This window comes from Diabrotica virgifera, chromosome 2, assembly GCF_917563875.1.
Source record: "Diabrotica virgifera virgifera chromosome 2, PGI_DIABVI_V3a".
Lineage (NCBI taxonomy): Eukaryota > Metazoa > Arthropoda > Insecta > Coleoptera > Chrysomelidae > Diabrotica > Diabrotica virgifera.
The window spans coordinates 258,171,371-258,243,459 of record NC_065444.1 but is presented as its reverse complement, the minus strand read 5'-3'; the positions used below and the strand labels follow the sequence as shown (position 1 = coordinate 258,243,459).

Here is a 72,089-nt window from a genome sequence, read left to right as displayed (position 1 = left end):
TATGCAACATACCCCAAAACCACCCCTGCTTCCTTTACAGCTAAACAACACCCCCAAAAAACAACGAAAAATCCTAAAAAATGATTCTCATGATATGGTTGACAGTTGATGTTCAATTACAAATTTTTTTCTATAAGTTCTATCGATCCAAAGCTTATTTTAAATGTTTTTTAATGATACTTATGCACGTATTATAAAAATTGAGTTATCCGTCGCATTTTTTCGGTATGTCAAAAAAAAGTGTTTCATTTTTTGTTTATTACATTTTCTGTTATATCTCGAAAACTGCTCGATGGATTTTAATGATCCTCATCTCTTTTTATTTTGTTAAACGTGCAAAAATATGAATTTTTCATTTTACCATATCAATGTATATCGAACCATATCTTCAAGATTTATCGATCGATTTTTGACTATTATTAAATATAAGTCACTTCAATACCACTCCGGCTACACTCATAAAAAAAGTAGTTACCGATCTTAGAAAAAGCGTTCTTGAACGAAGAAAGGCTGTTTTCTAGAGCCAAGAGTAAAATAAATTACAACCAAGAATTTTTTTTCAATACATTCTTATGAAGAATAAGTTCTTGGCTATAGTTTATTTTACTCTTTGCTGTAGAAAACAGCCTTTCTTCGTTCAAGAACGCTTTTTCTAAGATCGGTAACTACTTTTTTTATGAGTGTAGCCGGAGTGGTATCGAAGTGACTTATATTTAATAATAGTCAAAAATCGATCGATAAATCTCGGAGATATGGTTCGATATACATTGATATGGTAAAATTAAAAATTCATATTTTTGCACGTTTAACAAAATAAAAAGAGATGAGGATCATTAAAATCCATCGAGCAGTTTTCGAGATATAACAGAAAATGTAATAAACAAAAAATTAAACACTTTTTTTTGACATACCGAAAAATGCGATGGATAACTCAATTTTTATAATACGTGCATAAGTATCATTAAAAAACATTTAAAATAAGCTTGGATCGATAGAACCTATCATAGAAAAAAATTTGTAATTGAACATCAACTGTCAACCATATCATGAGAATCATTTTTTAGGATTTTTCGTTGTTTTTTGGGGGTGTTGTTTAGCTGTAAGGGAAGCAGGGGTGGTTTTGGGGTATGTTGCATATGCAGATCGACAGCAATAAATTAGCAAAAAAATATGCCGCGTCGTACGATTTTCTAGCTCTTTAGGTTCGCGAGATATGGCTATCGATGATCTGACATAATATTAAGCTACATCAACCATTGTTTATCGGTTAGGGGTGGAGCAAAAAATTTGTTTTTTACGGCTAATGACAGCAAAAAATTAGCAATTAAATATCAACCGTCAACTATATCACAAAAATCATTTTTCAAGATTTTTCGTTGTTTTTTGGGGGTGTTGTTTAGCCGTAAGGGAAGCAGGGGTGGTTTTGGGGTATGTTGCATATGCAGATCGACAGCAATAAATTAGCAAAAAAATATGCCGCGTCGTACGATTTTCTAGCTCTTTAGGTTCGCGAGATATGGCTATCGATGATGTGACATAATATTAAGCTACATCAACCATTGTTTCTCGGTTAGGGGTGGAGCAAAAAATTTGTTTTTGTGGTAATAAATTAGCAAAAAATTAGCAAAAAAATATGAAACTATTCCAAATATGGACTTATGAAATGGATGATCTGGCTTAATAGACATCGCACGGAAATATTGGCGAGTTTATGCAACTCGACTGCAGGTCGAGGTTACCACTTTCAAATGTGGATACATACGCATGATGGCCTATCGGCTATCGCTCTGAGACGGCTCGTGTCTGAAAATTTTGAAAGGCGAAGACGTGGGCGCTATGTGGTGCTGTGGATTAGTTTCTTGTTACCACTTTTTGTATTGGTAACTACTCGAGTAATACCGTACCTAAGAGTGTGCGTGCAATTAAACATAGATTAGTGTCGTCTTTTTTTTTTGTAATTTTTGACACTATGATTATTTAGCACACTATGATTATTCTGCCATAATTTTGCCATAACACAGCTAAAGGATGGCAAAGCAGAGGTCCCGATAATATACAAGCAGAACTACTCAAACTGATGGACAACAAATCAATAGCAATAATCACAAAGATATTCAACAACATAATATACAATACAACTCTGGAGAAATACCAACAGAATGGCTGAAGTCTGGGTTTATTGCACAATTTTATCACTAAATGCTTATTTAATTTTAAATTTGCGTAACAACGAAGAATATCTGCCGCCCTATTTGACGACGGGTTATTATCAAAAATTATTATCGCCAAATTTTTGATTTTTGTAGGTTTCTATTGGTCAAAATCTCTATGAATGAAATAACCGCTGCAATTTTGATTTTTCTGGGGTTTTTATTGGTCAAAATCTCTATGAATAAAACAATCTCCGTAAAATAATTTTAAATTCATTATTTTTACCTGTACTAAAAATATACAAAATAATAATAGAAAGTAAATTACGAAAGATGACAGAACCAAGACTAGCAGATGCACAAAGTGGATTTAGACCAGCGCACAGTGTACAAGATCACAATTTTACTTTGCAACAAATAGTTTAAAAAGCTATACCTAGTCAAAAATGAAGAAATCTATTAATTTAGCATTCTTAGATATGAAAAAGGCGTTTGATATGGTGGACAGGACAGAAATCTGGCAAAGCCTAGAGAACAAGAATGTAGATGAAGAACTATTGAAGGTGGTATGTAGTCTGTATGAAAATACTAATAACCAAGTAAGAACAAAAAACAGAACTTCAAAAATCTTGAAAAATAACGATGGAGCCAGACAGGGTTATGTATTGAGTCCATTATTGTTTATAAGCGTGATGGACGAAGTAATAAAAGCTTGCTGGCCAAAAATAAAGAAATATATTGCACGATACAGAAACATGCAAGTAGTCAAAGTAGAAGCATGCGTATTTGCAGATGCTATAGTGCTTATAGCAAAAACAGAAAAATACCTTCAAAAGAACATGACAATGAGGACAGAAGAATTAAAATCATACAACTTAAGAGTATATACCGAGAAAAATAAAGGGATGGTAGTAACAAAAAACAATACAAAAATAAACATTAAGATTGAAGGAAATAGAATCGAACAGATAGAAGTATGTTTTCAAGTACATACTCAGGGATAAGTTTGAATAATAAAGGGACACAAGAAGACCAGATTGGTGCCAGAATAAACTCAGCAACTAGAATATGTCATAAACTACACAAAAACTTCTTGAACAGAAAAGAAATACATAACAACAAAAACAAAAATTATCGTATACCAAACAGTGTACCAACCTATAACCTACGGGGCAGAAAACTCGACTCGGTTACTCGAAACAAACAAAGCGACTGCAAGCAAGTAAAATAAAATACTTAAGAAAAGTGCTGGGTGTTAGAAGAACAGACAGAAGAAGAAACAAGGACACTGGGCAAGAACTAGGAACGAAATCACTAAAGGTTGAAGCAGAAGAAAAGAAACTGAAATGGTGGGGACACATGATCAAAATGAACGAAACTAGACAGGTGAAGAAGATATGGGAAGCGAGAAAAATAGGGAAAAACCGTAGAGGACGACCAACAAAAACATGGAACAATAGCATAAACGATATTCTCGAAGAAAGAGGGACGACATGGAGTGAGACGAAGGAACTAGCTAGAGATAGAATAGAGTGACGTAAATTTGTAGAAAAAATTTAAGAGAGCTTGTACACCTCGACACCTACAGGTATAAGAGATTTTCGATTATGTATGCTTGTATGTCGTATAAAGAACTAGCTTTCCTAAAATTTTTGTTTTTATGACATTGCTAACTCTCGTACTATAAAGATACTTCGGGAGGTGTGAACGCATTGAAATTGTTTTTGGAACTGCGGCGGCCCGATGACGGTTTGATTTACTATTTATTTTTATTTGTCCGGGATACAGGACGACATTATTTTGGGTTTAAATAGAAATAACAAATAGAACATTTGTTGGAGTAGTTTAATGTGTAGGGAAGTAATTGGCTGTTTCCGGCTGTTATTGCGATAAAATTTAATATTTACGAGGCTTGTTCAAATTAAAGTCATCTTTGGTCCAGATAAACTTTATTGGTAAATATATCTACAAATAATTACCACTACAATACCTTGCTTAAAGAATTCTTATGACTGTTGCTCAAATAATAATTTTTTTGTGGCATTTTGTAGCTACTTAATCTGACTGAAAGTGATTACCGTTTAGCGCCTATTTGAGTGGCCCAAAAGATATGAAAATCACCAGGCGATAAATCGGGACTAGAGGGTGTATGCTCTAATATTCTCCATCTCTTTCGTTGTAGAATTTCTTTCACTAATTTGCCAAAATGATGAGACTGAGTATTGTGCAGAAGAACGACACCATGTGAGAGCTTACCTGGACGTTTTTGTCTTATTTGATCGCAATAAAATATTATAAACTATCTAATAATGACATCTACATAGATTCGTCGGCAGCAATTATTGATGAATGGCGTAATGGCTTCCTCATTATAGTCTAGTAAAATAAAATTACACTACATGTAAATCAAAATGTAAATTCGTACAGGTTGAAACAAATTTTATATCAAAGTTTAGATGGGTACAAAAGGTATTTTCAAGAAAGTATCCAAATCATACAAGGGGATCATTGTTTAAATAATTAAAAAGGGGCCATTTTTGCAAAAAAAAATACTTTTTTAACGGCTGAGGTCATTCAATTACTAATGAAGGTCTATAGGATTGTTTTCTGCAAAGTTGAAGGATAAATATTTCACATAAGGCTTACTAAATTAAATTTGACCCCCTATTTATTTAAATAATTATACATAAAACTTTAAAAACAAATTGGCAATAAATTATTTTTAGCGTTTTAAATCAGCACTATAAAAACATCTTATTTTACAGGACAAGTTGCGCTATATTATTGGTATTAATTAAAAAAAAAATTGGTCCAAAAATATTTAATATTTTTTGAGATATTGAATTTGTTTATTAAATGTTGCTCTATTTTCAATTGCAAAAACGCGGTTGTTGCCAAAGAAATATTCACCTGTATTAAATCTTATTATTTTTATTTTTATGTATGTTTTCGATAAATGTATTGATAAATTCAAATTTCAATTAAACTTCCCCCTAAAATGGCATTTGAAAATTATTCAAATTTGTTTCTAATGTTTTTTTTAATAACGTCGCGGAGATGAAATTTTTCTAAAAAGCCGTTTCGATAATTGCGTTCCTGGGAATTTTTCACTAATTAACAAATTTTTTTGTCTTTTTTTCCTCTTCTTTTTTTTTTCTTGGAGTTATATTGCTACGGGCCCTTTTAGGGTTAAGTTTCATTAAGAATGTCGAATCTCTAAGTTGTAGATTCTAGACCTAAAAATATTAAGATTTAACTAAAATCACTTAAATAAAATGTGACTACTTACTGAGTTACAGGGTGTTTTATTTAAAAATTTAAAAATTATTTTTACCAAGTACTTTCAAACTATTTGACGTATCCTTATCATACTTGGCAGAAAGTGTGGGTACTATACAGTCTACTAAACTGCGATAAATAAAAGTTTCTAGCTACTACCAGAGGCGTACGACAGGGGATAATTAATGATTGACCCTTCCCAAATTCTACGCCACTGAAGGAATTACTATTTTAGCGAAATTTTTCGATTCTCCAATACTTTATATGTAAATAATATACTCTTTACTGGTAACGATTAAGTCATTAGTTTTCGAGATATTGGATGTTAAAAATGAAACGGCATATTTATTTTGACTCTTCCATTCATTCATTTTAAACTTCCAATATCTCTCAAACTGATGACTTTATCGATACCAATAAAGTTATTTACATATAAAGTATTGGAGAATCGAAAAATTTCGCTAAAATAGTAATTCACTCAGTGGCGTAGAATTTGGGAAGGGTCAATCATTCACTATCCCCTGTCGTACGCCTCTGGCACTAGCTAGAAACGTTTATTAATCACAATTTAGTAGAGTGTGTAATAGCCACACTTTCTGCCAAGTATGATAAGGATACGTCAAATAGTTTTAAAGTACTTGGTAACAATAATTTTTAAATTTTTAAATAAAACACCCTGTAACTCAGTAAGTAGCCACTTTTTATTCATGAGATTTTAGTTAAATACTAATATTTTTAGGTCTAGAATCTACAACTCAGAGATTCGACATTCTTAATAAAATTTAACCCTAAAAGGGCCCGTAGTAATATAACTCCAAGAAAAAAAAGAAGAAGAAAAAACGACAAAAAATTTTGGTAATGAGTAAAAAATTCCCAGGAACCCAATTATCGAAACGTCATTTCAAAAAACTTTGTCCCCGCGACGTTATTAAAAAAACAAATTATAAACAAATTTGAATAATTTTTAAATGCCATTTTAGGGGGGAGTTTAATTGAAATTTGAATTTATCAATACATTTATCGAAAATATACATAAAAATAAAAATAATGAGATCTTAAGCAGGTGAATACTTCTTTGGCAACAACCGCGTTTTTGCAATTGAAAATATAGTAACATTTAATAAAAAAATTCAATATCTCAAAAAATGTTAAATATTTTTCGACCAATTTTTTTTTGGTTAATTCTGGTAATATAGCGCAACTTAGTCTGTAAAATAAAATATTTTATAGTGCTTATTTAAAACGCTAAAAATGATTTTTTGCAAATTTTTTTTTAAAGTTTTATATACAATTATTTAAATAAATAGGGGGTCAAATCTAAATTAGTAATTTTTATGTGAAAGATTTACCCTTCAGCTTTGCAGAAAATAAACCCATAAAACTACATTAATAAGTGAATTACCTCAGCAGTTAAGAAAGTAATTTTTTTGCAAAAATGACCCCTTTTTAATTATTTAAACAATGATCCCCTTAATAATAATAAAATTTAAACAATAATAAAATCATTTTTAGGTAAAATTGTGGCTTATTTCCGATTTGAATATACTTGATTATAAAAATGCCACAAGAAAATAGCTTCAGAACAACATTAATGATCCCCTTGTCTGATTTGGATACTTTCTTGAAAATATATTTTGTACCCACCTAAACTTTGATATAAAACTTGTTTTAACCTGTACGAATTTACATTTTGACTTTTTTTTATTTTATTAGGCTATTACCGTTTTGCCTACATTCCGCGAGATGTTGCAAATATAAACCAACTCGCAAGCTTGTTCGATCCTCTGTGAAAGGGTGAGGAACATCTCCCTCAACTGATGCATTACATTACATGCATACATAATCGAAAATCTCTTAAGGCTGTATGACACTATGCATTTTCTTGTATCATTTATAATATCGTTTCTGATATCGTTTCTTGTATACATTTTCTTGTATCATTTCTTGTACGTACATTTGTGTCCTGTATGACACTATGCAAGTTCTTGTATCGAAAACTGTATGAAATTCGGCACGTGATTGGTCGAAATTTTGTTTGTCACCCTATCACGTTACATTGGTATGGTACTTATGGTAGTACTGTGTCTACAGCTGATTTTTATAAAATTTATAAACTTTTAAAAACAAATATTTTAATGTTATAATAACTAGAATTTTTACGTTGACTGTTGATTATTTGTGTTTTTTATGTTGTTTTGATATTTGTGCTAAAATATTTGCATTATAATTATCTTTAGTTTGATCCAAATTGGAACTATTGCATTTTCCTCTATTAAAAAATTATGCAATATGAAACCCAAAGTTATTCTAAATATATGGTTATTAGTAGAACAGTAGTCCATACCAAACCGTATATTAAGTATCAATAAAATATTTATAAATAATACCTACAAAACACAAATAAATTCATAAAGACATAAATCATATGATCTCATTTTCAGCCGCCATTATGGCATTTAGAAGTTTTACCAGCAGGTTTTACGTTTTTGCTCTTTGCGCAGAAATTGGCGCAGTTATTGTACAAGAATCTGTGCCTGACACAAATTCTTGTATCGTTTCTGATATCGTTTCTTGTATCTGTGTATGACACTATACATTTTTTTGACATATCAGAAACGATATTAGAAATGATACAAGAAAATGCATAGTGTCATACAGCCTTTATACCTGTAGGTGTCGAGGTGTACAAGCTCGCTTAAATTTTTTCTACAAATTTACGCCACTCTTTCATGTCTCTAGCTCAGCGTTTCTCAACCGGTGGGTAGCGGACAGATTTCAGGTGAGTCGCGGCGTGGCTCTTACAGTGGCTGAGTGAGTTTTAGAGTACAGAATAGCGTATCATCATAGGTGAGGGATGGATGGCGAATATGAAAAAACATCAGAAAGTGGGTCGCCAGACATGAAAGGTTGAGAACTACTGCTCTAGACTCAAAAAAATTTAGTTCGTAATATTGGTTAACAGTGATTATTGAATAGTATTTCGTTGTAACAACAATTTAATTTTTTGTTTCAATGAACTTTTAGACATTGACGAATATATTTGGTTATTGTCACAATGATTGAATAATAATTGTGAAAATAACTAGAGTACATTAATTAATAACACTCAATTTATTCAGCCAATAACTTGAGTTTCGTATATTTAGTAAAAAATGTTAATTCTGGCAGCAACTCACTTTCTTGATTTCGTAGATGACAAGCAATTACCTTGGTTTATCGTGACAACGTAAACAATTCATTAAAACAATGTACAAAAATGTTGTTAATATAGAGTAATATATGATTATTGTATAGACGTAAACTGATTGTTGTGACAACGAATGCATTAATCAATCTACTACTGCGTTTAATAACCACAATCAATGCGTTCATGGTGACAATAAACGTAGTTGTTGAGACAATAAATGTTTTGCTTGACCATTTGAAATGTAACGGCTTTTCCTTATCGTGATACCCCTAGCTTCTCTGTGTTACCATTGTTAAACAATGCTGTTACCTCTGCAGAAGTGCCGAATAATAATTTCATTTCGTTTCCAAGTGTAGTCCGTAGTAGAAGGAAGTTTTGGTGTGTCTATTATCGTGAAATTTCGGTCGAATTCTTTTTAAATTTTTTTCGAATGCTGAGAAAACTAATTAGGATTTTTGAAAATTTAATCGCAGAATAAAATATTACAGTATTATCGAGGGTCTGAAGTCCCTGAGAACTTCTATAATGATTATTTTAATAAGTCACAGGGGTGAAAAAGAGAAAATTTAGTACGATTTTTAATTTCAAATATACCATTCAAAAGAAACTTTTTGTCTATTCTAAGGGACTTTCAGCCCTCGGTAATAATGTAATCTTTTATCCTGCGTTTAAATTTTTCAAAAATACTTATTACTTTTCTCAGGATTCAAAAAAAATTAATGCGTTTAAAAAGAATTCGATCGAAATTTTGCACCTGTGCTCTCAAAAAGGATTAAAGTGTTATACATTTTTGGAATCACTATTTCAAACGCTTTTAAATGAGCTGTTACATGATGTAGTTTCCCATTTAAAAAAATCAAAGTTATACCTGTCACCTGAAGAGGGATCGTGTAAAGTTCGAAACATTGATGTTATAATATACTTTGATTGTTTTAAAAATCGATTTGTCCAAGCGTTTTGCTTATGTGCTAAAAATAAATAAGTTAATAAGGGGGGAGGGTAGTGTAACACTTATTCCAGCTCACTGTATAAGTAAAATCGTAATATGATTTCTCATTTTGAGAAATCACACAGTGTAAAGTCCATTAGGTTTAGGACAAAAAAGGGGTATTTAAGAAATTATTATTAATTAATAAATTATTATAATTATTATTATGAGAAAGACATGGAACATGTTTAGAAAACTAAAGAATATGAAAAAGCCCTTTGTTTTTTAATTGCCAATCTAGCGGGCGCTTGATTGGCAACCGTTGCATGTATATGAAACATGCGTAAATATATGTGCGGAAAAATATTTCGATTCAATTTTTTTTCAACCATCTTGCTTGAAAATATCCCCTCTTAACAAATTTGTATATTGCCAGGATCAAAAAGTCAAAAAAAATTTGAAACGTTTGTTTTTTGTTTTCTCCTAAAACTAATTTTTTTGCATCGGACAAATTTTTTTAGGTTTTTTGGATCATTCCAAATAGAAAATATATTAAGTGACTTTAGTTTTCGAGATATAAGCGATTGAAAATTTAAAAATTGCAAAATCGGCCATTTTTAACCCTCAAAAACTATGTAAAACACCGAAAATTTCAATGATACCAAGGTACGTAAATGTAGATATTTTAAGAATATCGATTGATAAAGTCCCGAAGAGCTTTTTGCAATACAATATCGAAAACCCCTTTATTTTTTAGTCAAGCGGTCGCTACACTATTTTTAACCGTTGCATGTACCGGGTGTCCAATTATATTTTCCCCCATTTTAACTGCCTAGAACTTCTAAACGGCTCAAGATAGAAATATGAGGTTTTCGCTGAAATGGTTTATTTTACTAAAAGTTTTGTCTGAATTGATTGGATTTTTTATATCGCTTTCAAATACGAAAAAAAAAATGGCGGATTTTTGAAAAAAACGTTGTTGACTTTTTTTTAATGGAACACCCAGTGTATTTTTTTGTAAATTGAAAGAAAGGTCATTCGCCTATCCAGCGATATAAAGTTTTTCAAAATCAGCTGTCAAATCACTGAGTAATTAATTTTTAAAATGAGAGGTGCAACGTGAATATCACATACCTAAATAACATTATAAGCAAATTGATTGCCACATTGCATCTCTCATTTTAAAAATTAATTACTCAGCCATTTAATAACCGATTTTAAAAATTTTTATATCGCTGGATAGGTAAATGACCATTTTTTCAAGTTACGGAAAAATATACTGGGTGTTTTAATAAAAAAAGTCAACAACGTTTTTTTTCAAAATTCCGCCATTTTGTATTTAAAAGCGATATAAAAAATGGTCATTTACCTAAAAACTTAAAAGAACGTTCATTTACCTATCCAGCGATATAAATTTTTTTAAAATCGGTTGTCAAATGACTGAGCAATTCATTTTTAAAATGAGAGATGCAATGTGGAAATCACATAACATAATATCAATTTGCTTAGTTATGTTATTTAGGTATGCGATATCCATATTGCACCTCTCATTTTAAAAATTAATTACTCAGTGATTTGACCACCGATTTTGAAAAACTTTATATCGCTGGATAGGTGAATGGCCTTTCTTTCAATTTACAAAAAAATATACTGGGTGTTCCATTAAAAAAAAGTCAACGTTTTTTTTTAATTCGCCATTTTTTTTTTCGTATTTGAAAGCGATATAAAAAATTCAATCAATTCAGACAAAACTTTTATTAAAATAAAACATTTCAGCGAAAACCGCATATTTCTATCTTGAGCCGTTTAGAAGTTATAGGCAGGTAAAATGGGGGAAAATATAAGTGGACACCCGGTACCTATACAACATTGTATGTAATATATGCGTAAATATATGTGCGGAAAAATATTCTGATTCAATTTTTTTTCACCATCTTGCTTAAAAAGGTTCCCTATTAACAAATTTGTATGTTGCCAGGGTCAAAAATGTGTCAAAAAAAATTTAAACAATTTTTTTAAACTTAAAATGTCCTCCGATTACAATATATACACATGCAACGGTTGAAAATAGTGTCGCTCCCGCTTGATTAGCAATTAAAAAACAAAGGGGTTTTCGATACTGTATTGCAAAAAGCTCTTCGGGATTTCATCAATCGATATTCTTAGAATATCTACGTACCTTGGTATCATTGAAATTTTTGGGGTTTCACATAGTTTTTGAGGGTTAAAAATGGCCGATTTTGCATTTCGCAATCACATTTACAGAAAAGTCACTTAAGGTCTTTTCTATTTGGAATGATCCAAGAAACCTAAAAAATTTTTGACTTTTTGATCCTGGCAACATACAAATTTGTTAAGAGGGGATATTTTCAAGCAAGATGGTGAAAAAAAATTGAATCGAAATATTTTTCCGCACATATATTTACGCATGTTACATCTACATGCAACGGTTGCCAATCAAGAGGGCGGTTGTCTTAAAAAACAAAGGGTTTTCGATATTGTATTGCAAAAACTCTTCGGGATTTCATCAATCGATGTTCAAAAAATATCTTCTTACCTTGGCAACATCGAAATTTTCAGTTTTTCACCGCAATTTTTAAATTTTTAGTCGCTTATATGTCAAAAACTATCAACTTTAGAGAAAAGTCACTAAAGACCTTTTCTGTTTGAAATGATCCAAAAAATCTAAAAAACTTTGTTCGATGCAAAAAAAACATAATTTTAGGAAAAAAACAAAAAAAAAACGTTAAAAAAATTTTCACCCACTTTTGGACCTGGCAACATACAAATTTGTTAAAAGGGGTCCTTTTTGAGTAAGATTGTGCAAAAAATCCGAATCGGAATATTTTTCCTAGCGGATGCACAGTGGCTTTTTGGACTAAATTGCAAGTTCTATCCATCAAAATACATGGGACGTTTTCGTAGTCTTGACGTTCCACATTTTTAACTTGTTCCACAATTAAAACTTCCCCTGTTCCAGTGTTCCAGTATATTAAAGTTTGTCCGACTAGACACCGTTAAGCTATTAACAAATTTTCAGCTTGCTGTCAATTAACTTTTTTTTGGTACGCGGGATCCAGGTCTATAATGCTAAGTTTTAATTTTTCTACCTTTTTAGGTTGTTAAACTGCCAAAAATTGCAAAAAAATCGAAAAATTGTCTATAAACTGCTGCCATTCTGTCATCCCTTTATAGAACTTGATTTTTTTAGTTCATTATAGGTATAGTTACTATTATGCAAAAACAGAAATCATTGTGAATTTTATGTTTCAAATAATTTCTTAGCCAAAAAATGTAGAATCTTATAGGTATATCATAAAATCACACAATAAATTCCAAAATAAATAGTTTTATTCGGGATTGACACATGATCAAAGCACCTTAACTTATATGTATCTACTCTATCTCATATTATGTAGTAAGCTTTTAGTTTGTGAAAACTGTCTGTGAATGATCTAAAGTGTCCGTGAAGTAACAATGTATTTTAAATTAGATTTACTTTTTCGCACTGTTTTTTGGCATACTTTCATATCAACAAATATCCTAAACTTTCGCGTTGTCATGGTGATAAAATGTGAGCAATAAATTACAACAAAAGTTTTGACAGTTTTGTGGTTTGAAAGAAGTTAGAATTTTTAAATGTCAAAGTTCTAAAAATTGTAGAATAGAAATGAATTCCAGTGACGAAGAGTTACAGTTTTTTTATTTGTTTATCGTAGATAAAATATTGTATGAAACCGTTGATTGAATACACGATGAAACTGTGCGTGAAGTACTTTTTGCGAACTTACGCGATGTATAGCACTCGCCCCGCTGTCGCTCGTGCTCTAAACATCGCGTGCGTTCGCAAAAAGCATACTTTACGAACTGTTTCATAAATATGTATTTCATATATATCTATTTTGAAATAAAACTAGGAAAGACTTATGAAGGCGTGGTATATTTACAAAGTCCAGATAATTTACAATAATTAATAAATACTCTACTCTACATTATAATTATTTTACACTATTTTTGCACAGAATCCTACATGTAGCAGGTATAGCTATATAAAATTACATGAAATCTTGTTTACTAGTGTTTTCTGTTTTTTGTAACATGACAAAATACAATAATTTTCGAAAAACCACTATTAAACGTAATATACCAATCACAGTGAAGACGTGAAAACGTAAAAATTTTAACTTACATTAAAGTTGTCCCCAAATAGGTATACTATCCCAGGGAGGGGAAATAAGGGAAATACTCCCACCCCCCTTCCTACAAGGTCCAAAATTAAAGAAAAAAAAAATGTTCAAACTTAAAAATATTACAGCTGACATAATACTTAAACCACAGACAGACAATAAGCAATTTCATTATCCTGAAAAAATAAATGCTAAATGCACAGTATACAGGGTGAGGCAGATAACTGGCCTATTAGAAATATCTCGAGAACTAAAGGCAACAGAATCATGAAAATTGGAATACAGGGGTTTTGAATGAAGATCTATTAAATGAAAATATTTTCATCTCTTTGCAACCTCCGGTTATACCGGAAGTTGATTATAACTTCGTTTTTTTAAATGAGACACCCTGTATATTTTTACATTTTTGGATTCTCTTCGATGTCTTCTTTCTAAAAATATGAGGATTTGTAATGTTATACAGGGTATTTTAAAAGATAATTACGTTTCTTTATTAATTTCGTAGCAATATTCACACCCTGTAGAATTGTAGCAGTTTGACAACTAAAACTCTACTTACGTTCAAATGATTTTTAATATAGTCTACTATTGTTAAGAAGCATTAGTATAGCTAAATTTTGAATTTTAGTATACAGGGTTGGTCCAAACTCGGAATGAGTATTTTCTGAGTTTTCTTAAATGGAACACCCTGTATTTTAGTATTGTAATGAAATGATATTTTATGGTACTTTTTTATTTCTTAAGCATTCCCTATACCTAACTGCTTTAAATTGTGCTTAATTGTTAGTGGCACCAACAATCTTAACTACGTAGGTATTTTGATAGTTATACCATTATTGGTAATTTTAAGGATCAGTCTGGATTAACATGTGTTTATTTCTGAAAAATTATTTGTGATTGAATATTTTCAAGGCCAACCTAATAAAATTTTACCTATTTTTTTGCAATTAATGTTTAGCTTGAATCACCAATAACTCACAAATTAAAGCAGTTAGGTATAGGGAATACTTATAAAATAAAAAAGTACTATGAAATATCATTTCATTACAATACTAAAATACAGGGTGTTCTATTTAAGAAAACTCAGAAAATATTCATTTTGAGTTTCGACCAACCCTGTATACTAAAATTTCAAAATTAGCTATACTAATGATTCTTAACAATCAACGTAAGCAGAGTTTTAAATGTCAAACTATTACAATTCTACAGGGTGTGAATGTTACTACGAAATTAATAAAAAAACGTAAATATCTTTTAAAATACCCTATATAATATTACAAAATCTCATATTTTAAGAAAGAAGATATTGAGGAGAATCAAAAAATGTAAAAATATACAGGGTGTCCCATTAAAAAAAACAAGTTATAAGCAACTTCCGGTAAAAACGGAAGTTGCAAAGAGATGAAAATATTTTCATTTAATAGATCATCCCTCAAAACCCCTTTATTCCAATTTTCATGATCCTGTTGCCTTTAGTTCTCGAGATATTTCTAATAGGCCAGTTATCTGCCTCACCCTATATAACTATAATATATTTTTTAACGAATCAAAATTCTTGTATTTTGTCATGCATCAGCTTGATATTTACAGTCTTATGGCACAAATACATACATGTTTAGGTATATGTGATATGAGGTAATTAAACAATGTTGTTTGTTTAAAGAAATTCTAAAATTATAGAGGCTATTTATTGGAATCAGATAGCAATCATAAAAACCAATGGTAGCACGTCAAGGCTAATTGAAATACAACGAGGTGTCAGATAGGGTTGTGTACTATCACCGATACTGTTTAACACTAGAAAGTCGGAGGGGCCAATTTGACCCCTGTTGCGAATTGAAGTTATCGTAATTTTTTTATTTGAGGAAATAATAATTTCATATTTTCTGACTTTTAGTATTTTGATACAAAGCCTTATTTGACACAGAAAAATATTGTTTATTAAATTTATTAAATGGTTTTTTAACAAACCTATCATAGAAATCTGAAGGGGCCAAATTGGCCTTGTGTAAGTTATTATCGTTTTCTCGGAACTTCGACTAGTCTTTCTTTCAAATTCCTGTCGGATGGGTAAAATTATATTTATGTATGTTGGTTGTTTGTTTATTGTAGTGGTTACTCTTATACTGGCACTGATCATCTACGCAATAAAGATACAATTTTGGGTGAACACGTTGTTTTGTTGTTTTGCGGATAATGGAAAATCAACTGGGAAAGGGCAAAAATGTTACGGCAGATAACTACTTCACTTCATTGAAATTGGCCAAGACATTGCTGCAACAGAAATCAACAAGTCTTGTGGGTACTTTGAATCGCAACAGAAAGAAAGATTTTCTAAGCGTGAAATGTGAAAATAGACAATAATTGTATGTTACCCTTATATTCCAGAACGACGAAAAAATAACACTAACTGAATATCAAGGAAAGAGTGACAAAAATGTGATTTTATTGAGCTCGTTACATCAATGAGTTAATGTTGCTGTCTATGGAAAGAAACTTCCTGAAACAATAAATTTTTATAAACAGACCAAATATGGGGTTGGTGTTGAGGACCAAGGGGCGCGTCTTTATACTACAAAGTTGCTTCAAGACGATAGCTTATTCACATGTTTTGTAATAGATACTCTTGACTTAGGAGCAATAAATGCATGGATTATTTATAAAGAAGTAGCTGAAAATAGACTTAGGGCCGGTTGTTCGAACGCTAATCAACATTGATCACTATCAAATACTTAATTACTGTCACAACTGTCAATGTCAACTTTGGTTGGGTTGCCGAAAACATAATTATTGATGACAATTATGAAATTAGTTAATCAATTATGTTAATAATTGTTATGTTAATTGACTAACTAATCTCATAATTATAATTAACTATGTTTTCAGCAACCCAACCAAAGTTGACATTGACAGTTGTGGCAGTAATTAAATATTTGATAGTGATCAATGTTGATTAGCGTTCGAACAACCGGCCCTCAGTCTTCGTAAGTTTATTCGTCGGATGTGTGAAGAATTATGGTCTCCCGAAATCTGGTTCTACATCTAGCAACACCGGTTATACCAACAACCAGCACTGTTATTATCCAAAAACGAAAAAAATGTCAGTTGAAAATATTTTGTAAAGAAAATCATACTTCCAATCAGTGCCAGGGCTGTAACAAGGTAATGTGTGGCAAATGTCAAAAAGTCAAAACTGTATGGTGTTCCAAAAAGTTTTTAATAGTGTGTTCTACTTTGACAGTTTGTGTGTTTTGATAGTTTGCGAATGTGTTAAACAATAAAACTGAAAGATAAAATCAGATTTTATGGTCCAGAGTTGACATGATATCATTAACCTGAGTTTTTATCGATTTAATAACGTGGGGCCAAAATGATCCCTTCGGGTTTTTTAGGTAGGCATGCTAAGTCAGACTTTCTAGTGTAAACGTCTACTCTGAGGTAATATTTGCGAACGCTTTATCGCACTCTTCAGAAGGAATCAGGATAAACGGTCAAAGAGTAAATAACATCCGCTATGCAGATGGTCTCAGGTATCGGTAGGCGCCAGATTTCATGGCTTAGAAAAGGACCTGCATTGATTCAACATCTTTGTTTAGAGCCGCATTGAATAGAGCCATATTTGCCAGTATAGTCGCTAACCTCCACTAAATGAGACAGCACCACAAGAAAAAGAATCACTTGACTTATAGTAAAGACATATTGCAACAGTGAACCTTTTAAATTTAAAAATTGTTTAATTACCTCAAATCATTAACACTTCTCTGTCTACATTTAAGATCAACTTTAAGTTCAAGATCCCAAATTATGCCCGTGATTAGCTAAATGAAAATACGGAGTATAACCCCCAGAACTAGTTGTTTGCAAGGGGTAAACTCCCCCATATGGCACATGGTGTCCATAAAGCAAACCATTATGCGTGTGATGAAAACCTGGAAAAGACCCACTGGACCCAACACTAGGAGGTGGCACAGTGGGAGAGTTAACGTCCATCCCTGGATTTTGTTTTTTCCACTTCGTTCTTCGGTTCTGGAACCAAATTTTAACTTGCGTCTCCGTTAGACTTAAGCTAATCGCTAAATTTAACCGTTCACACACACTGAGGTACCTCGTTGTTTTGAATTTGTTTTCCAACGCCACTAATTGTTCGTACGTAAATGCTGTTCGGGCTCTTCTAGGTTTACCGGAGTTCTGGGATTTTGAGTCGCTTTTCTTCTTTTTGGAAGGGTCTTTGTTATCGTCGCTAATGTCGCTCTGAAGGTCTTCCTCGTCGTCTGACTGGTGGTCTTTGCCTGCAACAAAATTTAAATTTAGTCGAATACCTTAAGTGATAAAATTAGTGCTAGTATTGCGAAGACCAATTCCCAATATAGTCCATGTGGTGAGACCCCTCCCGTCTGAAAAAATTTCTGATTCGATTTTTTTTGTGGATTCCTATTCAAAAATGTTCCCTTTAAACAAATCTGAGGGGTGCCGGAAATTTTGGGCAGAAATTGTTTAAACAAGTTTTTTAAACAAATACAAAAGATCACGATTTTTTGAGCTGGAACATATATTTATAGGTTTTTTGGGTTATTTTAAACAAGAAAGGTATCTTGTAATTTTTCTTAAAATTTGATAGTTTTCGGGTTATAGACGATTTAAAATCTGAAAAATGCGAAAATACGCATTTCCGAGGCTTAAAAACTAATATTTAAATTAGTATTTTAGAGGTTGCCAGATACTTAAATTGAAGATTAAACATTTAGTTTCACGATTCCGAAGAGTGAGCGCGTCTGACCTTAATTGATACCGTTGTTTTTTAATTGTTAAATATGCGTGTTTATCCGATTTTTTGCCGGTGCGGCGAGCTCTATTTCAAAAATCTCCTATTTTTCTCAGAAAAATATTTTTTCTAGATTCTTTGGGATATTCTAAATAAAATAAGTTCCTTGACATTTTTCTCTTTTTCTCAGAAGTTAATAGTTTTAAAGTTATAAGCGATTTAAAATCCGAAAAATGACAAAAAAACGCATTTTTGTATTTTAAATCGCTTATAACTTTAAAATTATTACCTTTTGAGAAAAATGTGAAGGAACTTATTTTATTTAGAATAGGTATCCCAAAGAATCTATAAAAAATATTTTTCGGAGGAAAATAGGAGATTTTTTAAATAGAGCTCGCCGCACCGGCAAAAAAATCGGATAAACACGCATATTTAACAATTAAAAAACAACGGTATAAATTAAGGTTAGACGCGATCATTCTTCGGAATCTTGAAGCTAAATGTTTAATCTTTAATTTAAGTATTTGGCAACCTCAAAAATACTAATTTAAATATGAGTTTTTAAGCCTCGAAAATGCGTATTTTCGCATTTTTCAGAATCGCCGATAACTCGAAAACTATCAAATTTTAAGAAAAATTACAAGATACCTTTCTTGTTTCAAATAACCCAAAAAACCTATAAATATATGTCCCAGAGCAAAAAAGTGATCTTTTGTATTTGTTTAAAAAATTGTTTAAACAATTTCTGCCCAAAATTTCCGCCCGGCACCCTTCAGATTTGTTTAAAGGGGACATTTTTGAATAGGAATCCACAAAGAAACCGAATCAGAAATTTTTCCAGACGGGAGCGGTCTCACCACATGGACTAATATTTGTTAATTAATGAAGGATATGATTAAGTAAAAATTTGATATTTAGACCGCTTATTCCAAAGATAGAGTGGGATAGAATTTATTTGGTCAATATACAAAATAGTTTTGTTTTCGATAAATCAAAAGGAATAATGAAAATTATTAAAATAAAATTTAAATAATATTTTTGTGAATTTCGATATTAGCAAAAATAGTATAATTTTTAATAATAATAATGTAACAAACGACATATCGTTCAATTTATTACAAAGCATAAGAACTGATCTACGTCCTTTTTACAATGGATTAACTGTGCAAATATAACAGAAGATAATATTAAATGATAGATACGCAAAAAAAGTGAGGTTAAAAACTTTACTGTTTCGTTAAGCCGATTAAACATTTATAATAATAGTTCAGAGAAATAAGAGAAAAAAATAACATGTTGGTGACGCAACCCCCTCCAGGCCGAAACCAATTTTTTGAGTAGTACCTATGGACATCTATATTAATAACCTATAATATGTTTCCTGCAGCTGATTTTGATGATATACATAATTATAAACAAATGAAGATCAAAAACGGTAAATTTTTGCTTTTTTTGTCTATAACCAAAAAGTTAAGTATTTTAAACAAATTTGAGAGTGAGAAACTCATAAATCGTATAAAAAACTTCAATATGGCGTTCGCTGAATATGTCAATCCTTATTGGTTGCATAGAAAATTGCAAAATAAATAATAAATTTTGAGTTTTTATAAATATTCATAACTTTAGTAAAAGTTAACTTAGAACGTTCTTATTACACGGAATGCTGAGACTTGTGGTACTTAAATCATACCCTAAATTTCAAAGCAATTGGTCAAATAGTTTAAAAGATATTTAATTTGTTTTTCCCAAATTAATTTTTTTGCAACGCTATTTAGAAAATGATGAAGATACACTAATACTTTGGATAGTTTATGAAAGAAGAATATTTATACTATTAATTTAATTAAAAAGAAATGACAAAAAATAATTCTAAATACTGCAAAATTATATACTTCTAATAAATTATTAAATACTTCTAATAAATTATTAGAAGAATTTTTTACTAAGCAACAACATTTTTGTTTATTTAGTATTATTTTGTATTTTGACAACGACACCCGACTTGGGCGTCGAAACGTTAATAAAATCATTTTTAGGTAAAATTGTGGCTTATTTCCCATTTGAATACACTTGACTGCAAAATTATTTTGCAAAAACATGTGAATTACAGGAAAGCGGGGCTAACTTCGTCCCTAATTGTCCTAGGAAATGTGTTTTTCTTTCTAAATGTGTATAAAAATCCAGTCTTTCTAAATATGAAAAAATAATTTTTCTACGGGTAACGGTTAAAAAGTTATTCTAATTGTTTATAAGTAAGCAAAAAATCGACGTGTTTTTGCAAAATAATTTTACACTGTTTAAAATTACTTTTTGTCATTTTTTTAATCAAGTCGATAGTATAAAAATGTTCGTCTTCCATAAACTGTCAGAAGTCTTACTGTAACCTCATAATTTTCTGACTTATACTGTTGCAAAAAAAATGAATTTGGGATAAATAAATTAAATAACTTTTAAAGTATTTGACCAACTGCTTTGAAATTTAAAATGTAATTTAAGCACCAGAAGTCTCAGCAATTCGTGTAATAAGAACGTTCTAAGTTAATTTTTACATAAGTTATGAATATTTAAAAAAACTCAAAATTTATGACTTATTTTGCAATTTTCTAAGCAACCAATAAGGATAGACATATTCATCGAACGCCGAATTGAAATTTTTTAGACGATTTATGAGTTTCTTACTCTCAAATTTGTTTAAAATGCTTAACTTTTTAATTATAGACGAAAAAAGCGAAAATTTACCGTTTTTTGATCTTCATTTGTTTATAACTATGTACATCATCAAAATCGGCTGCAGGAAACATCATCATCATCATCAGGGGCGTTACAGCTCTTTATGAGCCAAAGCCTTCTTCAGAACAATCCTGCATTCGCCCCTGTCTCTGGCAACTCTTCTCCATGCTCTAATTCCAATAGATTTTAAATCAGTTTCTATGTTGTCTTGGTACCTAAGTCTCGGCTGCAGGAAACATAAAGGTTATTAATATAGACGTCCATACTACTCAAAAATTTTGGTTTCGGCCTGGAGGGGGATGTGCCACGAGAAAAATCTTATTGCTCTGGAGTATAAAGACTCTTAAATTATTAATTAACATTAAAAAATATGTAACCAAACTAAGAAACCACGTAGCCCGGGCAGGTCACGTGGCTCGAATGACAGATAACAGATGGACAAAGCGAATATGAAAACCAAAAGATGATGCCTATCAAAGCAGAGCTCGTCCACCAACACGTTGGACTGATGATCTAAATCGTTGTCATAGGAATTGGAAGCGAGAGGCACCAGATCGAAACAGATGGAAAATTATGAGGAAGATATATGTCCAGCAGTGGACAAACGAAGATTGAATGATGTGTAAACAAAAATAAAGATATAACTATCAGCAAATAATATAACAGACTGACTTAGAAGCATTTATGTAAACAACCACACAAAGGGGAATATAATAGTTCAAATCAGCCGTTCGGTACAGGTAAAGTGTTAGTGAGATAGGTAAGTTAGTTAGATAGGTAAATTTACCTATCTAACTGACCTAATATAACCTAAAATAGTTTATATAATAAAATATATAATAATAAAATTTGGTTTGATTCTACTATTTCTACATTTATCTCACTCCCAAAAAACCTAACACATCCTCATGTAAATACTTGATGATAAGTGACTAATTACATAGTCTTATGAATCGCACTCTCAAACTGCTTCTCAAGATAACTCTTGAGATGCAGAATTTAGCAGAAATATGAAGAAGGGAGACAAACAATTTGGTTTCAGAGAAGGATTGGGAGCAAGAGAAGCTTTGTTATTAATGCTAACATTACTTCACAGATCATGGGAAGTACAAAAACCAATTTCGTTTGCTTTATAGATTTTGAAGAGGTGTTTGATAGGGTCCAACATGATAGACTTATAGAGAATCTAGAAATGATTGGAATAGCTGATAAAGATCTGATACTTTTACAATATCTATATGGGAATCCAGAATCGGAACTTCTGGATAACGACAATGTCTCACAACTAACAAACATTTATAACCATATATACGAGACTGGAATGATGCCACAGATATGGTTAGAGTCTACATTTATTCCACTCCCAAGAAAACCTAATACATCATTATGTAAAGACTTTAGACTAATTAGTCTCATGAGCCACTCTCTCAAGCTACTTCTTAAGATAATTCTTAATAGAATCAAGCAGAAATGTGAAGAGACAATGAGAAACAAACAATTCGGTTTCAGAAAAGGATTGGGAACAAGGGAAGCTTTGTTCTCAATTGAACATTACTTCAACGATCATAGGAAGTACAGAAACCAATTTACGTCTGCTTTATAGATTTTGAGAAGGCGTTTGATAGAGTTCAACATGATAGGTTGTTTGAATATCTAGAAATGATTGGAATAGATGATAAAGATCTGAGACTTTTACAACATCTATATTGGAATCAAGAAGCTTCTATTCTGGTAGACAGCAAAGAAACAGGCAAAATTTGCATTCAAAGAGGTGTCAGACAGGGTTGTGTGTTATCCACAACTTTGTTTAACTTATACTCAGAAATAATTTTTAATGAAGCCTTGGAAGGACAATGTGGAGTTCGAATCGGGGGAGAAACTATTAACAACATCAGATATGCAGACGACACCGCGATCATGGCTGAAAATATCGAAGATTTTCAATTCCTTATAGATCGAGTGACTAGAGAATGCTCAAATAACGGACTTAACATAAATGCAACAAAGACAAAGTTACTTGTGGTTAGTACAGAAGAAGTCGGCCCTATGCAACTAATTGTCAGTGATGAACCAATAAGAAAAGTTAACCATTTTAAATACCGTTTTAAATGTTGGATAAACGAGACACTAAATCCGGATGAAGAAGTTAAAACTCGTATAGAAATTGCAAAAGGAGCATTTCTGAAACTTAGATCTATTCTAAGCAACTCTCAGCTGAACTTACAACTAAGAATCAAGTTCCTAAAATGTTATGTGTATCTTGTATTACTATATGGATGTGAAACCTGGATCATGAAGGTTAACATGATGAACAAATTAGAAGCCTTTGAGATGTGGTTGTATCGTAGAATGGTTAGAATATCTTGGGTTCAACGTATTTCAAACAGAGAAGTCTTAAACAGAGTAGGTCAAGGCGAAGGTGATTTAACCAAGATGATAAAAAAGAGAAAACTTTAATATCTGGGGCATATAATCAGCGGTAGCAGATACAGGATGCTGCAGTTAATACTCAATGGAAAGATCGACGGAAAAAGGGGAATGGTCGGAAGAAATATTCATGGCTCCGAAACCTTCTTCAATGGACTGGCTTATCAGCAGATCAATTGTTACATGCCGCACAAGATCGAGAACGATATCGGCAAATTGTTATGGAAGCTACCCACGCCTAAAAATTTGGGCACGGTACTTAAAGAAGAAGAAGATATCGGAATCAAGAAGCTTATATTCGGGAGACGGCAAAGAAACAGACCAAAATTTTCATTCAGACAGGTGAGAGCGAGGTGTTCAGACAAGTTTGTGTTATCCTCAAATTAATTTAACGTGTGCTCGGAAATAATATTCAACGAAGGCTTAGAAGGGCAATGTGGAGTTCGAATTGGGGGAGAACCTATTAACAACATCAGATATGCAGATGACCTAGCGATCATAGCTGCATGCAAGTATCGAAGATCTTCAATTCTTTATGGATCAAGTCACTAGAGAATGCTCCAATAATGGACTTAGTGGTTAGTAAATAATACGTTAGCCCTATACAACTAATTGTCAATAATGCGCCTATTACAAAAGATAACCATTTTAAATATCTACTATGTTGGATAACATATGGGTAGCGAGTAGGAACTCTTTAAATTATTGAAGATAATCCCATCAGGGAAAATGAATCAATCCCTGCCCCTCGCAGATTCCGGGGGTTTCCTGACCCGGGAAACTAGTACCTGTTTAGGGTCCCTTGTCCAGGGTTACGGATGAAGTCCACAACGGCAGACATGGCGGAGAAGCGGAGCTTCGGTACGGTGTGGATGGCGGAAGTGGCAACCCTCGATTATAGGGGTAATATAGAATCAAAACCGTAGCGTCTGATCCAGAATGGACGGCTACGAACAGCGTCTGACCCAGAGTAGGCGGCTGATATAATACTCACCAACCCGTCTAGCCAGCGTGGTGTTTTAAGGCTACTCATCCTTCCAACTACTTAGAAATGGCGAATACTAAAACGAACGGATATGGTCCCCAGGTGGGTACGGTATGTTATGCCAAGCCCCACACCCAGAAAAGGGTCTGCCTCGTGGAATCTGGGGGAGGCAAAAATTCGCTTAGTACACACAAAATGCACATCGGAACATATAACATCAGAACGATGAGGACAGAAGATAACCTAGAAGAGTTGCAAGAAGAACTTAAGACCATAAAATGGGACATAGTAGGCTTGTGCGAGATAAGGCTTAAAGGCGAAGAAACGACTCTACTAAAATCAGGGCAGACTTTGTACCAATACAATTCAGGAAATAACCAAGGTATAGGAGGCGTAGGCTTTTTGGTACATAAAAGAATTGAAAACTTGGTAACAAAATTCCAAGCGATTTCTAATAGAGTTATCTATCTGGTAATAAAACTAAATTGTAGATACAGCATTTAAATAATCCATTGTTATGCGCCAACTTCTTCTGCAGATGATGAAGTGGTAGAACAACTTTATGAAGACATTACAAGAGCCAAAAACCTAGAGAAAACATATTACGTAATAATTACGGGAGATTTCAACGCTAAAATAGGAGAGAACGAAAATAACGACAACGAATATATTGGAAATTTTGAACTGGGAAGTAGAAATCACAGGGGAGATATGCTCGCAAATTTCCTCAGTAAAGAAAAGCTATTCTGCTTAAACACATTCTACAAGAAAAAGATGCAGAGAAAATGGACGTGGCACAGCCCAGACGGCAAAGTAAAAAATGAAATTGACTTTATACTCTCTAACTTCAAAAACATTGCTAAAGATGTTACTGTACTAAATTATGTCGACACTGGTAGTGACCATCGATTAGTTAGGGTGCGAATAGAAGTAAATACGAAATTCGATAGAAGAAAATTATTAACACAGGATAAATTACCAAACAGAAGCACTCGAAATGAATCAAGAGGAATATCAAAGTGAACTAAAAAAGAAACTAGGACCTTTACCAGTATTCAACACGAAAGATATAAATGAAATAACAGAAAAATTAACGAATGACATAACATCAACTACAAAAAAGATCTGTGGTAAAAATAAAAATCCGAGAAAACGAAACTTAAACAAACAACACTGGATTTAATGGAAGAAAGAAGAAGAACATCTAAAGAATTACCAGAATATAAGGCTATCAACAATAAAGTTAAAAAGAGCATAAGGTCAGATTTGCGGGCTTATAAAACAAATCAAATATTGCAAACCATCGAAGACAATAGAAACATGAGAGTATTGAAATCAAATTTAACTAAAGGAAAATCGAAGATAACTAAAATCAAAAACCAACAGGGGAATATGGTGACGGAAAAAACTCAAATAATCAAGGAAATACAAACGTTCTACAAGAATCTTTATACATCCACTATACAGAACCCCGGAACAGACCATAGAACAATTCTAAACGTCGGCTCGGAAACTCTCCCTAAAATAACTTCCTCTGAAATTAGACATGCCTTACAGCAAATGAAGAATAAAAAAGCTTCTGGCGAGGATCATAAACGTCTGAAATGTTAAAAATGGGTGGCAACACCGTTGTAGAGGTTGTGGAAGTCTTGCTGAATAGGTGTCTAATAGAGAAAAGAATAGGAGACACTACTAATATTGAAAACTACAGGCCTATAAGTTTGTTGTCACATTTATACAAATTGCTAACAAGAATAATAACCAACCGCATAACACAAAAACTTGATTTATATCAACCGGTTGAACAGGCGGGATTTCGAAAAGGGTTCGGTACTAAAGATCACTTACAAACCATCAGAACACTGGTAGAAAAAACCACAGAATATAATGTACCCTTACATATGGCATTTATTGACTTTCACAAGGCTTTCGATAGTATTGAAACCTGGTCCTTTTTGTCAGCCCTCAGGGATGCTCGAATAGACTCACGGTACACTACACTCATTAAAAACATTTATGAACAGGCCACATTCCACATCAAAATCAGTGAAGACCAAAAAACCGAAAAAATACGCCTTGGTAAAGGTATTAGACAAGGTGATACTATTTCACCAAAACTTTTTACCTTAGCATTGGAAAATGTATTCAAACAGCTCGACTGGGAAGAAGAAGGTCTAAACATTGATGGTGTACGTTTGAGTCATTTGAGGTTTGCGGACGACATAGTACTATTCAGTACAGATATCAAGGAACTGGAGCAAATGATGAAGGAACTCAACCAGCAGTCAAATAAAATAGGTCTCAAAATGAATCTTCAGAAAACAAAAATAATGAGTAATGTACAAACTAATCTTGTTATTGACAACGTCAGTCTTGAAAATGTAGACCACTATATATATCTTGAACATACCATCAAAATCGGCAAAGAAAACCAAATAGCCGAAATAAAAAGACGCCTACAATTGTCTTGGGTAGCTTTCGGCAAGTTAAGCTTTATCTTGAAGAATAGAGATATACCAATGTGTCTAAAACGTAGAGTTTATGACAAATGTATCTTGCCTGTAACTACATATGGACTGGAGACCATGGCCTTTACAAAGAAAACCTTAGAGCAGCTCAGTACAACTCAAAGAGCGATGGAGAGGGCCATGCTAGGGATTAGTTTGAGAGACAAAATTCGAAATATCGACATTCGTGAAATAACAAAGATTACTGATGTCGCAGAACGTAATAGCAAGGCTCAAGTGGCAATGGGTCGGACATGTTGCCCGAGATAATCCCGAAAAATGGACACAGAGACTAAAAAACTGGAGACCAAGAGAGAACAGGCGAGGAGTAGGCAGACCGCAGAAGAGGTGAGCAGATGATATCAAACAAGTCGCGGGCAAACAGTGGATGAGAATTACCAAGAGTAGAAATCGATGGAAGCAACTGGAAGAGGCCTATGTCCAGCAGTGGACGAACACAGGCTGAAGAAGATGTTGGATAATCGAAACACTAAATCCTGATGAGGAAATTAAAACTCGCATAGAAATTGCAAGAGGAGCCTTGATGAAAATTAGGTCTATCTGTGCAATTCTCAACTTAACTTATAACTAAGAATCAAGTTCCAAAAATATTATAAATATGTATCCTGTATTACTATAATGGATGTGAAAACTGGATCATGAAGAATGGATATGTGGTTATATCGTAGCTTAAAACGCCATGGGTTCAACGCATTTCAAACATAGTTTTAACAAGTTTTAAACAGAATACTTAGGTCAAGACGAATGTGACTTGATGAAGATGATAAAAAAAAGGAAAACTTGAATATCGGGTGTATATAATGAGAGGTAGCAGATACTGGATATACTGCAGTTAATACTCAACGGAAATATCGAGGGAAAAGAAGAATTGGTAGAAAGAAATATTCACGACTCCGAAACCTTCGTCAATGAACTGGCTTATCAGCAGATCAATTGTTACATGCCGCACAAGATCGAGAACAGTATCGGTAAATTGTCAAGTAAGCTACCCATGCCTAAAATTTGGGCATTACATCCTCAAAGAAGAAAATGAAATTTAAAAAATAATAGTAAGTTTAAATCAGTGCAAGAAAATATTATACCAAAAAACATTTTGTATTTTGCTTTCAAACTACTAGTTAAAAATTGTAAGCATTGTTAAAAGCCCGAAGTTTCACCGGCTGTAATTTTACAGTAAAATCACAATGAGTGATAACAAATCAGTTGAAACAATTAACTTAAAAATCCGGGAATGTCGCTGGCAGCGCCGGGATATCATAGCAGGCGGTGGAATCGGATGAATCCTGTGTGTTGTGATGTTTAATCCCGATAAATCGGAGGCGGCGTGATGGTTGACAGTGGCGCCACCGCAGTGCATTGTTTTAGCGGTGAGCAGGCAAATGAATGTGGTTAACACGTTTGTCGCTTGTTACTCGTATTGATTTCATGGGCTGCCGTGATGTTCTCGAATTACCGGCGCTTAATCATAGTGAGCCCCGGATTTAGTGAATTAAGCGAGAGCACTTTGTATCTTCAGTGTTCATTTTAGGCGGCGCGGCGGGGTGTGGAAAACTTTTATCCTGCTGTTAATGATCCTATTTAATTTGTGCTTTAATTATCGGGCAATAACATTGTTTTACCTCTGTTTAAAATATACGGCTGGAACAAATTTCATTTACTTCTCTTTTTTAATCATTAATAGTGCAATATGACAAGATGACACAATACTAATAGCAGAAACTATTATAGATCTACAAAGAATTTTAGATAAGGTTGTTGCAACGAGTGAAGAATTTGGTCTGTCACTAAACATAAAGTAAACGAAATTCATGGTCATATCAAAGAAAAATATTAGAAACATCAATCTACACGTAAATAAATAAGACGATAGAACGAGTTCAAAATTATAACTATTTAGGGACAAACATTAGTCAAACAAACGATTATACCAAAGAAATCCGAATTAGAATAGAAAAGGCTAGAAGTGCATTCACTAATATGAAACAAATATTATGTAGTAGAGACCTCAGCCTAAATCTTAGAAAGCGAGCACTAAAATGTTATCTATTTTCTGTTCTTTTGTATGGTGTTGAGACATGGACTTTCAATAACCAATATCTCCTTGACAGACAGAATAACCAATGAGGAACTACTAAGGAGAATACAGAACAGCAGGGAGATACTGGATTCCATCAAAATAAGAAAACTTCAACACTTGGGTCATATAACACGTGGTGACAGATATGAACTCCTAAAATTAGTTATGCAGGGAAAGATTCAAGGAAGGCGCAGCATAAGTAGGAGAAAAATGTCCTGGCTGAGAAATCTCATAGAATGGTTTGGTTGCAGCTCAACTGAAATCTTTCGAGCTGTAGTGTCAAAAGTGAGAATAGCAATGATGATTGCCAACCTTCGTCGCGGAGATGGCACGTAAAGAAGAAGAAGTGCCATATGTTTATGATGCAATGATTATTACTATTTCTATTGGAATATTGGTTATGGATAATGAAAGTTGGTATTTTCTTATTAGCAAAGGAAAGTTACACATAATTGAAAAAGAAATGGCAGACCACAATCTTTCGGTACTGGGACTTTCAGAAACTCACCGGAGAGGTAAAGGGCATTTTAAAACAACTGCTGGCAACGTCGTCTATTTTTCAGGCCCAGATAACAAAAGTACGAATGGAGTCGCAATAATTGTACCCTCTAAACTTAACGACTGCGTAATTGGATATAATACTATTGATGACAGGATAATATCCCTTCAAATGAGAATATCCACCATTACCCTTCACCTTGTCCAGGTTTACGCTCCTACAACAGCTGCACAAGAAGAAGACATCTACAGGTTCTATGGTCGTCTAGAAGAAACTGTTCGCGCTATTCCGAATCTTGAACCCATCATAATTTTAGGAGGTTTTAACGCCAAAGTGGGATCATCTAATGAAAATATTGAAGGAGTGCTGGGCAAAAATGGACTGGGACAGAGAAATGAGAATGGCGACCGTCTAGTGGAGTTCTGTGTAGAACATCTTACAATTACAAACACGTTATATCAACATCACCCACGGAGATTATACACATGGCGCAGCCCAGATGGGCGAACAAGAAATCAAATAGACTACATCCTAATAAGATCAAGATGGAAGTCGTCGGGCTTCAACTGTAAAACATATCCTGGCGCAGATTGTGGAAGTCAACATCAACTCCTGGTATTAAACGTTCGACTTCGTTTTAAAGTCCCCAAAAGAAGACCCCAGAGAAAAGTCATGTCTCTAAATCCATCAAAAATCAGTGACTTCCAACAAAATCTAGAAGAAGCTCTTTCTTTAGACCAAGTAGATAGTGACCCTGAGAGCACTTGGATCTATCTCAAAGATTAGGTAATCGAGGCTGCAAAAGACTGTGAGGCAGCGGTTTCCACTGGCCGTAAGCCATGGATATCCGATAATACGTGGACTGTGATTCAATTCAGAAAAGAACATAAAACTAGATACGGAACAAACGGTGAATACAGAGCGTTATCGAAAGAAATTAGAAAACAGTGCCGCAAAGACAAAGCTGATTATATCTCTCAAATATGCAGAGGAACATGGCTGTCGAAATGAACCGAGGGATTTATTCCAGAAGATCAAACGCCTTACCAGAGAATTTAAATCTCAAACGTGGTCTGTAATAGATAAGGAAGGTAATCTAAAGACCGATACTGACGAAATATTGGAAACATGGCGAAACTACTGTGGCGAGCTATATAGAAATAACGAGGTATCGGCAGAAAATCAGTGGCCCTCTGACTACCCTAGAGAACCTACGGTCTTACTCGCTGAAGTCAAAGATGCAATTAAATCACCAAAGAGAAATAAATCCCCAGGCATTGATTCAATACCATCTGAAATACTACAGTTACTAGGTGACAAAGGATTACATATCGTCCATTCTATCTGTGTCGCTGTTTGAAATTCAGGAAAATGGCCATCTGATTGGTGTAACTCAATTTATATACCGCTACACAAAAAAGGAACTACTACCAGATGTGAAAACTACCGCACACTGTCACTAATAACACATGCTAGTAAAATCTTGTTACACATCATCAAAAACAGATTAAAAACCTATCTACATTACCAAATACCTCAGGAACAAACGGGGTTTGTAAAGGGTAAAGGTACAAGAGAACAAATCCCGAACCTGAGACAACTCATTGAAAAGTCTAGAGAATTTCAAGTACCTATGATTATATGCTTCGTTGACTACCAAAAGGAATATGTTTGTGTAAGCTGGATAAATCTGTGGTTAATTTTAATAGAAATGGGCGCACCAATGCACCTGGTGACACTTATTAAAAATCTGTACCAGTCCAATATAGCGACAGTACGACTAGGTCATACGTTCTCAAACCAATTCAAGACCGAGAGAGGTGTTAGACAAGGATGCGTGTTGTCACCTGACTTATTTAACATTTATGGTGAACATGTCATGAGGATGGTTTTAAAAGGATGGGCTGGTGGAGTAACAGTAGCTGGTAGGAAAATCTCCAATTTAAGATTTGCTGATGACACTACACTTATAGCAGCAAATGAGCAAGAAATATTTGATCTTCTGCGAAGAGTTGAGTACGAAAGCAATAAAGTTGGTCTAAAAATCAATAAAGCTAAGACAAAAATAATGGTGGTCGACAGATTCGACTGTTCAACTGACTAACAGGTTACAAGAATACCAGATAGTTAACACCTTTGTCTATCTCGGGTCTAGTATAACTAAAGATGGTAACTGTGAAGCAGAAGTTCGGAGACGTATTGGTATGGCAAACAATGCGATGAGTCGCCTAACTAAAGTTTGGAAAGACAGATCTATCTCTCAAAATATTAAGATAAGACTGGTGAATGCCCTTGTATTCTCAATATTTTTATACGGAGCAGAGACTTGGACTCTTCGCGCATGCGAGCGCCAAAAAATTGATGCCTTTGAGATGTGGTGCTGCAGAAGAATGCTGCGCATACCTTGGACAGCTCATAGGACAAACGTTTTCATTCTAAACCAACTCAAGATTAAAAAAAGGCTGTCCACAATATGTCTGCAATGAATACTGCAATTCTTTGGTCACGTGGTTCGCAGAGGTGACGACAGTTTGGAGAGATTAATTGTTTCTGGAAACGTTCCGGGGAGAAGATCAAGAGGACGATCACCAACTAGAGGGTCCGGCCAAATAAAGAATTCAGCTAGAAACCTATTCTGCGAAGCTCTTAGAGCAGCTGAAAATAGAGACCAATGGAGAAACATTATTAGGAATATTGGAAGAAATCACGATCCTCACTAATAGGGACACGACAAGAGAGAGGTGATTTAAAAATCAAGAGAATAAATTCAACATCGCAACACATGTGTGTTATTGATTATAGCAAGGTCTTCGATTTGGTGAGTTGGAAGAAATTGTGGCAGATTCTCACCGAAATGGGAGGGCTACACCGAATGATTTCACTGATCATATATCTATATAATAACTTCATTCAATTTCAAACAATCAATTTATAGTAAGTGGAGAACCAACTCAACTGATGATTGCAACCTTCAACGTTGGAAGTATAACAGGTAAAGACAAAGAATTCGCCGATGACGTAGCATAGGAGAAGGATTGGTGATCTTTGTGTGCCAGAAACACATTGGAAAGGTAATAACTCAAGATATCTTGGATCTTAGAGATGGATGGATGAAGTTAATATATAGTAGTTCAAAAGATCATGGTAGAAATGCAGATAATATTTACCATATGCACTAATATGTAGGTTTATGCAAGTAACCAGAAGAAGTGATATGATAATGAGTGTTTAACTGAATGCAGGTAATACCAACATGAACATCGACGTGCCTACATCCTATGCAGGTAGAAAGACTCATACTGCAAAGAATAAATAAGGAAGTACTCCCTGAGGATTGGATTCCATCACACCAATTTGGTTTTCGACAAGGCCACTCAACAGTTCAGCAAATACACAAAATAAAACATTCAATAAATCTAGCAATAGAACAAAAACAATACTGTCCCTCAGTATTCTTGGATGTTAGCCAAGCCTTTGACAAGGTTTGGCATGATGGACTATTATACAAAATATCTAAAATCTTTCCACTATCCTTCTATCGACTGCTCGAATCACATCTTCATCACAGACAGTTTCTTGTGAAAGTGAATGATGAATATTCGCAAAAATTCCCAATCAAGGCCGGAGTTCCGCAAGGCAGTGTCCTGGGTCCCATTCTATATGTATTATTCACATCAGATATTAATACGTCTCCACACACTGTCATAGGAACCTTTGCGGATGACACCGTCATCTTAGCAGTTCATCAAGATCCAGTAGAAGCTTCCAACATCCTACAAAATGACTTAGCAAACCTAGAAAATTGGGTAAAAAAAAATGGAAAATTAAGATAAATGAAGCTAAATCCATCCACGTCAACTTTACTACAAGAAAAGATCAGTGTCCATCACTATACATAAATAACAAAATTATTGCTAAAAACAACTCTTCCAAATACCTCGGCATACATCTAGACTCTAAACTTACTTGGAAAGTGCACATAACAAAGAAGAGAAAAAAATAGACATGAAAGTCAAAGAACTCTACTGGTTGATAGGTAGAAAATCAAAACTAAGTTTGGAAAATAAACTGCTGATATACAACACCATAATCAAATCAATATGGATGAATGGTATCGAAGTCTGGGGATGTGCAAGCAAATCTAATATTGCTATCATCCAAAGGAACCAGTCAAAAATACTACACATGATCACAAATGCACCTTGATTCGTGTCGAATTTAACATTACATGAAGATCTGAAGGTTCCATTCATCACAGATGTCATTAAAGATATGTACAACAAACACCACAAGAAAATGGAAACACACCCCAACGCAGTATTACAGCCGCTAGTACAAGCTCCAATTGCCAGAAGGTTGAAGAGATTATGGCCAGCTGACATGAAGACTACCTAGGACTCCTTCACTGGAAGGAATCCCTTCACGCCAATGAGGAGCCCAGCTCCCAAGTCAATACTTTAACTTATAGGATGTTAATGTATTCTGATTGTTAAATAAAGCATGATTAAAAAATCCTATACAGGTAGGGTGTGAAGACCAGGAAAAGGAAGAATTTTGGAGTGCCCTTGATTGCGCAATGCTCGAGATTCCTAGATGAAAAGTGTTTTATTAAAGGCGATTTGAAGGGACATATTAGAGAATGAGTTTAAATAGAAAGAGTTCATGGAGGCTTTGGGATGGGAATAAGAAATGATGAAGGAAGTAGTGTGATTGACTTTATGATAAGGAGATAGTGTAATACATCCTTTATGAAGACTAAATACTAGTATGTTACCTATAGTAGCGGAGGAAGGGAGAGTCAGATACATTTTGTGCTATGCAGAAGAAGTCAGCTAAAAAGGCTTACCAACTGTAAAGTGCTAAAGGGAGACGTGTAGCTAGTCAACATCGACCGGTGATGATGGATATGGAAATAGAGGTATTGTACCCTCGGAGATCCGTGGAAAAAATGTACACCCAAAATAACAAAATTCAGTTTGGCAACACTGTGCGAATGTTGATAGTAACATATCCTTTTTAAGATAAGCACAAGTGTAATTTAGTCCAAACAAATTAATATATTTTTTTTTCAACAAAAATGAGATTTTTCAACCAAATAATGTTTCAAATATGAGGTGCAAAATAATTTTTATTTGGGTTCTGCTAATGGGCTTGCTTTTTTTGTCATTAAAGTAAAAAAAAACTAAATTTTACTCATTAAATCAATGTTGTCCGGTTATCGTCTTAATTATTTTAACTGTACTAATAACAGTTGGGTAATTCTGAATGATTAATAGGTCGTTAAAACATTTTATCTGTAGCGGCTTCTGGATTATCTTAAAAATATCGAATTTCATTGATAAAAGGCGCATATTCCACCGATCTTCGCTTCGACAATAAGTTAGATAGGAAAGCAAGTAGGACACCAGAAAGTGATGGAAGTTAAGCCTAAGCCAAAAGTGTTAAAGAGTACAGTGCTAGAAGAGCTTGAGGAAAAACACACAGTTAGTGACTGAGGGAAAGCCAACAGTAAAGTTGTGGGACGGTTGGGAGAGGAAGTGCTAGGAAAAACATCTGTTGAAGTACCTCCTGACCTCCTATGGATAAAAAAACTTGGTGGTGCAATGATCAGGTGCTACAGAAAATTAAAGAGAAGAAAGAGACTAGCAAGGGGTATAACAGGACTAAAACAGAGAAAGATAAGGACATATATGTACAAGAAATATGGAATAAATAGTCCAGCCGTTTAGCTGCTTACTACTTGCTTAAATATTTCTACTGTGTACATTACGCTTTTTATCTTCAATACATATTTACGTGTTTGTGTAGCCGTTTCAAGGATTGTAGCATTATTCGTGATAATCTGTTTTCAACCTATTCCCATATTCGTTAGTCAATAATTTTGAAACTCTACTAGCTTCTGTTATCAATGTATCTAATAAATCTAATGTACGAATACCATATTTTCTGGTCATTTGGTAATCTCTAAAGCGTTTCTAACATGCGATCTGGTGCCTTTGTCTTGAAGTGCCATGCCTCTACGGGTATCAATTAGTTTGCTGTTAAACCTACCCACTTGCTCTCAAACACAGAGTCTGCAATCATCTTTTTGTCGTAGCCACACAGCTTCCTGACTGTATGCTTATCTACCTGGTGATAGTTAACTCCTATGTAGGGCTGACGATCGTAGAGTAACGAGGCTGCTGAAGATATCATTGTTAACACAGAGAGGCTGTAAACAAGGCTTTGTGTCTGTTTAGAACGTTAAGTGTTAGTGTGAACAACAGATAATTAGATTTAACAGATACTGAAGCAAGTACCGAACCGGTAGGTTCGTAAAATGGCACCATTCTTTTAGCTTTTTATGGTTATTTGTATAAGAAAAAATTCCAAGCATCGGCATAAACAAAGAACCTGTTGTTTTTATAATATTTAAACAATGTTAAATGCGTAAAAGTATGCGATTATGAATTATTTTATAGTTGTCGTCTATTCCCTAATATTTAGATGATTTGATGTTTGTATTCAATATGGTACAATCAAATTATTTTCACTGCCAAATAATAAATTTCTTGGCTATCAAATATTTTTCTTATTTATTGACATACTTATCACCTCGATCCTATTTTTTTGTTTAAATTATCATCCAAAATCCAATCGTGCTATTATATTTATTTTATATAAATATATGAGCCATAGATTTGTCGTCGTGACTAAATTTTATTTTTATTTTCGATGTTGAAAAATCGCCAAATAGTTTTACAATATCTGTCACCTAAATTACATATCTCCATTAGTTTTTAAAACATTTCATTTTTCTATACAGGGTGGTCATATGTTCAAATCAAAGTTCTCGTTTGTAAATTTCTATTGTTATTTAGCGTATTGCTGATAGCTGAAGAACAAATTCTGTCAAACAAAATTAATTAATAAATTATTGTTCTCAAATGTGGGCAAATTCTGCCTCAAATGAACGGCATTTCTCTTGTCTCAAAAGAGTCAAAATGTATTGTCGAAACACCATGAAACAAGAGAGAATGTTAAGCTTGTCTCAAATGTCAATATAAAAAACCTTTTAAAATCTCTCCAAAACAATAATAAAATCTACAATGACGGCATAACCCATTTTGCTACTTCGAAACAACATAGACTAGAGTTAATTTATAAACAGGTTTAGGTTCTAAATTTATAGGAAAGAGCAAGAAAGAAAACAAAAAAAATAAAAAAATAAAAATAAACAAAAACCAAAAATCTCCTATGAAATTGAAGCCTTTTAATTAGATGACATACCTATCTGAGGAGACAAAACCTTGCCGACCATGTCCCTAAAGCCACGAGCCGCCACTGACTGCATGTCATTCGTACTGCGTTCGCTATCAGGTATTAACACCATCATTGATAAATACACTATCCTTGTATAGTGAAGAAGTCATTTCAGAAGGTTAAATGACACTATTCGGCATCATGATGCTTAACAAGTGTGTGTCCTCGTATGAGGACATTGTAACTAAAAGGGTTAATCCTATAAGTCAAAACGTCGCGTCATATATAAAGATTTTTAAAGCAATAGTCTTCTAATAGAATATACAAAGTGTATATTTATAATGACTAAAAGTTGTCTGCTACAAACTACAGTGTGATTTTGAAAGCCATTCGAAAATTATAACTTAGTTTCCTAATTCTGTCTCATTTCTAAATGAATGTTTCCCCAAATAAACAAATTAGCCCTAAAAACAAGTGGAAACAATCACAGAGCAAAGTAATTGCGAATTCGGAACACCTTAGGAACATAAATACTCCACTAAGTTCTCAGTTGGAGTAGTTCATGCTGAATTCTGAGCAACTTCAGCTGCGGCCGTAACGTCTTGAGATGGAAACAATGCGATCCTTGGAATAACGGAAGCGGGACATGTAATTAACAGCCTCAGCTTAATTGCCTCAGGGCTCGTTAGCAAGCCGTGAACTTTGTAATTAATCCTTTGGTTTTGCTGCTATTTCTCCAAGCAGATGTATTAATTATGGAAACGCGACGCTCGCTTTGCTTTGCTTTGCTATTAGCGGTTCTTTCGTATATTTTGAATCAGTTTACTAAATTATGTAGACGCTGCCTGCTATGATGGTTTACTAATTGAGCTCTAATGCCGGTTAGTTTGTTACAAGCTTTTAATATACTTAATCGATTAATAATATTAAGGTGGTCGATAGCTTTATTTGAATTTAAAATGTCTTTAACATTAGATATTTGTTCTTAAAAAAAAGGCAACCTCATACTGTGTAAGAATACGAGAGCAGTAACTTTGCTTACCACCATAAAAAATTTACGACCCTCACATTGAAATGATTAATAAACAAAGTTGAATTTCGAGCTAATCCAGCAAGCTTTAGACCAGTACACATGGTTTTTGTCGATTTCGAGCGTGCCTTTGGCAGCTGATCTCATGGTTCTATATGGAAAATTTTAGAGCTAAAAAAATGCCGCAAAAAATATTTCCCAGCATGACACACAATGTCCCAGCTGTAGACTATATTCTCTCCAAACTAGACTCTTACACAAGAGTTATACAATGAACGATGAGCACTCGCCTAAGCGATCTAGAATCATATACTTCCTAGGAAAAAAGTTCCCAGATGTGGCAACAGGAAACACTTTCCACTGAAGCCAAAAAAATACGTTTGAAAATCAATATTAATAAAACCAATTCATAAGAATAAATGCAAGAAACAACATACCATTTACTAGACTTACGTGCATAGAAATCGGCCCACTTAAAAATTTGGTCATAATTGATGACTCGTATTTCTTAAACCTGTTTGCCGATTTAAGTGATTTTTTAATATGTTATAGCCTGATTCTTTAACAATATCGGTATAATAATATTGTTGGTATAGTCTGTTCGCTAAACTCAGACGCAACTTTCTAGATATTTTAGTCCGTAATTTTGCCAATTTTAGTAAAATTGGCAAAAAATAATTACTAAATAGTTAATAATCACTAAATAGTTAGTAATTTCGCCAATTTTTGCAAAGTTGGCAAAAAACAAAAAAATTATCGACTAAAATATGTAGCCAGTTGCGTCTGAGTTTAGCGAACAGACTATAAACATGTGAATTTTTATTGTATACCGGGTGTACAAATCAAACTGTGTTCTTCTCTCAAAGTTCGCAACACCCTGTGGAATAGTCTAGAATTTATAAAATACTGAAATTAAAACCCAAATATAGCCTGAGATTTTCTTAGCATTCTGTTTTTTAATTCATTCCCTTATTATGTTGGATAATAAAAAGTTAGGTACTTTAACAACTAGCCTTGTTTTTCGGCAATACAGGGTGTTTTTAAGTAAATATGGCAAACTTTAGATAATTCTGCATGAAAAATAATGACCTTTTGTTTTATAAACATATGCCCGCCAAAGCTTCGGTTTCAAAATACGGGGTGTTGAATTTTTTCTTACAAATTGACGATTTATTTATTGCTTTAAAACCGGTTGAGATATGCAAATGAAATTTGGTGGGTTTTAAGACGTAGTTATTGCACATTTTTTGACATACAATTAAGATTTTTATATTGACCATTGGCGTGCATACGGTTAATATGATCGGTCATATTACCCGTATGCGCGCCAATGGTGAATATTAAATTCTTAATTTTGTATCAAAAAATCGGCAATAACTATCTCTTAAAACCTATCAAATTTCATTTGCATATCTCAACTGGTTTTAGAGCAATAAATAAATCGTTAGTTTGTAAGAAAAAATTCAACATCCCGTATCTCGGAAACGAAACATTTGCAAAGGTACGTTTAAATAGCAAACTGCCATTATTTTTTCATGCAGAATAGCCCCTTACAGTTTGTCCCACTTATTTAGAAACACCTTGTATTGATGAAGAACATGTCTAGTTGTTAAAGTACCTAACTTTTTTATTATCCAACATAAACGAATGAATCAAAAAACAAAATGTTAAGAAAACCTGAGGCTATAGATGGGTTTTAATTTCAGTATTTTATAAATTTTTGAATATTCCACAGTGTGATGCGAACTTTGAGAAAAAAACACAGTTTGATTCGTATACCCATATATAATAAAAATCTACATGTTTAGCAACAATATTATTACAGCAATATTGCTAAAGAATCAGGCTATAACATACTAAAAAAATCACTTAAATCGGCCAACAGGTTTAGGAAATACGAGACATCAAAAATGACCAAATTTTTAAGTGGGCCGATTTCTATGCACGTAAGTTTATTAACAACCTGCAGATTGAAAATATGGAAAACTTTACGTATCTTCGAAGTGTCACAACAGAAAGTGGAGGTACAGAAGACGGTATTCGTACGAGAATATGAAAAGTCAACAAGCGGTCAGCATGATCAACCCTATTTGGAGGTCTGACCAGTATACCACAAAGACGAAGATCCGACTATTCCAGTCAAATGGCATGTCTGTTAACTGAAAACTATTAACGTAAGACAAAGGAGAAAGGCGCAGGAGAGGTCTGAATGGAAGGACATAGTCAGACAGGGAAAGACCCATTCATTGTTATAAGGCCAAAAAAGAAGAAATATAGCTAATTAGCTAATTAGCCGGTCTCTTAGCTAAATGGCCGATTATCTAAGAAACTACAACATATTAATAAAGAACTTAATTTAAAATGCATTTTATTTATTATTTTATTATTCAAACAAAAATTACCAACTTTTTTAGGATAAATAAGTGAAGTAGCTAATCATTTATATTCACTAACATTGTTGACATTGAACAATTTATGTTTTATTTAACAATGTTAAATATTTGCTAAAAATGATCATATAAATCGGTTATTACCTCGTGTTCGTTATTTTATGTTATGACCGGTCTCTAAAACATATGAGACTCACAACCTCCACAAATTTTTTGTTTTTTGTTTTCAATGTTACATTAAATCATACAGTAAGTTTATATGTATTTTTAAGTTGTCAGATTTAACTAGATACATCTGTTGCACTTTTAAATAATTTCATTAAAATTATTTTATTACTTCTAAAATTTAAACGCTCGTTCTGTATGAACATCATTTTTATATGATGTTGGTCTTGGCTATAAAATCAACTAATTGAGACAACGTGAAACTAGTTTCTTCCCCACAAAAGCTATACACGTCATGAACGAGATTTATGTATGTGTGTATGTATGTACACAATAAAGAATTGTAGTATTTATATTTGTTTATAAATATTTATATTCTTCAGCCACTTTCTGTCCACTGCTCAATATAGATCTCGTTTATATTTCTCCATGCTGTTCTGTCCTGTGCTATTTGAGTACCTAGCTACATATCTCCTGCATACTTTTGATATTTTCAAACCATCTCTTCTCGGGTTCTTCGACCCTATATTGGTTATCAGTGTGCCACTTAGTGGTGGACCTGGTTTGATCTTGCTGAGCTACATGTCCTTCCCATTGCGATTTTGGTTTTGCAATACGTTCTAACACATCTGCAACTTTGCTTATTGACGAATTTCTTAATTGACTTTTTTGACTCTTATCGAGCATTTTCTAATTATTTTCAAGTAAATATATAGATAGAAGTGCATACTTTCCCATACAAGAGACCACTGGAAAGATACAGAGATTTTCATTGAGCCCAGTAGCCTTTATACCACTATGTTTATACCTAAATAGGTCTTATCCATTTTTAAACCATTCTCGTGAACGTTTAAGTTATTATCTTTCTTTTCGTACTTCCGGGCCTAAAGTGACAACTTCACTCCCTTGTGACAGGTACTAAAGTGTCACATTTAATCCCTCCGGGATTAAATATTGACGAAACTCCCGGAACGATTAAATCACAAACAAACGAATTTAAGGGATATTTTATTGAAAAATATAATTAATTAGAATGGTAATTAACGTTAATATTCAAATTAATATTGTGACAGTTCGTCATATTGACCAGTCTTTCCTGGGTTAATGCAGCAGGTAACTGACGAGTAACAGATAGGTCCTTTTCATATTGAACTGGTGTTTGTTTCGAAGATCCTGCGGAAACAGGAAGCGAGAATGAGGACTGTGGCATAACTATAGTGGACGAATCGGCGACTTGACCAAATATTTTATCTGAAATTTTTTGTTTATTTTTAATAGACGATTCAATATATCCCTCGGCCACGTTGGAGGATTTCCATCCTCCATGTCTCTTCAGCACGTCTATTGTTGCTCCCGAATCAGCTAACAAAGACGCAGATGTGCGTCTAAAACAATGTCCCGTATAAGACGTCGCATTTTCTAATTTCAAGAAAGCTGCTATTTGCCGTGGAATTGTACCAAACATGTTTTTTCCTACTACTCGCGTAGTACATTCTTTGTTGATGTATTGAACAAAAAATTTTGAATGAGTTGTCCCTGTCTTTCGCAATGCCACATATTTCCGAAATATCGCCACAAAACTGATGGCACTGTTTTCTGAATTTTTGATCACAAAATTTCGGTCAATTTTATTTTTGGTGTTTCTAATCGCAATTAGGAAGGAATCGCCCAAATCTCTCACATCGTCGATTTCTAAATCAACCAACTCTTTTCCACGACAAGCTCCCGCAACGCCCAAAATAAGTGCAACCTACAAAAAAATTGATTTCTTAAAATTTCTGAATATAAACAAATTTCCAAATTTACCTTAAGCATTAAATATTTATCATCCGGAGCCTCCCGTAAGAACTGATCTACCTGCTCAGACGTGAGAATTCTTGACTTCTTTGGCTTAAATCCCTCATTTCTTCTCTTCAAAAAAGCTAATAATTTTGGAAATTTACTTATATCAATATCTTCTCTAATGTTAATAACCGATTTCAGCATTGAGTAATGTGCCCAGAGAGTTGAGGCACAAACCGCTTTTGATTTATCATCGAAGTAGACTAACAGCGCATTTTCAGTAGGTTGTCTCACATTTTTTAAGCGGCACCACTTTTTAAAAGCATCGTACTGCTGCTCGTATAGTTTTCTAGATTTCGGTGGTAACAATTCTTCACCTACTTCGGCTGCTCTTTTATCAATATCAGATACACCTTCTTCACTCATGATACCAATAATTATCAATAACAATGTTTCTTTACAATGACACTAGTAATGACAATGTTTCTAAATTATAACTGTCACAACGCAATGTTACTATGGTAACTTATTTTAAAGACAGTTTATTAAATGAGTTGAAGAGAGAAAAAACTGATTGAAATTATTGAAATAATTAATAAAATCATACCGGAAGTACGAAAAGTATCGTATATACCTTGCGACTGAAGTACATTTAATCCTTCAGGTAAATTATGGCCCTCCCTGCGGTCGGGCCATAAACTTTACCTTCAGGATTAAATGTACTACTTCAGTCCCGCGGTATATAATGTACTATTTGACACTTTTTACGGTTTTCCAGGGAAGTCTGATCATTACTTATATTCTTACCGTTTAATTACCCACGAGCAAATTGTCTTGGCTTTTGCAAATTTATTATTAGTGTTCAGTATTAGGTACACCGTAGTTTCTCATAGTGTTGCATACATTATTGGTCGGTTCGATTCCTAAGTGCAACCGCATTTCTATCCTGTGCTTTCCTTATTAAATTTTAAAACTTATAGTGAGTGCTATTTCGGTATCTTTAAATAATCATTACATATATTTATAGTCAGTCTATGCGCTTTCTGATCTGATGTAATTTTCTTTATTGTCTCGCAGATTATATACGTGGCGATTTACACGTATATAATCTGCGACCTGTTAGTTTAAACCATATGTTCGTAATACTCATATTCTGTTCTTGATAGAACAGAAGCTTCAAAAGCTTTAGAAAATGTAAAAGCTGGTATAAAAAGTATCACGCCTGATCATGCTTGGAAAAATAAAGGATATCAGACAATACATACATCCGGGCTCAGAAATTGGAGGGAGCAGCTTCAATTTAATCTTATATTTATATTTTATTTTTTATTATTATTAATATTTATTTATTTTGATAATTTTTAAAAATATTTAATTTTTAATGATCTCGGGTAGTTATTTCTTGTTCGAGAGGGATACTAAGTATACTAAGGGAAGACACGGGGGTATTACTATAGACAATGCAATGGATACAATGGGCATTATTATAGACAATGCAATACAATGGATATTGTAGACAATGCTCCAATTCACTCAAAATTAAATAAAAACGGTATAGACAATAATTATTGAGAATATTGTTGACACGGGCATATACTAGTTCGCTCCGGCGCGGCGGCGGTCTGATTTTAATACCCGACAGAAAAGGGTCACAGGTAAATTCGCTCCTGCCATTAGAAATTAAAATTTCTAATAAAATTTCTGAATCAACCACTAACATTTTATAAAGTAGGGACCAAAATGAGGTGAATATTATACTAAATAATCTAATTCAACTGTCTCGTATATAAATATGTAATAACAACCAATAGTTTATATAATTTCTATATAAAATACAAAAGTCACAGTACCAATTTTGCGGATATTAATTCTCCTAGAACTTAGTATAGTCGAGGAAATGAAGCTGAAAAAATGTCAAAACCTCGCAATTTTTTCGTCTAGCATCGATTTGTACAAAAATTTGGGATTAGGCTCATTACACCCTCTAGTTCATTTTCTATATTGAGACGTTGTACGCTTTTGGTTTTTTAAGGGTGAAAACTACCCTTAACTGTAAAAAATTATAAAATAACATTTTAAACTTTAATATTGTCAACATTTGGTTCTTATTAGTTACAGGATGATTGTTTTATGCTTTAAGATATACTATCATAATATTTCAACCCTTAAAACCACCCTTGTTGGAGCTATATATAAAAGATTTACTTATCCTAAAAGAATAATTTCGGCTTGCATCGATTTACATAAAAATTTGGGATTAGGATCATCTCACCCTGTTCTTCATATTATATATCATGCTTAAGGGCGTTGATTATTTTTAGGGGTGTAAACTACCCCTTATTGTCGAAAATTATATAAAACATTAACTATAATATGGGTAAAATTTGGTTTTGGTTGGTTAAATAATGATTGTTTTATACTTTAGGATATAATATCATAATATTTCAACCCTTAAAAACCACCCTTAATAACATTAGAGTTTTTATAAGTAGAAATTTTAATAGATCTATACAGAAAAAAAGTAGAATTAAAGAATAACAAAAACATTTATTTACACAAAAATACGAATTTACAAATATGTACAAATATACGAACCGGTTCTGTGGTATTATACATACATTGAAAATTATCCGTAAGAGGACTATCCGAATTTTTCGAAAAAAAAAATTGTTTTATAAACATAGCTCCTTCATTTTTGGCGATAAAAAGTTTCTTCAAAAATGACTTTGTAGAATTTTTGAAGAGTTATAAGACTGTGTAAACTAAATTCCGTAAGCTCCCTTAGTTTTTAATTAGGGTGGGTTTAAAGGGCGGGCTCGAATAAGGGGGTGTTTGCTCGTAAATAGAGGTTTTAAACAGCTATATCTCGCTAACAGTTCACTGTAATGAAAATTTATGCACAAGGGAACTTTAGTTGTTAAAAAAGCTACAATTTAGTAATGTATCATTTTTTCCTACCTCCAGTATTTTTGGAGATATTTTGCAGTAAAAGGTGAAACATGGGAAATTCCAAAAAATTAATTTTTCTTTAAACTCCAATTTTTCTAAAATTAGGCCTTTTAAATAGGTCAAAATTCTTGGGTGTATTAATAATACAAATATAAAAGGAATTACAGGTATAAAAGGTGAAGACCAATTTTTAATTAGGAGGGTAGTTAGAGGGTTGTTTTCACTGATTTTTTCATAGAAAAAACAGGTACCGACCTTTTTTTGATCATAGGTCGCTTAATTTTTACGGTAGAAGTTTTATATTATTATTTTTTGAAAGGTCTAACTGTATAGGTACTTGAAAAAAGATTTTTTAAGTTTTCCTCTAAAAATGCAAAGTTTTTCCGTTATTTGACTTTGAATATTTCAAATTATGCATTTTACGAAAAAAGCTAACTTTTAACATCCTGTATCTCGGTCCGTGTTGATCTTAAATATATTTCAGAAAAAGAATTTGGTTTGTGTTACTAAAAGATACAATTTTGATATCTGCAATTTTTTTGATTAAATGCATATTTTTCGAGGTATTCGCAAAAAACCTTCTAAAAATGTAGATTTTTTCGTCGAAAAACTGTTACTTTCAAGCGCGAATAACTCGAAAAATATTAGTTTTAAGAAGAAAATGTGAAAAATATTTTTTTCTTAGAATTACTTTTTACATCGATTTACATGAATACAATGTAATAAAAAATGCCCGCCCCCGAGATGGGGTGGCAACCACCACCAAGGTTTTAGCGTACAGCGGCATGATATAAAAAATGATCCTTGGACTATTCTCTACCTTTTGTGAAAATTTCAAGTAAATCCGTGCTGGACGAAAAAATTGCTAGCCAAAATGCTTCATTTCCTCGACTAGTAGATAAATTATTTAATCCGTTTAACCATGGGAGCCAACTAGTATAATATATAATTAAAAGGGTTTTTTGACCACGGGAGCGAACTAGTGTGCTCCGGTTGACACGTAAATACGAACCAAAATTTAATAATAAATGGAGGTATGAAAATTTAGAAGGTAGTGATTATAAGGATGCCAAAAGCACGAAAAAAACAGAATTACCTACAATAGGTACCTACCACACAATGAAGAAATACTTCTTCAATACTTTTAGATCTATTCAACAAGGTATATATTATGTACAACAGGAGTAATACCCTAGAATTGGTTGTTGTCCACGTTTGCAACACTATCAAAATCAATACATGCGACAGAGTGCTCCCAGTATAGAACAATTTCCTTAATAATCCACACACTTAAAATATTTCCAAAAATAATACATGGAAGACTATACAAAAATATAGAACAATATATAGATGACACCCTTTTTGGATACAGAGAGGATTAGGAACGAGAGAGGTTCTGTTGTTCATAGAAATCAAAAGAGGTGTTAGACAGGGTTGCGTGTTGTCTTCATTGCTATTCAAACTGTACAGCGAAGCTATTTTTAAGGCAGCAATATCAGAGAAAGTACAGGGTATATCAATAAACGGAAAAATTTTGAACAACATAAGATTCGCAGACGACACCGATATTTTTGCAGACAGTCTAGTCTAGAAGCACTGCAACGTTAAGAAAACCAAGTTCATGATTATTTTTAAGCAACATACAGTAGGAAGGCTAAATATCGAGGGAAAACAAGTCGAAAGAGAAATAACTACAAATGTCTGGGAACTTGGGTAAATAATAATAATGACCAAGATAGAGATATCAGGACACACATTGAAATTGCAAGAAACGCATTTATAAAAACGAAAAAAATGTTTGTAAATCGAGACCTTCCTCTGAAGCTGAAGATAAGAGCCTTAAGATGCTACGTATTCTCGACTTTGTTGTATGGAATGGAAAGTTGGACACTAAAAGTAGACAATATAAAAAAGTTGGAAGCATTTGAGATGTGGTACTATAGAAGGAATTTGAAAATACCATGGATACAACGAGTTACAAATGCAGAAGTGTTAAGAAGGCTACAAAAGAATTGCGAGGTGATAAAGAACATCAAAACAAGAAAGCTAAAATATTTGGGCCACATTACCAGAGGTGCGAAATATGAGATACTGAGACTCATAATACAGGGTAAAATTAAGGGTAAAAGATCCATAGGTAGAAGAAGAATTACCTGGCTGAGAAACTTAGAGAGTGGTATTGTTGCAGCTCAGTAGATCTTTTCAGAGCCGCCGCCAATAAGGTACGGATAGCTGTGATGATAGCCAACCTCCGACAGGAGAAGAAACTACAAGAAGCAGAAGAAATAGAGAAAGATACAATATTGTAATAAAAACATATTGTTGCTTGTCAAATGCTTACCGAAAATCAATGAGCAACACATTTAACGGTAATATAAGTTAAATTCGTATGAGTTAGTCAAAATTTACTTTCTATAAAAATTTGGTCTATTACAAAACGTTTTCTCCTCTAATGTTTTGTTTGTTTCTTCCCGAAGTCCTTTTTCCTCAGGTAAACACAGATTTTTTTAATTGATTTTATTATTTCTTACAGATTAATTTTTCAAAGATACCAAATAAAAAAAACAACCTAAAATAATCTGCTATACAGACAACGCAATACGAATCTGTCAAAGTGAAGGTATTTAATATAGGTACCTAACCGTCAGAAAATTTAACATGTTAATTTCTCCAAAAAAGAAAAAAATGCATGGTTATAATAGCAAATCAAAATAGAACAAGTGATTGAGATTAAATATCTAGGCCAGAGGTTCCCAACCTTCTAGCAACTGCGTACTTTTGCGAGGGGCAAAAGACCCTCCGATTCTAATTTTTTAGAAATATATCTACTAATTATTTCTAATTGTCTGTCGATGTATGACAGAATGTCTACTTAGGCACTCAGGAGCAATTTTCTTTATTTTTGCTGCTAGCCCTGTCAATTTACCTGACACATGAGTTCCTCTGTAGTGTTTGATTCAAGTTGTTTGCGGAACTTCTATAACTTCTTCATAAAAATAAAATCGTACAAATGAGTAGCTGTGCTGTTTGTTATATCGGTGCTTTCGTCTACTTGAAGTGCAAAATATGTGCATTCTTGAAGTTTTAAACAAAGTTGTTCTTTAATATTGCAAGACATATCAGTAATTCGCCTTTTCACTGTGTTTTTTGACAATGGTATTTTTTAAATTTCTTTGGCTGCCTTTTGTCTTAACACGGATTGGGTCATTTCCACAACGGCCTATAGTAAAAGGGTCTCACCTATTGTGTGAGCCCTTCCATCATTTGCAATTTAACATCTAGCAAGGTAGGATGCCTTTATTAAGTTAGTATCATATTTACAAAACTAGTCATGGTGACCTATCAGCATAGAAGGCTTCATGCTTTGGTTCGAAAGCGTTTCGAAATAAGCAACACTTTGGGGAATAGGATTGTCACTATGTTCTGTGCCAGACTTCACTATAAAACCACACTGTAAGTAACTTTCGTGGTATTTCCGATTGCCTTTGCGGTTTAGTTTTTGTAGCACTCGCCTTTGAAGTCCCAGGGTTCACCAAAAACTGCTTCATAGCTTAATATGGAAGCACAACAACTGCACTGACACCTTCGCAGACAGATGCCCAGCGTAGTCGCTTGTTTTAGCCACGTGACGCGTACCACCAGTGGTACGCGTACCACCGGTTGGGAAGCCCTGATCTAGGCATTGCGGTATACAGTCACGGAAACATAGAAAGACAAGTTGAAGATCTAGGGAATAGACGAAACAGTGCCGCAGGTTCCCTAAATGAAACAGTAGGTATAGAGACATAAATAATTATATAGAGAAAGGAATAAAAGGCAGAATTTGCAAAACAGTCATTAGACCAATAATGACATACGTGGCAGAAACACGAACTTACACAAAGAAAACAAAAAAGGCTAGAAAATCGAGATGCTAGAAAATTGGTAAGACACTATGGGGCAGACCTAGAAGTACAGACATACCCAGGGCCGCGCCGTCCACGTGTGCAATGTGTGCGGCGCACACAGGCGCCAGCAATTAAGGGGCGCCACTAGAGTTGTTACAAAAATTTTACGCAGATCAAAACAACCTATTTACCGACCTTATCGTATATCTCAGCTAACTAACTTGGTTAGCAAAAGCTTACAATCAAAAACAATGAATATGCAGCCTGCCTTAAACGCTTTACAAGAGTTAAGGGCGTAGCCGCAAAATTTTGTGAAAATGTGTTTTAAATTCATTCATTTCTTTCAAATCCTGAGAAAACTAATAGCTATTTTTGAAAAATTTAAACCCAGAATGAAAGACTGCATTATTACCGAGGGCCGAAAGTCCCTGAAAACTTCTATAATGTTTATTTTAATAAGTTGCAGGGGTGAAAAAAAAAAGAGAAAATTTAGTGTGATTTTTAATTTCAAATATCTCATTCAAATAAAACTTTTTGGTTATTCTCCTCGGTAATAATGTAATCTTTCATTCTGCGTTTAAATTATTCAAAAATACTTCTTAGTTTTCTCATGATTCGAAAAAAATTAATGCATTTAAAACACATTGCAGCAAAATTTTGCGCCTAAGCCCTTAAAACAATTCTTGCCCTAGTTTCGGATACTTAGATAGCAAATTTAATGATGTTATTAATTACTACAGCAAATGAAACTGCAGAGAAACTGGATGTGGTGCCCAGTTTTCAACCAGCCACACAGTTACGGCGTCGGCGTCGGAATAAGAGCAGACAGTTCGATTACGAACATAAAGACAAACGGATTTTGGATCCTAAAATGTCATACAAAGTTCATTTCTCTTATTGTGTTCTCGACCAAGCATTAATTTCAGTAAATGAAAGATTTTCGATATTGGAAAATCATGTTGATTCTTTCAAATATTTATATAATTTGAAGGACAGTACAGAAAACTCACAATTAAAACTTTTGTGTAGAAATTTGTAAAAAAATGAGATTCAATGATTATCTAGATATATACGGAGACGATTTGTTAGAAGAAATTACATAGCTTCTGCCTTTGTTAAAAGAATTAAATAATGATATTTGTAAAATTTTAAAATTTATATTTTTAAACGAACTTACTGCAGTTTGCCCAAATTTAACAATAGCTCTTATTCAATAGCACCATATTATGGTGCTATCTTGAATAGCACCATATTACAAAAAAAAATTTGAACTGAAGGCGCGAAAAGTTAATTTTTTTATAAAATAGCTAAATATTTATTTTTTACATACCTATACCTTTAGTTTTTTATGCTGTTACGCCAAATATTTATTTTTATTTAATTATTTTAACTTTACTTATTTATTTTCCTGTTGCATGTTTAAGAATTTTTAGCTATTTTTTTAGTTACAAGAGATAATTGTTCATTTTTGGCGCCATTAAATGTTTTGCACACAGGCGCTACCACGTGCTGGTGCGGCACTGGACATACCATGGAGATACAAGGTGGAGAACATTGATAATTAGTTAAGAAACAGAAGAGTAGAATGGAACAATCACAAAAGCCGAATGACAACAAATAGGGTAATAAAGACGGCGAGAGAAGGATGCCCAATAAGGAGACGACCAATGGGAAGACAACGAAGACGATGAAGGCACGTTGAAAAACAGAATACGTTGAAAAACTGATACATAAAAACATTATGTCTACACTAAAAGAAGGAAAAGGTTCATTTTTTATTATTTGTCAGATTCAATCATTTTTTAAGAGCCAGTGCTCTCTTCGGTTACTCCAGAGCAATGTCCAGCTAATTACAATTCAAATTCAAAATATCAAGCAAATTATTGATAGGTACATAATTAGAGACATAAATGTCGCTTATGTCGCCTAGAATGCTTTTTAACGACTCGCAAAAAAACAAGAGCAATTGCCAAACTTGAAGACGGTTGGTTACTAAGGCAAGTTGCTGCCCATTTGAACGTAAGCCATACCTATGTACCTACATATGGAAAATCAAACAAGGATGGGATCATTTTCACTCCATATCACGGTTGGTTGGTTTAAGAGAGCAGAAGATCTCCACAGAATAACAAGATGATACTGATGTTATGGTATGTATTACTAATTTATCTGAGGGATGCTCTTTTTTCCGCAGCTATTTCCAATGAGGATCACAAGAGGAGCCGAGTTGCATTTTGTAATGAACTCATAAACCGCGAAGACAGCTTTTAGTCTAACGTTGCATTTTCCAATGAAAAAGGATTTCAGTTATGTAGCGATGATCTAGTAATAAGGGTTTATAGACCAGAAATCATAAGTTTAATGAACGGTATACTCCTCATTTAAAAAATAGTGGAGGATTCTCGGCCAACTTATGGGGATTGATGATTGCTGAAAGCCCGGGCGTTTGTTCTCATATAGAAACAAAATTAACAGGATTATATTACAAATGGATATATTCTTGAAAACAAAATGTTGCCATCACTAATCAAGAGATTCCCCAATAACAACTTCATATTTCAACAAGGCAATTGCCCGGTGCATACGAGTCAGTGGCGGATCTAGACATTTGCCTTGGGAGGGGAAATTTGCCTTAAGGGGGAACTTCCTCCAAATTACATAAAAGACATAAATAATAACTTATATGCATTAAGTTTCCTTAATTTTCCTATCTAGCGTGTTTATTGGGTTGAATTTGTCTGTCTGTGGTGTAAGTTCCATATTTTTATGTTTCAACGATTTTTTTTTAATTTTGGACCTTGTTAGGGAGGGAAATTTCCCCCTTTTTCCTGCCCGTAGATCCGTCACTGATACGAGTAGAATTGTTCAAGAATGGTTTAAAGAAACGCATGTTAATGTTCTTCCGTGGCCTTCTCGGTGTGCAGATCTTTACCCCATCGAAAATATGAAAATATGGCAGAGTTAACAAATAAATTAAATGAAAGAAAAGAAAGGTCCAGGTATAGAATTGAACTATAAAAAGTACTTGAGCAGGCATAGGAGGAGCTTGTTGAATATAACAAGAGGCGATTGCAAAGATGTATCTTTGCACTTCCTTATTTTCGTCATTAAGAACAGAATCCATTTTATTCAAAAAAATCTCTTTCTAAAATTTACATTTTGTAAAATAGATTTGTAGGTACCTACATCTTTTAACAATTATGATATTTTCTTACCTGCATCACTGCCTTCGTAATCAGGCGACGATCTGGACCCATCCAAAGGTTTCCAACAACAAAACCCATCACTATAAACAGTCTGCCTACCCGTAAATTTATTAGGATCTAGAATATTTTCAACGGAAAAAGCTAAACGTCTATTCTGTATAGGCACTACCGAAGGACTTTGGTCTCTAGGACTCCTAGATCTACTGTGATCACTACAAACACTTTTAGGGCTTTTTCTATCGTCTTTAAAACTGGAAAAGTCACTGTTAGAGTCAGTCTTGTGAAAATTATCGTAAGAACCAAAGTTTTCTTGTCTTCGTGTCAAATCGACGGGACACAGCGTGTCGTCGTTTTCTACGTCTACGGTTAAATCTTCTTCATCGGAATTTTCACACATTTCGACGTCTCTGGTGTCGTCAATTTTTCTCTTAGCCTTTCTTCGGAAAATCTGCTGCTCAGATTGGTGCATCTTGTCTTTATCTTCTTGCGAGCTGTGATTGGTAGTAGTAACAATACGTTCCATCATTAACATTGTCATTATTTTGATTTATAGAGACGCTATAACATATTTTTTTATTAAAATTACTCGTCTATTTTATTCACTGAACTATTTTTAGTCACTGGAATATTTATTTCTACGCGTTTAGTAGCTTAGGTCCAAAACACTTGTTATCTAATGTTGGGGTTTTTAGACACTAAATTTGATTCACTCAGATTCTGTTTGGGGTCCACTACAGAATGGCGTTCCAGCATCTCTGGGTAGGAGATGCGGCCCGCGGATTGGTGGACGGAGATGAGTGTGTATGAAAGTATTGGGCGGGAAAGTTGGGAGGGCGGGGCCTTGTTTAAAAGGGCGCACAGCGCTATTTGCTTTGTAATTATGAATATGATTTGTAATAACAAAAGAATGAGTTGGGAAATTAGCAGGCTATGAGCACTGGTGTATCAGAAGGGGGTAAGAACTAGGGAATATTTCATAAAAATCTTTTTATCTGACAGATAAAAAATATTCTGGGAGAGGACTGGTAAATTAGTATTTTACTATTTTGCATTATATTTACAAATTGCCACTGCATGTATAAAAACCACAAATGAAATTCTGAAAAAAACACTACAGGTGCTTAATATTTAGTCATAAAACATCTATGTATGAAGCATGTACACCAAAAAATTGTTGTATTCTTATAAAAAGTTAAATAAATAAGTAATATTTAAAAGGTGTTCTTTTAAATTTTTACCTTAAAAAATTTCGTGGGAAGAAAACCATCATCAAATTGTTTATGGTTAGCCATAGGTAGGTACCTACCTACCTATCTTGGTGTAGTTGAGGTTACTTGAACAATTTAATGGAAGAAACATTTTTTTTGAAAAATCATGTATTTCTAAAATATCACAATTTACCCTGACTCTACAGTATGCGGTCTGCCGTGGCGTTTCTGCTATAGCTTGCGGGCTACCTCTACCTGTGCTGCTAAACAACGCCATAATCATTTCTCAGAAGGGTTTGCACCAGTGGTGTCATGGCAAAATTAGCAGTGCCGGAACGCACTGCTAATTTTTGTTTACAAAACCTAAATTCTCTATTTATTTCTTTTTCTTTTCTTAACCAGTGTGGGAACGGCGTTCCCACGCGTTCCCACACCATGACACCACTGGTTTGCACACAATAATGAAAGACAGCAAACCGTTTATAGGCAAGAGGTTTATTGCTAAGTAGTTATAAATATTTTCAGGAATATACAATAAACTTATGTCTTTACTATTCTAAAAATAACAGAATAATCTTCTTGGTTAGGGTGCCTGCATGAATTTTTTAAGCTAGAATCATTTAGAATTTCTGCTGCCTTTCTCTCTTAAATTAAGGAGGATGCATTTTTTGTTTATAATAATTAGGCTGTTGCGTTTTGTAAATAATTAGCTTATATATAATTTTATTTTGTAAATAGTTGGGCTGCATTTTCTTTGTAAATTATTAGTTTTCTTTCATTTTACATTTATTTTTAGATTGCAGTTGGTATTTTTACACCGCACACCATAATACCTATAACTATATGCCCAGGTTGACCACGTCCTCTGGCTATAGGCTAGTCCTCATACTATAGTAGCACCCTATTTACGTTATACATCTTAAATTAATTTTAACTCTTCTTATACATTTTTTGATTGTCTTTAGATTTAGAATACGCATGACATCCGCCTTCTCCTGCTTTTTCTTCTTCTTTTCGTGTAAGTTGTTCCATCATTTTCGTGGTCTTTCCACTGATAGTCTTTCTATTGGGGAACCATCTCTAGCTGTCTACTTACTCACTTTTATTTACCATCGTTTTTTCGAAGTCGAAGGGTTTTCATCTCTGCTGTTTCTAGCATTATTTTTGTCCTCTCTGTCTCTATCTATTCACTTAATCTTCCACTTCCGTTTCGAGCTTTCCGTAGCTAGAGAGTGTGATGCCTAGATATTTAACTCCATCACTTAGTCCATCTCCTGAGCCTCCAGCTCTAATTAACATCTTAGTAGATTTGCTATTATCCATCAATCTTGTCTTTTTCTGTTATATGGCATGTTAAATTTTCTGGCATTTATATTAAATTGGTGCAGCATACGTTGTAAATCATCTTCACTTTGAGAGATTAGTATTGCATCGTTTGCATAGCAGATTATTTTTCGTTGTTTTTCTCCCCTTTTGGTATCCCTTTTTAGTCCTTACTTTTTTTATTATTTATCCTCCATGATCAGGTTGAACAATAAAGGACTCTGTCTTATCCCATTGTCAGCTGTAATTGGGTCAGTAATTTCATCTTCCACTTTTACTTTTATTGTGTTGTTCTGGTAGATATTTTTGATCGTTTTTATAGAGCACTATTCTCGCGTACAATAATTGACACCTGTCTCATTTGCATAATTCGCAGTCGAGTTGTAGTTGCTAGCCATAGGCGTATCCCCCATTGGGATGAACTTAAAAGCTCTATACGCTTAACACCATAACCCTATTTAGAGACTCTTCAGTAGTTGTAACCCTTAGGATCATCCTAGTTACGCCGTAGTTGCTCCTAATGTTACTCCTTTTCTAATGGCATATTTGTAAATATATTGTTTATTTAAAAACTTGATTAAATACTCTTTTTAATAAATTAATTATTCAATACTTAATGTATTTAAATAATCTTTTTTTTTTCTTGTTTATACTATTTTATTGTTTGCATACGCTTGTATAATTTTTGCAAATACAAATTTTAATATTTTACTACAAGCAAAATTCATGCATTAGGTAATTGTTATGAATATAAATTGTTTGATTTTCGTCAGTGTGTTTTAAATTATCTAAAAACTGGTTCAATAACTATTTATTTCATTTGAGTGCAGATTTTATTCTCCATCAGTTAAGTCGCGTGATTCAGCATCCATTGTGTTATTCAGTGGGTAACACCCAGCCTTCCTTCTTTATTTTGATCAGAGGTGTAACCAGGATGATCCTAAGAGGGGGGTTACAACTACTTGATGATCTCTGGCGGATATGGACTAGTAATGGTATTAAGCGTATAGAGCTCATATTACTACCAAATGGGGGGGAGGGGGGTTATAAACCCTCAAACCCCCCTGGTTACGGCCATGATTTTGATGTGCGAAATAGATAATGATTATTATCATCTGCAACTGTAGTGCACATAATTAGTGCAGATAATTATTATCATCATCTTTCTTAAATGCTAATATTAAAATTTTTTGTCGCCGATTTTGAAACACGCAGGGAATCAAAAGCTAGGTGAGAACAAGATGAATATTAAAATAATTTGAAGATTATGATTTATGATACTGATAGAAAACAGATTTTAAGTATCAACAGATATAGGGCTTTTCATCGATTGTCATTTGTTTCGAGCTTCTGTCATATGTTATATAATCTGTGTATAATATTAATATACACGAATTATACGATATAAGAAACTGCTGAAAGATACGAAATGATTCTATACTGTTTACCTAGTAATACTACTCACGAGCTCCAACCAATGGACAAAGCTGTATTTAGAGCCTTTGAATATTACTGGGATGATGAAGTTACGAAATATTATTCTGTCCATAGGGATCGTGTTTTACTAAACAGAGATTTGGTGCAATTTTTTCGACTGTTTGGGACAAAACAATGACGCCATCTAATATAAAATCGAGGTTTTCTTCAACAGGAATTTATCCGTTTAACCCAAAAGCTATCCCAGAGATAGCGTTTGCTCCTAGTACTATCACATACCAACATCGGGAAGATAAAGAGAATGTGACGTTGTCAGAAACTAACGTTGATACTAAAGCAGATGATTGTATCCAGTCAACTTCAGGCATGCAACAAAAAGATTACTGTTGTCATTCTACTTTGGGATTACAACCAAAAAATAGATCAAAAGAACCATGTCTGGACACTGATAGTAGCAACTCCTGTCGTCACTCTACTTTGGGCATTCAATCGAAAAATCGCCCGAAAAAACCCTTTCCAGACACTGATAGTAGCAACTCTGACTCATCCTTTGGTTTGCATGACTCTAGCAGCGATGAAGTTATTAATTCAGAAGAGGATCAGAGTGATTCCTTAAACATCGAAAATACTTCATTCACAAGTATTCTCGAAACACCTGAAAATGCAGCAATCAAGAACACTAAGAAGCCTAGAAAACTAGCGATCAATAGTCAAGCTTAAGTTGTTACTAAAGATTTATTCGGCAGCTGTATTAGAATAAACGATTCAGAAAATATTGAAGCTAATACGCATACCATAGATGGTAAAAAAGTCTCATCAATGCTCCAAAAATGACCCAATCCAACAAAAAAATTTAAGGCCTTGCCTGCTAAGAAAAAGGGAACAAATAAACAAGAATCTTGGTTCTGCAAATTATGCAAGGAAGACAGAATGATAGATATGAAACTATGTACCGTATGTAGCAGTTATGTCCACGAATATAGGTCTCACATCTAAAGACAAAATTGATACATTCTTATGCCCTGATTGTGAAAAATAAGATAATATTAAGTTTCTGTACTGTATTTTCTTAACATTTAATAAAACTGTTGAAAATTCTGAAACTATTTTATTGTATTGTGTTAAGTTTCATAATTTGATATAAAAATTTACTTACTGTAAAGTGGCCATATTACCGACACCATGTTGGTAATATGGCCAGTGGTAGTATTTTTTTAATTACGTCATAAATATCGTATTTTTATCAATTTTGGAAAAATTATAAAATAAATCTATATATAGATAACCCATGTAACTATAATAACAGTTACTTTTTAAAAAACTTATATTTGGCCACAAATACAGACAAAAGTTCTAGGTGGCCATATTACCTGCACATACCTTATGACAGAAGCTCGAAACAAATGACTCTGAATGAAAAGCCCTATACACTGCGCACCAAAATGAACGCATAATTTCCAAATTTTAATTTCTGTCCTAATAAATACCTACATTTTATGTTTATTTTATTTTTTTAAGGTTGGGTTTAGTTCAACTAAATTAAAGTATGTTGTTTTTTTACGAGAAATGTATTGAGACAAGTCTAACTAATATCATAAAAACAAAATTTTTAAAGATTAAAAAAAACTTTAATTAAAACTAAAAGAGAGTAGGTATTGCCTCCTACGGCGTTTATTACTGTTTGAGAATTATCTTTCATACTATGAACGGTTGATCCTATTCAGTGATATGGGTCCTATTTCATCTTCATCTTAATTCTTCAATCGCAAAAACAGTTTAAAGGTGGGTTATAAAGTAATTGTCGCAGTCGTCTGCCTAGAATATTCCAAACATGATCTATTAAGTTAAGGTCGGGACTTCTTACAAGCCAAAGTGTATTATCATGAATAAAGCATAAGTATGTTATACAGTATCACCCATAAACATGAAATTCTTTGCAATAGATGGTAAAAACAAACAATTTGTATTGACACCTGCACGTTCTATTTTCATTAAAAGGTTTTAATAGACGGTCGTAAAACATTTTATTACTTTGTAAGTATTTTAATACCTATAATTTTCCCCCTTGTTAAGAGTTCCTATAAATTGTCGATTCTTAGTAGGAACAGCACAGTATCTCGTCTCCAGTTCGGGCAATCACAGCTCGCTCTCTACGTAAACTCTCAAGTCCTCAGTTAGGGTATTCACATATCTCGCTACGTACATAAGAATTATTTCTCAGTTAAAAGAAACACTCTCTACTCTATATAGTTGCGTAGTCAGAGCAATATCACGTGCATTCGTTGTGGTTGATAGCGCAAAAACCGGGATGTGTTGTCTGTCTGCTTTTGCGGATATACGTGTACATGTCACTGTTTGCGTTTTACACAAGTTCACAACGATAAAAAACGTTTGTTTACTACAAGACGGAATCAGAACGATTTGCGATAATTCAGCACGTGGTACCATGCGGGAAGAGAGAGATAGAGAGAAAAAGAAAGAGAAAGAGAGGGCGAGTCGCATCTTTACACTTCGACACGAGGCAGCAAAAATAGTAAATTTTCGTTTTGCAGTGTCTAAGCAAATGTCTGTATTTGGGGATTGATAAAACTGGGTATTTCATACTAGAGACTATTATTCAAGGTTGGTTTAAATAATGATTTAAAATTGAGGGTGAAAATTATCGAAATGATACAAAAATGATAAAAAATATACTCATGGACAAAAATATTGCATATTTGATCTTCAATCGTTATTATTTGTTTATTTTTTATCTTTGAAATGTTAAGTATATTTTTTATTTATTTATTTATCTATTTATTTTATTTATTTGTTTATTTGATGTATTTTAATTTATTAGAGATAAATAAATGGTTAAACATAGTCTTTACAACTCAATATGCAATAACGTAACAAATTAACAAACATTGCATAGTATGGAAAGTGTGCTTTGGCGACTTGACAATTCTTGTTTTATTAAATTGTCAGTTAGAATATGTCAGTTGGAGAGTGTTATTTTTCGATTCTGCAGTTTTCTTGCTGATATACCACATTTAAGTGAGGTAGTATGTGTGCTAAAATTGTTACTTTAAGAAATGAGGGTTAATGAGTGGGAAATGAGGGTTAGAGACAAGAAGATACCTACTGCGTGGATAGCGAATATCCATCAGTCGACTGTTTCTCGTGTAGTAAAGCGATACAATGAGACTGGGGAATACAAAAGGTGACCTGGTCAAGGACGAAAAAGATGTACAACGCCAAGAGATGACCAATATTTAAGACTTAAATCTTTGCGAAATCGTACACTTACAGCTTATCTCAAAAATGAGTTACTGATCACAAGACAAGTTAATGTAAGTGCCAAAACTGTGACTCGAAGACTTAAAGAGGTTGGTTTGAATCCAGAGTTGGACTTCTTCTACCACGGCATAAAACTCAAAGATTGCACTTTGCAAGAGCCCACGTTAACTGGAACGAACATCAATGGAGAAGAGTTCTTTTCACAGATGAAACGAGGATACAATTATGGAAGCCAGATGGACGTGATCGAGTATGAAGAAGGTCTGGAGAACGTTTCGCAGAATGTAATCTTCTACAACATGTTAGTTTTGGTGGCGGTTCCATAATGCTATGGGGTGGCATTAGTTGGGAGAGTCGTACGGAGCTTATTGAGGTGAATATTCGAACGAATGCTGACTGGTACATACGGAACATCCTTGAAGAGCATGTTTTTCCTCATGCCGGCTTCATTGGGTATGATAACTTTGTGTTAATGCATGATAATGCCCGTGCACATATAGCAGGAACAGTCATACAATATCTTGAGGATGTTGAAGTTGAGGCTCTAGACTGGCCACCAATGAGCCCTGATGCAAATCCGGTATAACATATATGGGACATCCTAAAAAGACGTATACGAGCAAGAAATCCAGCTCCAAACTCAATTGCAGAATTAAGAATTGCTGCACAGGAAGAATGGAAGCGACTTCTGCAAGAAACCATCCAAGATATTCTGCGGAGCATGCCTAGAAGGATGCAGGCAATCATTAGAGCTAGAGGAGGAAATACTAGGTACTAAATTGTTACAATGTTGCCGTGAAAAATTGTTCTATTGTCGTTATTGTTTCTTTTTCTAATTAAATGTTATAAACAAAATCAGACTATTTCATTAATTTCTCTACAAATTAGTTGTGACTCTGCAATATGCAAGTTACTTGACCATAAATATACGTAGGATAGTTCAGCTCAACTTATTTAGCAATAAAAAGTACAAAATTTTTTAAAAGGAAAAAGATATACTTTAAAAATAAAAATGCAATATTTTTGTCTGTGAGTGTATAATATACTTTTTGCATGTTAAAAATTGAACACCTGCTTTAACGAAGATTAATAATTAAGCAGTCTTTCATAATCAACTACCTATAAGTTTGGTTCTCGTCTGTGTTAAGGAAAAGGGATAGTCAGAACAACTTACAAAAATTCCCTCCGTTTTTTTTTGTTTACTTTTTGAATTTTTTTTAAACGGTTAGTTTTTCCTATAGCAAGTGATTTTGCGGTACGTCCTAGTGCGCGATTATGGCGAATGTTCTCCAACAAAAGGTTTTTCGCGCAACAATTTAAATTTAGTAGTTGTGAAAATGTAATGGCCACCTGGTTAATTAAAGGGTTATTGTGACGTTATTTGTTTTTATGGGTTGAGAGGCTGGTGATAGCGCTTATCAAAAGGGCCCGTTTCGCCAGTCTTATTCGCCGTTATGGCTTTGTGAATATAAAGTGGAGGAAGAGTGGTTAAATAATTAGAAAAGCTTTATATATTTAAAATAAAATAAAGCGTATAATAAGGGAAGATGCGATAAGAGGCCTATGTATGGCATTTCGTTTAAATTTGAGGAGGGAAAATAAGTTTAATATTTTTTATTTTTTGAGAGAGGTAATAGTTAGTTAAATTATATACTGGGAGTAGTCGAGTTCTCTTTACGAATACATTATTTTTTTAGATTTTTAATATAAAAATTTTCTGTCTTAATTTTAACATAAATTTCAATTCTATCAATATAAGGGAAAGTGGGGGAATGGTGCGCAACGGGTAATCGTGCGCTGCATTGTATTTCAAATTCCGTGGAAGATTTTACGAACTCAACCAGTCCTACACCTTTCAACCGATCTCATGAACGGTTTACGCCATTATCTTCAGTCGAACATTGCACGTGGACTAAGTCAGATCCGATTATTGAAAATTGCAAGAATTCTTCTAGTCTTTCTGCTCCAAAAATAGGATGGTAAGTCCTTAGGCTTTATTTAATTGCTTTGGACTTATTATTGATTTAAATCATGTTGTTTAACGTGTATTTTGGTGCATCTGTTGGTTGATATGGTTCAGTAGTTTTCCGTTTGTGATGATGATTAGTATTTAGGGCACGAAGGGGTAATAGTGCGCAGGAGTGCGCACGATTACCCCACAAACAATGAAATGGTAAATATAAAAATTACCATTTTTATTGCCAGATGCCACGAACCTACTCTAGAAAATCTACATATCTACATTATGGCTTAACATAAAGAACTTAGATGATTGGTATTCAGGTATGTTGAAGAAAATAATATCCTAAATAATTTTAATAAAGAGAAGAAGTTAGCTAGTTCGCCTTATGGGTTTACATAAAGGAGTCCTGATATAACATTAAGACAACAATTACAAGCACACCAATGAAGACAAAATTGGAGGAAGCCCATGAAAAGAGATGTTAATGGACGAGAATCTTAAGAGAAAGGAGGAACAGAAAGCAGCAAGAAAGGCAACTGCTGAAGATGTTTTGATAAAGAATCGCCAGATATCTCGCCAGACAGAGAAAAGAAAAAACAAAAAAAGGCAAACAAAAAAAGAAGACAGCGCAGAAAGAGCTAACACCTGAGTCGTCTGATGTAACAGACGGTTATTTGTCAGATCTTATCGATGAAGACGAATTAGATGATGTTGAATGAAGCTTCATTCCACCACCATTAGAAAAACCAGCTGCACGTAACGAGACATGCTCTATTTGTGGGGAAAGAGGGAAAAAAGGATTATGATATATATGTGTGTTATGTGCCTCGGGGAATCACGCATAATGTACAGCTGTAAATACCCCAGAAAATTATAAATGCAACTTTTGTTTACGTTAAAAATATGACATTTAAGTATACCATACAATTCTTATTTCTTCATAATATTTTTATACTTTTGAAAGAAGTGTTTTTATTACATTAATTTTAAATAAATGGTTTTTTTCTAACATTAATTTAGTGCGCACCATTTCCCAATCTGTGCGCATGATTACCGTCATGGGTGGGGAATCGTGCGCAAAGGCACTTCTGTTCTTTTTTAATATTATGCTTTTGCACTTTGTATTTCTCTAAAACTTATTTTACATATGCAAAGTAGAATAGTTAGGGCTTACTCTAACGTACTGGATGTTATGATAGATTAAAAGAATTTACAACAGAATCGATTTCTGCTGAAGTGCGCACCATTCCCCCACTTTCCCTTACGGGTAAAAATAACTAGGTATATTAACTGATGTAAAACGAATTGTTAAATTTCGCATGAAAAGATTTACATGAATTTGTTGTCCTACCTTCCAAATTCGCATTATATGCTCATTATTAGAAATAATTTAGCGTCACTGGTTATATACCTACTAATACTATAAGTTAAAAATAAATAATTTGGAAATTCTTTAAAGCCAAAATGGTTGTGGGGCATTACATAATGCAATTAAGTATTAAAAAAATCTAATATAGAGATGGTCAGGACACATAGCTAAAATGACAGATGGGCGATAGATAAAGAGGTTATTGGAATGGAGACCAAGAGTAGATACACTCGATTTATACGCATTTACTTTTTTAATTGTTTTATACTCTAACTCTTAAAATCATTCTTCTGAAATGTTATGTATTCCCGGTTTTGTTAAATGGAATAGAGGCGTGGAAAAGGCCGCAATATATCTTGGACCGAGCACGTGACCAACAAGGAGGTACTACGTATTAGAAATAGTAGATAATAAAAGGTACAAATAATACTAAACAAACTACGTATATTTCCTCACTTTTTGCCTCCTTTTTCTCGACGCATATATTTCTCTTGGAAAACACCACACTACGGCTAATTGTAATACGTTCTGTATCTACATTTAACAATCTATATGCTTTTGATTCATCAGAGTAACCTACAAATATCAGTGACTCACCTTTTGGATCAAATTTATCCTTCATTTTTTCTTTGGGAATGTGGCTATAAACCGCAGACCCAAATATTTGCAAATTCGACACATTCGGTGTTACTTTATGCCACAATTAATAGGGCGTTTTTTCTTTCGACTTAGTAGGTAATCGATTTTGCAAATAATTTACTGTCACTATCGCTTCCCCCCAAAATTTCTTTGCTAAACCCGCATCGATTAACATACACCTAGCCATTTCAACTAGAGATCGATTATTTCTCTCTGCAACCCTGTTTTGTTCTGGAGAGTACCCTGCTGTATATTGAATTTTTATACCTTTACCCTTTAAAAATTCCCTGAAATTATTATTTACGTACTCGCCACCCCTATCCGACCTAATTACTTTTGGAACCCTACCTAACTGATTACTCGCAAATTCTATAAACTCTTTTATACATTTTACCGCTTCATTTTTATGATTTAATAAATATATAGTTGTATATCTAGAAAAATCATCAATTAAAGTCAAAATATAACGTTTACCCCCTGGAGTAACAGTCTTCATGGGCCCGTAAATATCCGAATGTAATAAGTCAAGAATATTAAATGTATTGCTATGAGAAAATTTTGGAAAACTCTTACGTAAAATTTTACCTTTCATACAGCATTCACAAGTTTCCCTAATCCTACAGTCTGTCATGTCAATCCCGACTGCCATTTTCTTTTCCATTAAGTGTTTGACTGCATCCATGTCCCTGTGTCCAAACCGTCTATGCCATGAATGTTGACAGTTGCTGGAGTGCTCCAAAACGCTCAAACGATGGTCCACAGTTGAAAGTTTGTACAAGTCCGGTGAAGGCACCGCACTCGCGACGACTTTTCCGTGTAAAACGATTTTACACTCGTTTTTATCGAATTGCACATTATGTCCCGCACTTGTTAGCTTTTTCACCGAAAGCAGATTTGAGTCTAATCCCGGCACATACAACACTTTGTCGATTTTTAAATTTTCCACTCCCGATCCAGTCACGCACTCAATAAGTAATGTCCCTATACCCTGAACCTCGGAGTATTGCCCTTTCTCCGCCAAACTTACAACGCCCTTTCTGCTACCGTCAAATTGGGTATAGAATCCTTTGTAATTAACCATGTGGCTCGAAGCTCCTGAGTCCACATACTACGAAGCAGAATCCCTTTTTCCGTCCCTTGAGCTATAATTGACCATAAAACATGCATCATCAGTACCTTCAGTGACTTTATTGGCCTTTTCCTTCTTAAACGCTTTGTACTTAAAGCAATCTCGTTTAAAATGGCCCTTCCGGTTACAAAAATAACACTGCCTTGCTTCTGCCCTTGCAGTACCATTATTTTTGTTACCCTCGTATACTGACTTCATCACCGACTCCTCCTGATTTCTTCCCAAAGCTCCCTGACGTCTCCTGTACTCATCTATTAATTTACTCGTAACAAATTCTAGAGTAAATTCACTCGATGGCCTACTTTCCAGCGATGTAATCAAAAAACTGTATGAGTCTGGAAGACTTCCCAGCAAAATTCCTGCTGAGAACCTGTCCTTAATTTCCTCCCCTAAGGCGGCCAGTTTATTCAACGATTCTAGGAATAAACTAATGTGTGCTTCCATATCACCATCCTCCTCTAGCGATAGCCTACAGATTTGCTTTAACAAAAACACCATACTAGACAAACTTGATTTATGATGATACTCCCTTAGCGCTACCCACGCATCGCGCGCGAATTCCCTGTTCCGGATATGCACTAATTGATTAACGTCAACAAGTAAGGCTATAGTTGACAAAGCCTTATCATTTTGTTTTTTCCAAGAACTGCTTCGATCTGCTTCTAATGGTAACTCACTCGAAACTATTTCCCATAGATCAGCATTGATGAGTAACATTTTCACTAAATAACTCCAGGATTGATAGTTCTTGCCGTTCAACTTTTCGACGTTATATTTCGCACTCTCCGCCATTATGTATTCGGTTAACACGAAAATTTCGCGACTGTACACTTTTAATTATTATCTTAATACAGGTGAGCTAACAACGTAACTGAGGCCGATAACCTATTAGAAATAGTAGATAATAAAAGGTACAAATAATACTAAACAAACTATTTATTTTAACCGAACCGTATTATAATAATATACAAACAAAGAAATTAAGATGTGTCTTCTACAACGTATACTTCGAGACTAAATATCGAACGCAGAACTAACACTAACATATAGTTCTGGCATTCACATCCCTTGTAACATGTGCAATCTTAGGTAAGAGTTTATCGCCCTAATGCATTCGGAGAATTGGCTCATTCATGAAGGAAGACCCCACATGTGTATTCTAACACTTAACAAAAATAATAAAGTTGAATTCCAACATCCCCTCGCAACTAAAATTATTTTTGAATTAGTCAAACAGACCCCCTTTACTACTTAAGTACTCTAACTTAACCCTATTCAGCGGCTTAGTCAACATATCGGCTGTCATATCCTCGGTAGGACAATACCTACAGTTAACAACCCCTTTTTTTATATAACTAATTCCGGCTCTAAACCCACAAATTCCTTTATAACCTGTTTTAACCAAATTGCTTCCTGACATCCTTCAGCCAATGCTATGTACTCTGCTTCAGTTGATGATAGAGACACGCAATTCTGTTTTCTACATCCCCAATTTATAGGCGAACCCCGTAATAAAAATATATACCCGCTGTTTGATTTTCTGTTCCCCTTGTCTTCTGCCCAGTCAGCGTCAGCATGGCCGTATAATGCTCTATCTGTCCCTTCTTGTCCTAAAATAAGCTTTTTATATTTACTTTTCTTTAAATATCTTAACACCCTCTTTGCTTCGTTCCAATCTATTTCATTTGGATTTTTATTCTGTTGGCTTAGTATGGTGACGCTTGCCAATATATCCGGTCTAGTATTTACCGCAATATACAGGGTGTTTCATTAATAATTGTCCATATAGTAACTGGAGAAACCTTAGCACAAAATACGAAGATTTAACCTAAAACACTTAAATAAAATGTAGTTCCTTACTGAGTTACAGGGTGTTTTCTCTAAAAATTTAAAAACTATTTTTGCTCAGAATTTTAAAAGTATTCAACGTATCCTTTTTATACTTGGCAGAAAGTGCAACTACTATACACCCTACTAGAGTATGATAAACAAACGTTTCTAGCTACTACTAGAGGCGTACGACAGGGGATAGTGAATGGTTGACCCTTCTCAAATTATACGCCACTGGAAGAATCACCATTTTAGTGCCATTTTTAGATTCCTTAATACTTTCTACGTAAATAATATACTCTTCATTGGTAACGATAAAGTCATTAGTTTTCGAGATATTTGAAGTTAAATATGAAACGGCAAAGTTATTTTGATTAATTTATAAAAATATCATTCATATGATTAAAACTTAAAAATTATTTGTACCCAGTACTTTAAAACTATTTGGCGTATCCTTATCATACTTGGCAGACAGTGTAAGTACTGTACATCCTACTAAATTAAGATAAATAAAGGTTTTGATCTACTACCAGAGGCGTACGACAGGGGATAGTAACTGGTTGACCCTTCCCAAATTCTACGCCAATGACGAAATTGCCATTTTAGTGTTATTTTTTAATTTTTCAATACTTTTTATGTAAATAATGACTCTTCATTTGAAACGATAAAATGATTAGTTTTCGAGATATTTGAAATTAAAAATGAAGCGACACAATACATTAATCAAAATAACCGTCTCGTTTCATTTTTAACTTCAAAGATCTCGAAAACTAATGACTTTATCGTTACGAGTTAAGAGTATATTATTTTCATAGAAAGTATTGGAGAATCCAAAAATTGAACTAAAATAGGAATTCCGCCAGTGGCGTAGAATTTGAAAAGGGTCAACTATTCACTTTCCCCCGTCGTACGCCTCTGGTAATAACCAGAAACGTTTGTTTAACATAATTTAGTCGTTTGTACAGTACCTATACTTCCTGCCAAGTGTTAAAAGCATACGTCGAATAGTTTTGAAATGCTGAGCAAAAATAGTTTTTAAATTTTTAGATAAAACACCCTGCAACTCCGTAAGGGACCACATTTTATTTAAGTGATTTAGGTTAAATCTTCGTATTTTGTGCTAAGGTTTCTCCAGTTACTATATGGACAATTATTAATGAAACACCCTGTATAATAAACCACCAATCAGTTGTTGATATATTTCACTGTTTTTCACCGGCTTTTCTCTGCTAGGCTTATAGTATCCAGCATCCAGCTGTATATTGAAATCTTTTCCATCTTTCATCATAAACTTGTTCAGCAATTTGTCAATATAACTGGCCTGATTTAAACTACATATCCCTTTATCGCACATTTCAATCTTCATACCTAAATAATCTTGTAATAATCCCAAACTCCTTATATAAAAATTACATTTTAGTTTCTCTTCAAATATATCAATTATTACCTGTGAATCCTTTGCTGCTATTAAACTGTCATCCACGTATATAAGTACGTAAACCCTTTCATTATTTATTACCTTGATATATAAATATGTATCAATATTGCTTTTACAAAAAATTTTCCTTAATGACGTGATTTTCTCTTGCATAGCTTGCTTCCATTTTTCACTATCACTTCTTTCAAGCGCTTCTTTAAAGTTTCTTGGTTCTTCTTCTTGGAATTTTGTCAACTTTGCTATGTAGCGCTCAGGTGGAACACCTTTATTTACTCTGCTAGATCTACGATCACCTGAATTCTGTATATCGGGATCTGTATCTAATTGATAGTTAGAATCACCGTCATCGTCATGGGATTGTTCCCAACTTAAGCTCTCATACGTGTTAGATGTATCCGTAGAATTTTTTATTTCCTCCGTGTTTTCAAAATTTGCAACCTCTCTGTCTTCTACGTCGTTTGGCTCTATTTTTTCCCGTTCCATCATGGACCCAATGGACATTTCCTCACTTTTTGCCTCCTTTTTCTCGATGCATATATTTCTCTTGGAAAACACCACACTACGGCTAATTGTAATACGTTCTGTATCTACATTTAACAATCTATATGCTTTTGATTCATCAGAGTAACCTACAAATATCAGTGACTCACCTTTTGGATCAAATTTATCCTTCATTTTTTCTTTGGGAATGTGGCTATAAACCGTAGACCCAAATATTTGCAAATTCGACACATTCGGTGTTACTTTATGCCACAATTCATAGGGCGTTTTTTCTTTCGACTTAGTAGGTAATCGATTTTGCAAATAATTTGCTGTCACTATCGCTTCCCCCCAAAATTTCTTTGCTAAACCCGCATCGATTAACATGCACCTGGCCATTTCAACTAGAGATCGATTCTTTCTCTCTGCAACCCCGTTTTGTTCTGGCGAGTACCCTGCTGTATATTGAATTTTTATACCTTTACCCTTTAAAAGTTCCCTTAAATTATTATTTACGTACTCGCCACCCCTATCCGACCTAATTACTTTTGGAACCCTACCTAACTGATTACTCGCAAATTCTATAAACTCTTTTATACATTTTACCGCTTCATTTTTATGATTTAATAAATATATAGTTGTATATCTAGAAAAATCATCAATTAAAGTCAAAATATAACGTTTACCCCCTGGAGTAACAGTCTTCATGGGCCCGTAAATATCCGAATGTAATAAGTCAAGAATATTAAATGTATTGCTATGAGCAAATTTTGGAAAACTCTTACGTAAAATTTTACCTTTCATACAGCATTCACAAGTTTCCCTAATCCTACAGTCTGTCATGTCAATCCCGACTGCCATTTTCTTTTCCATTAAGTGTTTGACTGCATCCATGTCCCTGTGTCCAAACCGTCTATGCTATGAATGTTGACAGTTGCTGGAGTGCTCCAAAACGCTCAAACCATGGTCCACAGTTGAAAGTTTGTAAAAGTCCGGTGAAGGCACCGCACTCGCGACGACTTTTCCGTGTAAAACGATTTTACACCCGTTTTTATCGAATTGCACATTATGACCCGCACTTGTTAGCTTTTTGCACTAAAGCAGATTTGAGTCTAATCCCGGCACATACAACACTTTGTCGATTTTTAAATTTTCCACTCCCGATACAGTCACGCACTCAATAAGTCCTGTCCCTATACCCTGAACCTCGGAGTATTGCCCTTTCTCCGCCAAACTTACAACGCCCTTTCTGCTACCGTCAAATTGGGTATAGAATCCTTTGTAATTAACCATGTGGCTCGAAGCTCCTGAGTCCACATACCACGAAGCAGAATCCCTTTTTCCGTCCCTTGAGCTATAATTGACCATAAAACATGCATCATCAGTACCTTCATGACTTTATTGGCCTTTTCCTTCTTAAACGCTTTGTACTTAAAGCAATCTCGTTTAAAATGGCCCTTCCGGTTACAAAAATAACACTGCCTTGCTTCTGCCCTTGCAGTACCATTATTTTTGTTACCCTCGTATACTGACTTCATCACCGACTCCTCCTGATTTCTTCCCAAAGCTCCCTGACGTCTCCTGTACTCATCTATTAATTTACTCGTAACAAATTCTAGAGTAAATTCACTCGATGGCCTACTTTCCAGCGATGTAATCAAAAAACTGTATGAGTCTGGAAGACTTCCCAGCAAAATTCCTGCTGAGAACCTGTCCTTAATTTCCTCCCCTAAGGCGGCCAGTTTATTCAACGATTCTAGGAATAAACTAATGTGTGCTTCCATATCACCATCCTCCTCTAGCGATAGCCTACAGATTTGCTTTAACAAAAACACCATACTAGACAAACTTGATTTCTGATGATACTCCCTTAGCGCTACCCACGCATCGCGCGAGAATTCCCTGTTCCGGATATGCACTAATTGATTAACGTCAACAAGTAAGGCTATAGTTGACAAAGCCTTATCATTTTGTTTTTTCCAAGAACTGCTTCGATCTGCTTCTAATGGTAACTCACTCGAAACTATTTCCCATAGATCAGCATTGATGAGTAACATTTTCACTAAATAACTCCAGGATTGATAGTTCTTGCCGTTCAACTTTTCGACGTTATATTTCGCACTCTCCGCCATTATGTATTCGGTTAACACGAAAATTTCGCGACTGTACACTTTTAATTATTATCTTAATACAGGTGAGCTAACAACGTAACTGAGGCCCATAACCTATTAGAAATAGTAGATAATAAAAGGTACAAATAATACTAAACAAACTATTTATTTTAACCGAACCGTATTATAATAATATACAAAAAAAGGAAATTAAGATGTGTCTTCTACAACGTATACTTCGAGACTAAATATCGAACGCAGAACTAACACTAACATACAGTTCTGGCATTCACATCCCTTGTAACATGTGCAATCTTAGGTAAGAGTTTATCGCCCTAATGCATTCGGAGAATTGGCTCACCCATGAAGAAAGACCCCACATGTGTATTCTAACACTTAACAAAAATAATAAAGTTGAATTCCAACACTACGCCGGATAGGTAAGAAGAGAGAGGTAGGAATGACTATAAAGAAAAGAAAGTTGGAATACTTGGGTCACGTTATGAGGTACAGTAAATATAGAGTACTTATATTATAGAGCTAAATGGGAAAATAGACAGCAGAAGGGGTCCAGGGAGGAGGAGACACTTGTGGCTCCAAAATTTGTGGCAATAGCTCGGACTGTTATCTACCGAACTATTCAGATCTGCCGTAAACAAAGCCAGAATAGCCATGTTAATTGCCAACATTTGGAATGGACAAGGCACATGAAGAAGAAGAAGAAGAAGAAGATACGAAATTGTGTTTTTATTACCAGAATATCCATTTTTAAATGCATGTTTATGTTACCGGCCAAACCTGATTTCAGGACAAACTAGTTTGACCTAGGCCAAACTAGTTTGGCCAAACTCAAATATGCACTGCAGAAATTATTGCAATTAATAAGGCAGTATCTGTTTGTATTGAAAAAAAATATTAAAGAAGCAATAATTTTTTCAGATGCTAAAAGTGCTATCCATGGATTACATAACACCACCTGGGGGACAAACAACCATATTGTAAACCTAACTAAAAGACTCATTATAAGATAAAAGAGTCAATGGAAGCAGGATTTAATATAATCTTAGCTTGGATCCCAGGCCATACTGGAATAAAGGGGAATACAGAGGCTGATAAATTGGCAAATATAGGCAAGACTTTAAATGTTCTTGCAGACATTAAAATAGATAAATTTGACTTTTTGCCTTTTATTAAACAAAAAATTGTAAATGAGTTTAAAGTTGAATGGACAAATCAGTTTAAAACTAAAGGGAAATGGTATCAACAATGCCAAAGTGATTTTTCTATAAACCCTTGGTTCCACAAATTCACATTTGTGGATCGAAGGCACTTGACATCAACTATTAGAATGCGAACGGGCCATTGCCACACACCAGATCATTTGTTTAAAATCAATTGTAGTGATACTCCTTTTTGCGAATGTGGACAAATAGGAAGTATAACTCATATGTTACTTGAATGCCCAATTAACAAAACAAATCAATTTGACCTGT

The 72,089-nt window shown here is 33.9% G+C and overlaps 1 protein-coding gene across 1 annotated transcript; it reads right to left on the bottom strand.

The window, feature by feature from the left end:
- Positions 1-13,465: 13,465 nt before the first annotated feature.
- LOC126879859 (homeobox protein slou) lies at positions 13,466-53,083 on the bottom strand. The gene is made up of 2 exons (XM_050643173.1): positions 52,400-53,083; positions 13,466-18,020 (listed from the first exon to the last, which is right to left on the bottom strand). Exons 1-2 carry the CDS (start codon positions 52,926-52,928, stop codon positions 17,521-17,523), a joined length of 1,029 nt encoding a protein of 342 aa, XP_050499130.1. The 5' UTR covers positions 52,929-53,083; the 3' UTR covers positions 13,466-17,520.
- Between the last annotated feature and the right edge of the window lie 19,006 nt (positions 53,084-72,089).

Bases quoted from the DNA above. Each gene is read 5' to 3' on its own strand.
- LOC126879859 (XM_050643173.1), bottom strand. From the start codon at position 52,928: ATGACAATGTTAATGATGGAACGTATTGTTACTACTACCAATCACAGC. The intron at 18,021-52,399 runs GTAAGAAAATAT...ATTTTGTTGCAG, and splicing joins TTACGAAGGCAGTGATGCAG to GCAAAGACCACCAGTCAGAC.